Source organism: Sander vitreus, chromosome 4 (genome assembly GCF_031162955.1).
Source record: "Sander vitreus isolate 19-12246 chromosome 4, sanVit1, whole genome shotgun sequence".
Classification (NCBI taxonomy): Eukaryota; Metazoa; Chordata; class Actinopteri; order Perciformes; family Percidae; genus Sander; species Sander vitreus.
In genome coordinates, this window is record NC_135858.1 from 21,488,693 (window position 1) to 21,560,343 (window position 71,651).

The following is a 71,651-nucleotide window of genomic DNA, read 5'->3' on the forward strand; positions in this document are numbered from 1 at the left end:
TTTCCCCTTCTTCCTTAGGCAGGATTAGGCCAAGTTTAACAGCCATGTCTCCAGGCTGGAGTGACAGGCTAGTAAAATTATGTTGAACACAGCGAGCCAGATAATCATTAAAGTATGAAATAATAAATCCAAGTTTGCCTGGTGTGTCTCAAGCAAGGCACAACAATGTGCCTGAACATTCAAAGTGACAGTATGAAAGCATACATTTATCAACAGTATATTAGTCGAAGCCTTTGGTGTAAATTCTTGACTTTGCAGACATCAATTATGTAATGATGATTACATATACATTATGAAAAAGAAATAAATGGCTACACCAGAAAAAAAAGATAAAGGAATTACATGGTCACGAAGAAGTAAGTATTTAAAAAGACACAGTTCCTGAAATCCTACTTGGAAGATTTATGTGGTACATTTTTGTGATCATTCATCACACCCCCACTGTCTTTTAGGAGAGGGTCATGAAGTGAATGTGGAGACATCATGCTGCTGGCTAATAACCTAGTAGTGGAAGCCTGATCAATAGCACAGCTCAGGTTTCCCAGCTACATCACAGAGAGAAAGTGTAGCAGCAGCTGTTTAAAGCTTCAGTCTTGATATGAACTGCAAAGCTCACAAAGAATAAAGAGGCATTCTTCAGTGAGGTATAACATGCGGACTCTTTGTTATGGTAAAAGATGACAATTCGGCTAAGAGGGCAACCTTGCTTTCCTTTATGTGAATATCATGGGCTTTGTCACTTGAATGTAAACATATGCTGTTTAGAGGCCCTTACATTACTTGGACAGTGTCCTATTTTTTATTGTTGATTAAATGTGCTAGTTTTTTTTTTTTTTAAACAACCGATGTCTAAGGCAAAGAGGAATAAGCTATGTCAGGCTGTAGCTACACAGGTAATATTTGTTAGTCGGATCAATTAATTGTTGCTTATTATGACAATAAAGAAGTTAGAATATCACAAGATTTATTCTTCAAAGGGTCGCAACATATACCAATTTATTTTAAAGAGCAGATTTGGCTTAAAGTGAAACTTTAAGCTTTCATTATGAATTTACTTTAATATCATAATAAAAATAGTATTAATATATAATATGTATTTCCTAAGTTTCGTTAAGCAGACTAAGCTAGTACTAAAGTATTCCAAACAGAAACACTGCTAATCTGTGTTTTACAGTTACTGCAAAACATGCCATTTTAAAATTATTCAGACCATACAGCGTACGAGCTAGGATCCTGTGTTCATGAACTCCCTGACACCATCTGAAGACTATGATAAAGACAGAGACAACCAGAAAAAAATCTCACAAACTCAAACCGTACAGTGGAGCTCAAGCAGCGTTCAGAAGCAGAAAACATGAATCACACAGTGAGACATGCAGACACCCCTGCAGCCGTCAGTTTTAATGGATCCCAAAAGTCCCATTATCACAACCCTCCAACCTGAAACAGGCGCATATTCTCCCAAGCTTTGTCATTGGGCCCAGTGAGTCAGGGTTAATATTGGTTATTCCACTGTGCCTATATCACTCCCAAAACAGTTCAAACTTGTCATAATCACTGTGTGATTTCACCACCATCTCAGTCTAGGAGGGACTAGAGCAGTATTCTCTGTGGCCAGCGCTAAATCACAAGAGTGAAAACACAGGATGAAAAACATTTCAGGATAAGCGAGATGAAAGGGAGATATGAAAAGATGGATTGGAGCAGTACAACTCAGTGACAGTTTGAGCAAGTGATCTGATGGGAACGTGTTGCAATCCAATGATGAATATGATTTGGGTTGTTGTACTACCAGCTAAAGAAGTTCAGCTGTCTAAACTGACTTTAAATGTTAAAATTCATGCTGATGAATTTAGAATTACCCGACCAAAACTGTGTGAACTCTTATTGCGCCACCATCTAGTTAAACGTTGTTTGCATGATTTTGTGTGCCAAGAGTTTTTTTTCCAAACAGGGTAGACTTAACCATTAAATCATGCTTTACTTCTACTTGATGGTGGTAAGACTACTTGGTAAAACAAGAATGGGGGGATGGTCAGGACAGTTAGTCACAATGTTAAAGAAACCACTCAGCATCCATCAGTCGTGGTCCCAAGACAGTTGGCTTACTCTCCATCCTGGTGGTTTATCAATAAAGTGATTACCTTAATAGAAAGAACAGTACCTTTTAAAAGCCTCTTTACTTGTCAGATAATTAAATCAGCCAATAAAGAATCTGTTCCTGATCAGATACGTGAATTATTGATGAGCCAATGGAATCTTTGGAGGGACTCTGGGGTTTATTAATAATTGATACAGTTCATCTGTGTGTGTGTGTGTGTGTGTGTGTGTGTGTGTGTGTGTGTGTGTGTGTGTGTGTGTGTGTGTGTGTGTGTGTGAGTGAGTGAGTGAGTGAGTGAGCTAGTGAGTGTGTGTGTTTTAATTTATCCACCATTCACATGCATCCATGAATCGATCAAACAAATGGGGCAAAGGCAAAGTGCAGCAACCATGACTATGAATGCTCATCTGACTTTGATTGACTTGCTCGAAATGTTTCCCTCAGTTGTGTGCAGGGTTATTAAAACCCAGCCTCCTGTTCTTCAGTACCCAGTCTGAGTAATAACAGGGTAATGCAGTAAGTCAAACAGTCTTGTTCTAATTAGGTGTGGTTATGTGTGGTGTTCCAGCGCCTGTCGACTGCTCACAGACATGACCATAAACACGTTGGGCCTCGGCGCTCTGTGGATTCGCAGCACAGTCCGCAACACAGGGATGGATCCAATAAGGCCTTTTTTCTTTTGTTTTCTTTCTGAGGGGAAGGAGAGAAAACACAACAATCACAAGGGAATGTTGGTGCAAAAGTAAAAGAGAGGAAGACAGCGCAGAGGGAGTGAAGCATTCGTAGAATTCTGTTTTTAATCAAAGAACTCCATATGTGTTACCGTTTTATCTTTCACTCCAAGTCGACGTGTTGGATCACTTGTGTGATTTATTTCTAGTTTATAAAGAATCAGAAGAAACAGTACATCCAAGAAACCTTGAGGAGAAAAGGCTTATTTTTTCTTATCTGCAGGCTGTGTAATAGATATACATTCAATAACTTATTGTCAGTTTCTGCAACTGGAGCTCAATTATGGCCACTGACTTGTGTCCTTGCACAATCTGTGGTATCTTACTGACTACTGTGGTTTTGTTTTTTATGTGGTCTGCAAAATGACAAAATGATGCACTGGACTGGAGCTACGAACTGACACATTGACAAACCACCCCCAGCCAATGTGTGGTTTACAACGGTAAAACATTTGTTACATCTTCATATTCATTTCATGAATATGATTCATATCATATGTTACATTCTTAAGTGCTGTCAGGATGTCTTATAAAATAAAGACATCTTAAAGTGCTCATAATATGCTCATTTTCAGGTTCATAATTGTATTTAGAGGTTATATTAGAATAGGTTTACATAGTTTAATTTTCAAAAAACACCATATTTTTGTTATACTGCACATTGCTGCAGCTCCTCTTTTCACCCTGTGTGTTGAGCTCTCTGTTTTAGCTACCGAGTGAGGCATCGCACTTCTGTTCCATCTTTGTTGGGAGTCGCACATGCGCAGTAGCTAGGTAAGGACTACTAGCCAGTCAGAAGCAGAGCATGAGGGAGTGCCATGCTAGCAGCTAGGTGAGCATTATAACGTGTTACAAAGTGACGCACAGTCGTCACAGAAGTAAAGGTTGGACTACAACAGAGCTGTTTGGAGCAGTTTGTGAACAGTGTTTTCTGTTGGAGATGGTAAGTCATTTTGGGGTGGACTTTGGGCTTTCTCACTTTGTAAACCTATAACGTGCACAAAAAAGATATATAACACAATAAAGGAAAAGGGAAAAAGCCAAAAAACATAATATGAGCACTTTAATTATCTCTATGTTATTATTGTCTCAGAGTCCTGAGAGGTTGTTGATGACACTTTACACTATGGTACACAAAATCCTGACTAGTTACCAATAAATGAATTAATAATAATAATAATAATAATAATAATAATAATAATAATAAAAAATGGCTAACTGGAATAGCTCTTTACATTTTATTATTTTCTCTGTACAGTATTAAGCAGTGCCTGAAATGGTCCAAAAAAGGTCCCAGTACCCTGATTCAGCAGTTGCATGACATAATTATTGCATGTGTCTTGGATATATATTAATATGTATATCTTGTAGGGGTGACCCAGAATAGTCGACTATCTGATGATTTGATCTAAGGAGCCTGAATTGGCTGCCAATCTCACAGTCGAATCGTCGCAGTGAAAGGATCAATCCATTCGAGCTATATGGTGGGTGCTGAATGTCATTTTACATAATTGCTTGTTTTTTCCCAGTAAATTATGATATATAGCATATTTTGGCATAAATATCAGCCTATTATTAATACTGTTAATAACAATTAGAAGTAAGGGTGCTCATGTGGGAAAAAGTCAGAAGTGCCGCTTAATCTGTACTGGCGAGTACTGGCACATTTCAGGCACTGACTTTAAGGACTTTTTGTCCATGTCAGGAGTTTCAAGGTTTCTTTTTAACTTTAGAAACGGCACAAAACCTAATATAAAATGTAATGCAAGAAGAAAATATTGGAGCAAATGTTAGGTCAGTGTGGCAAATCAGTGTGTAATAACTTCCTAGATATCTGTAAATCTGCATACTGATCTGTTTCTAATGAATTGTTTCTAATTAGCTCAATTAGGGCATGGCACTACAAATTACACAGAACCAATAATCAATCACTTCTTTCTTATTATGTTCATATGAGTATCTTTGTGAAGTAAGCGGATGCTGTTCATTAATTAGCAGTTGGTTCCTGATTTGTTCTCATTCATTCAGGATCTGAGCTACTCAGGACTTTGTGTACCTCATAGTAAAGTGTTAACGCTGAGCATGCCTCTTCTCTTCTCTCATCTCTTCAGCTCTTTGTGGGTGGAGTTTTCACACACTTTGCAGTGACAAGGCAACGTGTAACAAGGTGAGGCCTCTGAAAATCCACTGCCTGGAGCCACCAAGCAAACTGGAGAGGAAATGAACACATTGCTTCTTTTTTTCACACCTTTACCTCTCCCTCTGTCTTTCTCTCTCACTCATCCACCCCAGGCATCAAACTGATAATCCAGAAGGTCACCTGTGGCCTCCTTGTCGCCCCTCCCTTCTCTTTCTCTTCTACAATGAGAAAAAGAAAGAAAAAAAACAAGCCTGAGGGAGTTTCAATCCTGATCACCCCAGGCAGGTAACTCTGGGAGTCAAAGAAGTGTCTCCTCTTCAGCATAGCAATTTTCTCCCACATCATTTCCTTGTTCAGCAAGATCCTTTTCTTCATTCATGAAGTTGAAAAGTTGACACACAGCAGCTGGAATTTATAAGGGTTATATACAGTTCACAATACTCTTTAAGTCTCACAACATTTGGTAAGATAAGAACAATGTGTATAAAATACAAATATATATGTACACGAAAAAAACGAAAACATCACAAATACACATAAGATAAAGTTGCTTGCATTAGAGATAAACTGGTGGAAAGAAAGCTTTTAGTTTTACTTACCATTTTTTTATGTTTTAGCCTTCACCATCTTGACGTTCAGACTTCACCATCAAAGTTACAGTAAACTTTTTATATGACATATAATAAGAAACGTCACATAAGCCAATATGCGGTAAACAAGTATATACCATCACATACAGTAAAGTGTGTCCACAGCATGTCATTGCCACTTTAGAGATAGATATTAGTTTGTGTTAACTAAGCAACTTCCGCATAGGCAGTTAATGTAAAGTGATGTCTTTAAACTCCATACAGCATGCTTACCACTCCAGTTTGTGATTCTTCATATCAAATTATACCAAGAGAAACAGGACGAGCAAATAACGGAATGCAGGTGAATGACTTGCTCACTGTTGTTCAACTTTTAAGTTTTGAAACTTTCCTTCCTGTAACCGATATTTCTTTTGGACAACTTAATAGTGTCTCTACTTCATCCATTAGCTTCCTGTTAAGCTATCACTTTTCAAATTATTGATTTGAAGCGATACATTCTCTGGCTTCGTGTGTAAGCTTTTGCTGGGAGGGACGAAAGGTCAAAGGTAGGTCACCATCCCACATTTCATTTGGACTCAATCAATACTGACACAGTCAAAGCAGACGGGTAAAGCAGCGACAGCAATTTGTCCTATTTGGTTTTACTATCAATAAGCCATTTAAAGACATCATTCCTCATTGAATAAATATGAGTCAAGAGTTTCTCCAGTGCTTCAAGTATGTCAGACCTAAAACATGAAGCAGCACATTTATGTGTAAACCACCATTTTGTGTAAGAAATTACTATGTTTTGTGTATAGTAATTTGTGTAGATATTACTCATTAAAATAGTCTTTTTACATATTTTTCAGACAGACACGCTGTAAAAGTATGGTTCTTTATGCATGGCTCTGTGGAACAGACGGGATGTGAAAACAAATTAGATGTAAGCTTTTAGATTGTTTCATAATTGCCTGTGGGTGAAACACATTTAAACTAACAACCACAAGCTATATGTTAATGATCAGAAGCTTAAAAGAAAAATGAATTTTTACATCAAACCTCAGCATGTTGGGCAGGAAATACGGTATGGCACACACATCAACATTTTAAAAATGTAATGACATCTCAGGGTGTGACCACTTACAATATAGGAGTCGTATATAGTGTTGATATTATTTTTGACCTACGTTTTTTTGATTATTTTCATGTCGTTTGACCTTGGTACAGTGTGATCCAGTGGAGAGAAACACGGTTTTCTCTCTCTTCTAAGACTCAAATCTGTTTTAGATTGTGAGGCAGTGGGGCTTCTGTAACACAGGAAGCCATGAGAAAGTATTTCAGATCGTCCCCTTTCATTCAAAAAAGACACCCTACCTGCTTGTAATCATTCACTTTTACTCTCTTTGTTATTCTGAACCACTCTTTGTTATCTTCATCTCCATCTTATTTGTCTGTATTCTTAGTCTTTGTTCAGTGAAGATGTGATGTGTCTTAAAAGCAGGATTAATGAGGGAATATGCGGAAATTGCTTCAGTTTGTCCCTGTTGACAATGTTTTGCTGACTGTCTTGCCAATATCAGGTTAAATCAAGAAGAGAGAAAATACTTTTTAAAATGTTTCTGTCCTATGTGTCTTCATTTTCTAGCACCTCGTGATGTTTTCACTTCATTACAGAAACTTCCCTTTTTTTCTTCCCTTCGTTTTGTCTTCCTTTCTTGCCTTCTACCCCGATCTTATTACTCTTCATCCCCTACAACTCACTTCCTTTTGCTGACAGTGATTAAAACTTTATCTCGCCTTCTAATAGAAAGGCACAAATCAGACATGCACATACAGGTCATGTAATGAACTCTTGCTTCCTTCCACCTTCCAGCCATGGGAATCCAGCACAACATAGGCAGAAATGACATCATGCAGTACCCTCAGGTCAAGTATCATTATAACAACAGACACACAAACCAACAAAAAATGTTTTGTTTTAGCTCTGTGGGTAATAGTTCATGAACGTCTGCAACATATAGTACTGTACAACAAAAATAAATGACAAATTAATTAAATAATTTCTGCTTTCAATCTCAGTTGTGTCTTTTATATAAAAATCACATCTGATGTTTTGATTATTTGCTGCACATTAATCATATCGCTAATTGCTTTGTTCTGTTGCCACAGCAAGACAATGGTAATGGTCATATTTCTTTTTTAATAAAGCAGATGCTATGTGATTGCACTTGGCAACACTTAACATTGCATTATGATGTGATGAGTAAGATGGGATCAAATAAAGGAACAGTCCCTTTGTCATGTTTAATGCTACTGCCACAGGGCAGTTGACTTTAGTGCAATTGTAAAAGCCATATGTGATGAAATTGAATATTTGTGAGATATGTGTTCTAAGATATCACAAGCATGAGAACCTTCCTCGCCTTCATTTTATATTTACTGACGAAAGAGCATTAATGAACTTCCTTTTTGACAGCAGGAACCATCCTTTACTGAACTAGCACATACAGTAAATTCCTATGAATCACACAGGACTGTATAACGTTTAGTGTTGCTGGTGCCAAAGTGTCATTGCCATGCTTCCCGCGTCAAGTTGCTCCGACTCCTCATTTGCATAAAGTTGAAGTCCAGGCTACTTTATGCAAATCAGGGGCGTCCAGCTCAACTCGCTGCCTCGCGAAACTCCCATAATGTTTTAAACTGACCGTTGTCGATCTAAAATGAAGACTCAGAAACTGCATAGCTTATTTCTTAGATAAAATGTTTTTTTTTCAGAAACACATTTCGGTGAACTATTTTTGTAAAATAATAAAACTTTTCAAAACAAGTCGCCATGTTGGTCCGCTCTCTGCGAGCTCCGCAAACCATCTCAGCCGCTCTGCACAAGCTCTGCACAAGCTCTGCAAAAGTATAAATTAGACATTAGTCTAGTTAGATAAGCAGGGTCTATGCTAAACAAGGATATAAGATTACAATAAAAACATCCAACCACAATATTTGTATGCACCAAATAAGCTAAATATCTGACTCCTATGAATGCTGTGAATTAAAAGCTAAGTGGAGTAACATTTGATCAAAGAAGCTTCAGCAAGGCAAATGATTGACACATGAATGGGAAAGTGACATTTGTTCAAAATGTTTTGTATTAATCACATTTTGTTGAGCTCACATTTTGATTTGAGCTGTAAATGGCTGTAAACAGACAGCCTCTTGACCTCATTGAATGCTGTTGTTTTTTTTTACTGTTGAGGTGTCATTGACGCAAGCCTCTTCCTCTTTCCCTGTTCTTTTTAAAAAAACATTACCTGAAGGAAAACCATTCAGACGAGTATCATCATCGTCCAGCAATGTCACTCCTCTGTCACCACCAACATCTCAAAAATCGGACAAAAACTCGTACATTGTCAACAAAACAATAGGCCGTGTTGTTGTGTAACTATATCACACCATTCCTTGAGTCACGTGCACAGGGCAGTAATCCAATACTCTCGACACACCTCGTCTTTTTCAGAGAGAGAGTTTAAAAAAATCCCTACGCTTTCAAGCATGGATCCAAAAATCTGATGCTTTCTGCTATGTCGTGGGAACTTGTAAAGCTACGTGTGAACGTATCGGTCTCACCTCTAGGTCTGTGTGCAGGAAATGGAAGAGTTGTTGAAAGTGTGTTTTTGTGTGTATGTTCGGGGGGCTGGTGGAGGGTTTCAAAAAGCAAAAAGGTTGTGGAATTCTCTCAGGAGATCATCCATCATTATGAGAGTAGGAGACTGGCTGAGGTTTTGCTTTATTTTACATTCATGAGGGAATTATAAATCTCCAGAAGTGAGAACAAGTGTCAATCGTCTAAGCTGTCACTTACACACCAGCTGTGTTCTTCGAGCCATTTGTAGTTTTAGTTTTTTTTAGGGCATTTGCACTTTTTGCACTAAGTGGCTTTTTGTTATTGATAGCAATTGTAACTGTTAAAAAGTGACAACTTGCTGATTCAGTGTTGACTCACATTTGGTGTAATACATGGAGCAGAAATGTAAGCTATTTTCACACAGGTTGACACAGCCATTGTTGTGATTGTACGCATGGGAAAACATACAGAAGAGTCAGATGAATACCTGCCCCAAGGATGTTCAATTTCACATATCCAGTGAGGCATTCCTTTAGAAGTTTAATGTTGTGTGTTCCAGTTCTTTGGTTTTGGTGAGAAAGGGTAAGCAGACTAAACACTTTCTCACGCTTCAACAGTGAACTCGGGCTGGCCCGGAGGATGAGCACCTACTGGCTAAGTAAACAGAAAATATGAATGGGATTGAATGACAGCCACTGAGATGACAGCAGTCATCATCTAGTGAGCATTGAGACGATGCAGTGATTTACAAGTCACATTTCAGCTCGCAATACTGCAGCTGAGGAACAATTAGTAGGATGAAAAAAAAGTAAAAAAAATAAAAATAAAAACAATATTTCTTATTTAGGGTTAAGGATTATCTAGTTAAATTGTTTTTAACAATTTAAATTTGTTAGTAGTAAGTCAATTGTTTGCATTATCAATTCATCAGCTAATTAATGTATCAAAAAAATCAATCAATCATAATGTTTATAAATAAGTAAGTAAGTAAACTGTATTTATAAAGCCCCTTTCAAAACCAGGGTTACAATGTGCTGTACAGTTCAACATTGAATAAAAATAGACAGTTAAAAAACAGGAGGTAACAATATAAATGTAAGCAAAAATAAAGTAATGATAATAATATAAACTACAAAATAAAAGACAAACAGAAGTTTAACACTCACACAATAGAAAACCAACCAGGAGGCACAACACACATTACAGGACAAAGTACATAGGAAACAGATAAAACAGTGAAAACAGCTTCTTAAAACCATCGACTGACTCAGCATTTTTTCCAATAGGGGAAGACTGTTCCAGAGGGTGGGAGCCGCCACTGCGAAGGTGCCGTCTCCGTTTGATTTAAGCCTAGATTTGGGGACAGCCAGAAAATCCATAAAATGTCAAAGAATTGTGAAAAAAAGCCCATAACAGTATAATAAAGCCCAATGTGACAGTTTCAAATATCTTGTTCGGCCAACAGTCCAAACCTCAAAGCCATTTAATTTACCATCACAATAAAACAAATATAAAGAATATCTTCATAGCTGAGAACCCGAAACTAGATATGTAAACCATAAATGATAAAGCAATTAGCAGAGCAGTTGCAGATTCATTTTCTGTTGATTAATTAATTAAAAATGTCTGCTCTTATTCAAAGTTGCATCAACTATTATATCCAAAAAAAGATTTTTTATCCTTTTTCCAGTTTGTCCCTTTGAATAAGACGTACAGTGGATTGACACAATAATATGAACACCTGTACAATATGATGCAATAGCCCTGCACTGTTTACTGAATTTGTGAAGCGAAAGGTTGTGTTCAGCTGTTGTTGAAACCGTCAGAGAGGTGCTGAGTCATTCATTGATGGCAGTTTTTGAGGTCATAATTTGTGGTGTCGGTACAGGCGGAGACAAAATACCATGAACACCTTTCAGTACAGTATAATGCAGTCCAACACACCAACACCAAAAACCACAAATTACCAGAGATGAATCATCACCTTCCTGAGACAAAGTTAGTACTTATTGCAGTGCTGTTTTAATGGATTACACTGTATCATGCCAATACGTTATTGTGTCCACCCTCTGTGGGCTAAATACAAGTATTAATAGAGTTACATTCCTACATTGTTACATCCATGTTTTATTATCTAAATATAACAACCATTACAGACTGAATGTCCAGCATCTACTAATAAATGACACATAAAGCTGGGAACCTTCCACACTGTATTGTTACATGTGCATTTCTAATGCTCTGTCTCATTCTGTCATTTTATACAGTATTTCAGACCAGTGGAGCAGCTCCTGCAGGCTGAGGTTTCATCCCGCTATGGAACCAACTCTGTCTGAGGCTTACAGCCTGAAACATCTGTTGTAATTTCTGTCAAATTGAACTTTTATTACCTGGTCATTAAAGCCGCAGCAATGGCAAAACCAGATGGGTTCTTGCTGACCTTACAACTGCTTCTTTTTTATGGTGTTGGTGAAAATTGAACCAAAGGAAGCCGTGCGCTTTATAAAATTAAGGCAATCATTCCCACATTCCTGGGACATGGGGGGGCACTGAAGAGGGCAAAGAGAGGTGCAGCTATGAAGGGGGAGTATATATGTGTGTTCTTTTGTGCGAGTGTGTGTAGACGTGTATGCATGCATACAGTACATGCACTTCATGGGCAGATTCATTTGCAGAGTGGAAATGGATTGGATGTAATGAATTTACAATGTTGCGGTTATATAAGACAAAATCTGTAATTATCAGATCTCTACTTGTCAAACTATCAGTAATGACAATACAGCTGCATCAGTAAGTATTTATTATGTGACATATTTGAATACAAGAGAAAGACTGATTGTTAGAAAATATACTTGTTATTCAAAAATGGGTATTGATACCGGTTTTGTTTCCATAATGCGAGTTGGAATTAAATGTTAAAATCACTGTTAATGATCTCAAAAGCTGGATTATGCCATGTATTTTGGATAGTTTTATCAAATAGAAATCTGTACTATATCACATTTGAAAAACAACCCCTTCCTGGCCTTGAACATGCGTGTGTTCCTGATGGGCCTCCTCGCTGTACGGTTAGAGGCCAGGGTCAGTTAAATAACATGCACAGCATATAACCAGCCTGGGTGAGAGCTGTCTCACTGGGAGGGAGGGCAGCTCCATCACTGGTCCCAGTGGGGAAGAATGGAGGGATGCTGGGTGTGTTAATGGAGACAGAGGGAGGGAAAAAGTCTGTACTTGTACTTGAGTAAATCCAACCTGTTAGATATTAGATTTTATCTTTTTATTTTATATTTAGATATATTCGATATTTAGGTTTTATTTCGAAATGGTTTGAGATAAAACAACACATCGTAGGAACTAGATGTTTTTAGCATAACCTGGCCCTTAGTGCCACATCTCCCTGCCAGTCAGTCTTAAACAACATTTCCCAGAATGACTTTCAACACCCTCCAGAAAAGGGGGTTTAACTTCAATCAAGAACACAAATGTTGTGTCTCTTTTGAACATGATGACAACAAACAAAAAGCAAACAATAATTTCTACATAGTGTTTTTGCATGCTGACCAATTATTTAGTGAGTGTTCATTATATTTTTGTGAAAAAAAGCAGAAAAAAACACTAGTGTCAAGGAAAGTGATTATCTCAAATAAAGTGTGGGGGTGGGAGTATGAATTTAAAGGACAGACCTGAAAGCTCCATGCTTATATGATTTTAGGAGGATTTCTGCAGAGAGAGGCCTATAATTTTGAAGGTGGAGGTGATGCCATGGGGCAGATGGGGGGTGTATGCCTGGGCAAGCTAAAGTTTATGCTTTTTGGGGATGAATTAGGGGGGCATCTAAACGCAGATGTGGTAGTTATAGGGCTCTTGCTTCCTTTCACATAAACCTTGCAAAGTATAATATTACATTCATTCGCTCCTCATGTTTAAATTCTCTCTCCCTCCCTTTTCCTTATTCTCTCAGTCTCCTACAGCATGGGAATAATAATGCTTTAGTGATATTCACATCAATGTACCACACCACAACATGTTCAACTTCAAACCTGGAACTGCTTCACACTTGTGTTACAATTCAAGACAGATCCTTCTCGTTCGTTGAAAATCACCTTCTTCTCTGAATTTAAAACATACCTCAGTCTACTCAGAGTCAACCGTTTCTTGTATTTCGGACGGGAGGAACGTCGATGACACATTGGGACGGTAACTGTGTGTCAGAAGATACCGCCAGCTGGCAAGGATACACAGACAGCCAACTGAACCCATCAGAGGAAGAAAAAGACAATGGCAGCTTTCATTTCTCCACCGCACATTCCAGTGGAAGAAAGGAGTTGGCCTGGCCGCCTGCTGTTTAAACCTGAGGCAGACTAGTTCATCGTGTCTGGGTCACGGTACTTCCCAAAGCCATTGTCATTTTGTACCTCAGTGCTGATAAAGGATTTTTCCGGCATGTCTGTATATCGTTTAGTACATTTTTCCTTCAATAAACACCCATGAGGCCAAATTTCTCCTCAATGATATGATAACTATTAGGCTACTATGAGTCTGGTGTCGCTGGCAGAGTGCAACATGTTTGGTGTTGGATATTGACAGACTTGTGGCATCCCTGGTGATCATCACTCATCATCTCACTGAAAAAACACCTATTAAAAAAACAATGGCCTCTATTGTTTACAGTTACAGTATATATTCCTTTGTGCACAAATGGTGAACCAAAACTGAAACTGCTAATGTACCATACATTTCTGGGGGCATTTTGTTGTTTTATGGCATAATTTTGTTATTCAGGTCAAACTTGTGTGATTTTCTGTCAAATTCAGTGCTTCTGATTGATATTGATTTTTTGTATTGTTTATCTATTGAATGAGAATTGCAATTTTAACAAAACTTGTCACAGCACATGATTTAAAATACCAGACAAAATGTTTTCTTAAATTCAGCGCAGTAAAAGTAAACACATTAAACATCAGGACATGAAATAAAATAAAATGTAAAAAAAATAAATAAATAAATAAACAATGTGGTTCTGGACATTTTTGTAAATATTGATATTGAAATAAAGCTTTATTAGCTTTGCCACTGATGTTTGTCCAGTACAGCAGCTGCAGAGTTACTCAAAGTGCTGTTATTTTTGTTGGTCATCCAGCCCCATTTGTGACCTCAGGTATCCACTTATGCATTGGCCCTGAACATTGTCACTCGACATAAATCACTAATGAACACAAATTGAAAACAGGTTTGAAATGATCAACAGTAGGTTTTTGTATACCTTAACATTTAATGACCAAGAGCTTTGTTTCAGACTCATAGTTGTCGCCAATCATTACGTGAGTTAAAGATACCAGTTTCTCCAATGAAAGTAGCCTCAATGGACCAGAGAGTTTTTGCTACAAGCCATGCTGTGTATTGAGTGAGCGCTGTAAATCATTTGTTTAGACAAGAAAATACTCTCTCTTCCTTATTGCTCACACTATTACTCCTACAGCTGGCATGTGCCAAATGCAACAGGTTGGGGCATATTATTTGGGGGGTTTTGGGAGTAATTCTTGAAAGAAGAAAATGACTAACTGAAATAATTATTGATAAGTTGCATCAATGAAATAAAGTAGTGAATTACCGCGTTTCAGCACAAAATAACAACTGGAATTCATCCAAGGACATTGTTTTTAATAGTTTATTAGGGTGGAATTGTCCTTTAATTTCAGAAGAGGCCTCCATCTTTATCGTACAATTTTCTATATTTTCTTTACCTTCTTAATTAGTTGCACACATGCTATCTGGTTGATGTTTATCCATGTTTAGTAGATATCCAAGATGTACTTTTTCTGATATGCCTGTGGCTTATTGTGATTTGTAGATTAAGATGTGGTAGCAACCAATGATTTAATTCCTCCATTTATCATTCTCCTGCTATCCTTATCTTACACAGTGCTGAAAAAAATCAGCTTTTCACCAGGCACACATATCGTTATAAAGCTTTTTTGAAAGCCCTATTACCCTGAAGGATGTTCTTTTCTTTTATTTGGAAAGGTCAGTAAAGCTGACACTAGCCCAGATGCAAAGTAGCATGAATCTCCCCCAGGTGCCCTCCCGTATTCATGTCTGCGGGTGTCGAGATGGTGTCAGCGAGGGCGTCCTGTTGTCCCCCGCTCAGGAGAACCTGTTTCCTCCTGAGTCCTGGCTCCTAGCTCCAACACTCTTCCTCATGTTACAGAATACACACAGAGACAATGGCACAAACACACACACATATTCTCATTATATTAAACAAACAGATCAGGCAGAGGATGAGACACCTGCATTGGGCCTCCTCTGTTTTTCAGGGAGAATTATGACTGTTGCGCTCAGGTAGACAAAGGGTCAAATATTGCTTTTCTTCAGTTCAGCAGGTGTTGTTAAGACTACACATCCACATGACCTGTTTTGGTAACCTTAAAAGATCTTTGACATTTCCCATATACACGACTAGGAGCAGGTGATGTGCTTTAAGCCCCGGGTTAGAAATGAAAATCTAAGAATGGGTTTGATGCCTGATTTCTGGAAATTTCACTGAGAAATGGGAAAAAATTTTTAGACCTAGGTAATGTGGGAAAAGGACAACATATGTCTAGGTGTCAGTATTATTATTAAGGATCTTGGATGGATGATTATGGATCCATCTATGGATGAAACTAAGTGAGTACAAATATGATCTTACAGCCATTAGTACAGACCAGGTTTTGGGGCTGTACAAAAAAAACTTGATTCTTGATAGCAAGAATATATAAAGAGTGGACTGATTACGTTTACAGATCATGTATTATCTAATGGATATGGAACTTTCATAAGCAGTTGGGATCACTTTAGCCTTTTGTGATATTTTAAGCAGGCCTATTTAGCCTTTTTCCATATTCAAGAGATGTCTATTGCTTTTCTATTTTGGTTCAATCGATAAATAATCAGTAGTGGAAATTACATCTAATTAACAGTACTTTTAGATGCACTTGCGTATTTTCATTTTTTTGTTACTTTATATTTATAGATCAGGGGAATATGCTTTTTACTACGCTTATTTGAAAACAAGCATACGATTTTAAATGCAAAACATATGGCCAGCTTTTAAAATATGATGCATTGTTATCGATTAAAATGCAGTAGCCTAATGATAATATAGATGCATCTAAAATATTCAGTAACTGATGAAATGAAAGATTGTCAGAAAATATACTTTACACAACTTTTGCTTGTATTGAGTTTATTACTTCTCCCACCACTTTAGACACTTTAGATTCGCCTATGTATTGCTGTTTACGTAGGCTATATATTTCAAAAAAGGCAACGTAAAACACATTTCTGCAAAACGTGGCTGTATATTCAAACAGAGAAATGGCACAGGTGCCCATAGACTAAACGCATTTGTTATAGTCTATGCACCTGCCACGTTAGTAGGCCTATATCATTTAAGGAAATAGACCATGACATATAAAGTGAGAGGTGAATGGAAATAGGCTAATGAACCCCCCCTTCCCCGCACCCATACATCCACACTAACACACAGTAAAAGATAACAAACACTCTTGATACAACTGTCAATAGCCTGCCGTTATTTACCACAAACTAACAACTCCAACTATCTGGAGAGCATACAGAGAGTCCGCTGCTTCTGAGAGGCGGACTGAATAGTTTGCGGGTAGTTGTGTAAACAAACGCGAAAAGAGCCCTTGACCAAACAAAGATTTAAAGCGGAGATAGAGGACAAGACGAAGACGAAGATAAAAAAAAAAAGAAGAAGAAGAAGCTGAGAAGTCCATCCAGAAGTGAAGCAGTTCTGCTGAGGTAATAAAGGAGAGGAGTGCTTGAGATAAGAGAGCGCGCTCTGGCGTACACTCGTAAACGCGCGCGCACACACACACACACACACACACACACACACACACACACACACACACACACACACACACGTTCAGGCTGCGTGCAGCGCGCGCATATCTCTGGAGGAGGAGGAATAAGAAATCTTCCCCCATTTACTTAACATCATTTCCCCACCGCCGGGAAAGCAAACAGGCTCCCGAAGCTGCAGAGGTAGAGAAGTGAGATCGATGAGAGTGAGTGTCTGCAGAAAGCTGTCAGCTGTCAGCACCTGGAGCCTCTCGCTTCTTCTTCTTCTTCTTCTTCTTCTTCTTCTTCTTCTCCTCCTCCTCCTCAGGAACTGCGAGTCGTCTCGAGCGCTCACTTTGTCACTGATTTTGCCGGGACACTTGTGAAAAGTCTGCGGAGTCCTCTCGGCATGGGAAGACATCTGCTCTGACTGATAATCGGATTTGTTTTTCCTGCACATTCCTCTTTCTGAATAATGGTAAGTGTGAAATACTTAGAGATACTTTTTTTTTTATATACAAGAATGTTGATCATGACATCGACTGTTCGTGATTTGATTCTGGTCAAAGAATTAGCCTACATTTTATAAAATAGCCTGTAGAGTTCATCTGTGCAAATATTTCTGTTGAAGTGTGTTTCAGCTCTGTCGGTGTTTAATTTAGATAATCTTCTAAATATTTATATCAGAACAATGGCGTAGCCCCTGCCACTCCTGTATGGTTTTTAATTAAATGTATCTTCAAATCAAATATTAAATCATGGTAAGTTGACTATAAAATATACATTATTTGATGATCAAATATTTCCACTTGATTGTAATAACTCCACCTGGTCTCTCCAATTAATTTTACAATTAGGCTAATATAATGACAACATGAAAATTTATGTTTTCATATAATGTGTGAGTATTTGAGAAAGCGTAGGTGGAAATCATCCTGTCGGCTGAGGATACTATCACATAATTTACTTCTTGTCTAATTAGCTTCATTTATTTATTCCAATTTATTGTAAATGGCATTGATAACAGCAGAAAACCCCCAAATCCGCCAGCAACAAATCAATTATTTGTGTCTCACTGAGCCCTTTAAAAGATGTGGGGTAAATGTGTGTGTGAGGCACCTTCTCTTAGATTGAGCTCCTTTGTTTTTCTTGGTGCTGGTTGAATCGGAGCAAGACTTTTTGCTGGGCTTAAGTACAGAAGATTACACTCAAACCACTGACACCCCCTCAGCAGCCATGCAGGAACCCTCATTAACTTAATTAGGGGAGCCTCGCTAAGCATTTTTCAAAGGCTGGTATTCATATTTTTCAAGGACCCCTTCATGGCTCCAGACAAGAAACTCACTCACTTTGTTTTTCCAACCGTTTAAATCACCTTTAAACGTGTCTATCAGCTGCACAGTCGGAGGAGCAAGGATTTAATGGGGCCCTTTGGTTTAAATAAAAACAAACGTTAATAAATAGATTTAAAGCAAAGAAATCTGACATTACATTTTTCTTGTATAGCATTTGGATTTTTGTCAAAACATTTAAAACGCATTTATTAATTATGAAATATGTTTTTTACTTAATACTTCTTTTTTTAAATTAAATTCAAATTAGCATGATTTGAACTATAAAATGTTGGCTTTGCATCTTCATTAGATGGACATCAGAGCTTTTTCTTTATTACTATTATCGTTGTTGCAGTGCAAACAACGTTTAACTACAATGAAATGCGTTTCCCATGTACCAGCTCACACTCATTTATTTTATAAAATAAACTGGATGTATATATTTCTACTTGTCAGTGTCAGTTATGAAAAGTAGGATTTCTGGATTTCTGTTTCTGGATTTCTGTTTTAGATAGTTGCGGTATCAGATTCAGGTCTGTGACGGATTGTATATCTTGGTAAATCTCCTTTATATACCTGTGTTTTAACCCCCACAAATACCATCCAGGGGTCTTGATGGAGGGAGGGGGGAGTGCTCAGACCACATACCCAAGGTGTGTGCTCGGGCGTGTTTGATTTAACACTGTGGTTCGTCTCTTAATAACATTAGGCCCCATTTCTGGACTCTCCTCTCCACGGCTGGGCCGGCTCCCTCTCAGTCTCTCTCCCTCTCTTTCCTCAGCCTTCATGGTTCCTATTACTAGCTCTAATAAATTGTGAATAAGCAGCAGCCCAAAAAGTCCCAGGCTGTGGAGAATTCCCCATCCTGTAGCGCAAGGCACCCCCTCTTAAGAAAACACAAATTAATTCCAAACCCCTCTGTAGCCAAACGTTTGTGGAATGATAAATATTTTCATAGGAAGCTCTGCTCTTCCTGACTTTATCTGCACCAATTTCATTATATTTCTTCACAGCCGCACAGTTCTTGATGTCTTTTAGCTTCTGTGCATCTCTCTCCTCCTCTCTCTCTCTCTCTCTTTCTCTCCCTCCTGCTCCAGGAGTCAGCCTTGCTGACTTGAACTCAAGGTAACACAAGGGGCTCTCATGTCGACCCATATAGTCTGAAGATATATTCAATCCATCCTCTTAGTCTGAAATCAAGGTATTATCCTCGTACTAAAAGCTAGACTGATGAGTTTCATTTTGCCTGATTCCACCGTGGAATAAAGTTAAGTCTAGTCTTCTAGGTTTTCTAAGTCAAACTTTAGGGTAATAAAATCACAATTTTTTAGTTTCTTGTAAGTGAGTTTTAAGTTTCAGCGGAATGACTGCTTCTGAACTTTATACAACTTCAGAAAAAGCAATCATGAATGTAGCCTGATATGTGCAGCCGTCATAAACGGCATAAACAGCAAGTCCAAACTGACTAAATCCAAACTCTTCCGACTTTTCTTTGTAAAGGTTTTTTATTACAGTAAGCATTAAAGATGTACAATAGTACAATACAATCAAAATGAGAAATGAATTCTGATAACAGAGACTCTGAATAATTAGCATTTAAAAACAGTTTTGTTCCATCTCCTCAAATCCTTGTCGTTTTCTCTCATTGGGAATTTAGCTGACTTCTTCGGTGAATATTTGCCTCTCTGTGTGTGTGTGTGTGTGTGTGTGTGTGTGTGTGTGTGTGTGTGTGTGTGTGTGTGTGTGTGTGTGTGTGTGTGTGTGTGTGTGTGTGTGTTTTGAGCAGTATGTGTCTGTTGTGTTGTGAGACCTTGGACGTGCGTGTGTGAATCTGCACATTCACATCAATATGTTTAGAGAAACAAAAGCTCAAGATTGAAAAGAGATGCTGGTGACACTATTGGTTGATCTGTTGGCTCTCAAACTGTTTGAGGCTTGAAAGTTATCACACTTCCCCCTAAATGTCTTCCCTTCTCTCGCATTTCCCTCCCCTTTTTAATTCCCTTAAGCCCCAGAGAGCTCCTGGGGAGGCCTTGTGGTGATGTGTGTAGGTCTGTGTGTGTGTGTGTGTGTGTGTGTGTGTGTGTGTGTGTGTGTGTGTGTGTGTGTGTGTGTGTGTGTGTGTGTGTGTGTGTGTGTGTGTGTGTGTGTGTGTGTGTGGGTGGGGGCAGCAGACAACAGCTGTGTCGTTGGCTATCTCCACTCTGCTTATCTAATTTTGAGAATGGAGAAGCCACACACATCGCAGCGTATAACCTGCAGTGACCATATTTCATTTTTTGTCCTCAATAACGGTTTTGGGTACTTTCCACTAAAAAAGAGAGAATTTAATAATTCTCTGTGGCTCTGGGAGTATTTTTTTAGCTGTCAGAATTTTTCGTCATTGAATCTTTTCCCGTTTATAGTTTTCTTTCCCACCATTTTCCATCGCTTAATGCCGACTCATATTGTATATCATGTATATCTTTATTTATTATAAATCACTCTCTTGCCTTGTCTTTTCTTTCACTTTCTCTGTCTCGTACACACACTTACACAGTAAGTCTAGCAGTGAAGAAGTCATTGGACCTCAGTCCGTCTGTAACGCCTGTGAGCTTCGGTTACCATCCTGCTCTGTCTAGACAGCTGTTGGCAACTACGGCGGCCACTAGCCGTCATCTGCTGAGGAGACTGATCGAGGGCAAACCTTTTTGTCCTAATGACTAATAAAGCAGCCAGTCTGAGACTGTGTGTGTGTGTGTGTGTGTGTTAGGAGCAGTCATGCAGTCAGGCGTGTGTTAGTTTTGAGTGTGCAAGCGCGTGTGCGACCACCCTCCCATCACTGGACCAGATGTTTTTTACCTGGGAGCCAGACCACCATCTGACTGGGGTCAGCCCGGTCCTCCAACCCCACACCGGCTCCTCCAGGCTGCTGGGAGGTCTGCCAGCTGTCCCTCACTTTGACCCCCATCCCGGGGAACTGGTTCTGGGGGAGTCAGAGTCTGGGCCTTGGGGTAGGTGGTCCTTCTCGGATTTGGCAATATTACTGGGGGGAAATTGTTAGAGATATTATTAGAGTGTGAGTGCCGGTATATGGGCAGTGAAGGCAAATGAGGAGGAACGAAAGAAAGATTTAGGAAGCAGAATAAAAAGAATGTAGACATTTTTTGAGAGGTAATTGAGAAAGGAGTTGAGAGTGTGCTGGAGAAAAACAGAGATAAAGACACTGACATTGATGAATAAAGAGGTTTTGATTACTGAGGGACAGAAGGGGGTAGCCTCTGGCTTTAAAGCAGTCTTGGTGAGGGGAGTTATTCAAGTGGAAAAGAAGGGCCACCAAGTCTGGGAGGTAAAGTTACAGAGTGCAGACAGAGTCGGCAACAGGTTCACTGCTGCCAGAGATGAATTGGAGCCTCTCGTAGAATAACTTCTGTGTCTTTCAAAGGAGTTCTTTATCTGTCATCATGTGACTTAACTGTTGGTTCACTTTTAATTTAAAGAACTTCAGTACTAGCCAGGTGTGTGTTTGTGAGAGTTGAACCTGTCAATAAAGGGATGAATGGCTTGCGCATAGGTTTTAAATCGGTTGCTCAAGTTTCCTAATTTGTGGTTGATGATTTAAACTTAATAGCTCAGTAAGTATAGCTGTGGACGTTTGCATGCTGGCCTGTGTGAAACCATATTGAGATGAGTCACTTTGATAGTAAACAGGTGACACAAGCATGGAAACATCTTAATAATAATAAATTGAATTTATATAGTGCTTTTCACGAACTCAAAGTCGCTTACCCCTGTGTTTCGGGGTTTTTTTAACGTCTCAGCAAATGTCAGACTTGATATGGGAGTCAACCAAAACAAGTCAGGTTACTGTTGACATTAGCATTTTTCCCAACATCAAAAGCAACCACTGTTGCTGATTTTATTTTTGTTTTGTTTTGTTTGTTTTGCTGACGGCCGGCTTTGTCTGTGTGAACCAAAATGTTCTCTTAATTGATTTAAGCATGGCAACAACACTGAGTGGTAGTGTATCAGGTGTAAACATATTAGCATAAATAGGACCTCAATTAGAATGTGGCTAGAGTCCTTTATAGTCGGTGATAAGTGACATGTGATAACACATTTTCTGCTAATGTATGATCCTATTTGTTGCTAAAATATGTGGAGAACACACACTAGGAATGTATTTGCCTCTTAATGAATTATCTGGTTGCTGAGGTCGTGCTGGGTTGAGATTATCAATCCTTAACATCTGTTAGTGGACCACCAGCATGTCTGAGATAATCTGTCTCTGCACAGATAATGGACCAATTGTCATCAATCAATTGCCAAAGAAAACTTTCTCTTTTACACTACTTTACACCTTTCTCACTGATATCCTTGTTTTATTGAAGACAGGTTCAATTAATCGCTAGTTATAGTTGTTTTTTTTTTTTTTTGGCGCTAACATTTTTTTTTGTTTAATTTATTTTGAACATGTAAAAAAATAAAATTCAAAAATAAAAGATAAATAAGAACAGGTACATTTCAGTACAATATTCCAAAATGATTGTAAATGATTCAAAAAAGGAATTCCCATGTTCAAAAAGGAAGTTAAAAAAAAAAAAATTCTGGTCCTACCTTTTTTCTATTTTTATACTTTAGTTAAATACAAAACAATTTGATGCTTCACTTATTTATATATGTCTACATATATATATACATATATATAGCTACCTCCATGCACATATACACATGCATACACATGTAAACGCATGCATACACACATACATATACACATTTTTTTCTACTTCAAACCGAAATTATTAGTAGAAAATAAATCAGCATCTATTTTGATAATTGAATAATTTAAGTCATTTTTAAAATACAAAAAAAGCCAAACATTGCCTGGTACTAGCTTCTCTAATGTCAGGGTTTACTACTTTTTTTTGTCTTATGTGTTAAAAAAAAAAAGAATATTTTTGTGTTTTGGACTGTTGATCATACAAAACAAGCAATTTGAAGACATCAACTAGGGCTTTGGGAAATTGTGATGGTCATTTTTTACTTTTTTCTAATATTTAATAGACCAAATGATCAATTGATTAATCAAGAAAAGAATACGTAGAATAATAGATAAAAGGAGATGAAAAAGTGTCAGAGTTCTAACAGCAAGTGGCTTTTTGTGTGTTCAGTATGTGTTTGTTTATAAGTATGTAAATATGCTTTGTGCATGTGATTTGGCAAGTATACAGTCTGTACAAGGTTTATTGAAGGATTATCGGGTTTATGAGGCTTTTGCAGGGTCTGAAAGGGCTGGTTCTCTGTTTTTATCACAAGTTCTTAGAGATTTTAAAGAAACTGTCAGGTGAAACAACTGTCGGCATTCTAACCTGCTTAAATAAATCATCTACTTTTCATTTAACTTAAGAGGTGTTGGCTTTGTTTTTACCTTCTGAATATAGATGTAGTTTAAAGATTTAAGTATAATGCTAAAACTAATTGTACTGCTGTGTGCCAAAGGTGGTTTAAAGAGGGCAGTAGCTGGCAGATGGCACAGATTTACACTACCGAGCCCCTGAGTGCCACACAAACTCAAATACTGGCCCCTTGTTCTATGTCTTTTATCAGCGGCTGAGAGAGAGGGGTTGTGTGCAGCAGTGAGTCAACCCCCAACTTGGCCTCAGGCACTATGGCAGACTGTCCAAATTGAGGGCTCCAGGTGGGGTCCCATATGGCACAATTACAGACCAGCAAGTCACCTTCGTCTTGAGAACCACAACGTTTCAATAAAAAGGTCAAACCATCGGAGGGTCACCGCAGTGCATGACCACTCTCACGTGTCGTATCAAGACAGACACTGACACAGCACCCATATTGACACTGTAAACACGTTTGGCCAGACACAGATCAGACACCTGTCAAAATGTTCAAATAACTGTTGACTAATGTAAATATGAGAAACAGCACACACCCTGCATAGGAAATTCAGCGAACTGTGCACTGAGCACATTTTTCTCCTATCCTAGAATGCTATGTGGACTAGCCAGACCCTCCTCCGCTCCGCAGCGTGTAGATGGTCTGACAAAGCGAGACTAGGTTAGACCTAACCTTTTATGTTACATGTTGTTAGTGATTTTTATTAAATGGCTGGGATAGATTCCTACATTTTAAATATGAATTCATCCCCATTTGAATGATTATTGCGTCCTGTCCATCTTTATGACGACCGGCTTGTCACCCTTCCTTTGTGTGTGGCCGTTTGGAACAGCGAGAAACACTTTTTCCTTCAGATGGACTGATCTAGTTGGCCCATATGGATCAGTTTCGTGTCTGTCATTTTTCCTCTCTCAACAGTTTAGTTAAACAACAGGTAAATCTGCATAAACTCAGCGTAGTCCTTTAACTGTATCAAATGACATTTCAAATAAAAGCACAATACACCATCCTGTGATGTAATCCATCAGCACAAAGGCGAGAGAATTTGATATCCGTGAAAGAAGCAGTGGTCTAACAGAACCTCAGGACCCAGGTGAAGCTGGTGGGACTGGCCTGTTGGCCCTGTGGCCCCCTGTGGCCCTGCTGGGTTTGTTTTAGCTTTAGTTTCAGCCCTCGGCTCTCCACATCTCTGCTGAGCTCCGCTCATCTTCCCTCCGGTGTCCTGCAGTTCCCATGGCCTTGTGCGCCCTCCTCCCAGGCCTCACCCTGAACCAGGAAGTGCCTTCCCTATCACACACAGTTTTTGTGTTTGTGTGTACGTGCACGCGTGTACAGACTGGACTGTTGCAGGGATGCAGCTGAAGTCAAGAGGACTCTGAACAGGCGTCGCTGTCACTTCTGATCCCTGGAAAGTACTAGGAAATGCTACGCACAACAGCACTTTCCTTATTTTCCCTCTGTGCTGCGGGATCAGTTTTACTCTCTCAAGCTTCACACTCTGCTTGTGATAAAGGTCAGATCAGGATCTCTGATGGCTGCAAGGTCTCAAGGGTCATTTCAAGTGGAAAATAATAGGAAAACCATAAACATGAACACATGGTTTAGATTAAAAGTACAGATTTCAAATTGAGTTGAAGCTAAAAAAAATGATGAATAAGAGTTCTTTCATTTAGAACAAATTAGAAATATCTCCAATTTTTATCTTGTTTTTTATTGACATGACAAACAGTAAATCACCTCCTTAGTGTCACATTTACTGTCTGTTTATTTTACGGTCATTAATACAGATGTGCAGGGGGATTGTTGGCTGTAGAGTCTTTTTGGCTCCTTCATGGTTGAAGTACATTTATTTAATCCAAAAACATTGTGAGATGTCTTGGGGTTTTTTTAAGGCTGGGAGGGCGGCTCCATCAGCTGGAGCTTACACAACATGAGATGTGTTTTCTTTGCTATTCTTTCAAAAAACATTCTTGTTAATGACATAAGGACAACACAAAAGATACTGTAAGTCTTTTCAGGTTTTGTGAGGCCAGTGAAGCTTCTGTTGACTGAGCAGATTGTCCCACTTTCTGTCACTTTTGTCAGACAGCTTGTGCTTTTTTCACTCGCCTTCATCGCCTCTGCTGCTGTAAAAGCGTGCTGCCCTATAATTCACCACTATCATCTGTCTCTGTCCTTGTGCTGTCAGCGGGGTCAGAGGTCAGGCAGTTAGCTGCAGCTTTGCCAGATTAGAATGGCCCTGAGGCAAAGACAGAGACAGAAACAGAAATATAGAGGGAGAGAGAAATTAAATAAATAAAATAGCATGTTGTGGGTTGTCATATAGCACACATAGACACAAGTATTTGTAATGTTGCTGAACCAAAAGCAGGTTACTATATGACACTATGACCAAACATATGTGGACAAAATATGTGGACACTCACTGGAACATTACACGTGATTTATAGGCGTTTCATTCCAAAACCATTTGCTATACCAGACTTCACTCTTCTGGGAAGGCTTTCCACATGATTTTGGAAGCTGGCTACTGTGATGTGCCCTCATTCAGCCATAGAAATAAAAATGTTGGATAGATCATTGCTCTGTGCCGGGCCAGTCAAATTATTCCATACTAAACTCCATTATTATTATTATTAATATTATTATTATTCCATACCAAACCATTGTTGATTCTTTTTTTTGCAAGTTGAAACAGATGATGGCCTTCCTCAAAGCAGACTGTTGTCTGAAATATTGTTGCATAATATTGGATAGTGTTCACATACTTTTGGTTAAAGTTTCCCAGTACAACTTCAGTCACCTACAATACATCTCACTTCAGATTGACTGGTAGCTTGTGTGAGTCCGCTGTAGGATTTGCTGTCAAACACACTGACCTCATTCAGCTTCCTGCTCAGACTAATTCATGTGGCATTGACCTTTTGGCCTCCAGCGTACTGAGCCGGGACCTCCCCTTCCCTCTCTTCTTTTTACCCTTTTCTCTCTCACTCTTTTATCCTTCCATACTTCTGATAATGAGGACCTAATACAACCAGAGAAATATAGTAAAAGAGATAGCAACCTCAGTAGAAATTGTATTGCAAAATCTCTCCTGTCTCATCTTGTCAAAGCTCTGACAACATATCACTTCACGAGAAATTCTGCTAAACTGATATTATTAGTCGTTTATTTCCTCTAAGCAGCTACGCACAAGTGCATGGCACTGGTGCCAAACAGCAGAGTGACTCAGCATTAGTGGAGCATTTTTCTAACATTTTCCCTAGTCCGAGTCTCTAATGACCACACTCTTCACATCAATACCACATTCATCTTGTTTCTCTTTCTTTCTGTCTATCCTTAAAACTATTCACCTCTTGAACTATGTCCTGCTCATCCTGCTGCAACAGGGCCCGAGGCACGTCGCCATGTGTCAGTCACCTGCATACCTGTGTCCTGATGGTGTGCGTTTGCTATTGTATCTGCAGGAGAGTTGACAGCTCGAGAGGACCTGACTAACAGCAGTGTGACGGGCTAAAGAGAATAAAGCTCTCTCTACAGAGCCAGGTGAGAGGGCAAAACTACAAAGTGCTTTAGATGAAAAGTGGCTGCTCGCTGGAGTTACTGCAATCATTCAGTCTGCCTTTGGAGTCAACAAAGATTATCTACCCTTAAAATAAACGCCTGTTGTTTGTTTTTGTGAGGGCAACCAATGATACCCGGATTTTTATGGCTATGCTGCCAAATTCAAAGACTGTTGATAAATGCAGTGGAATATTTGTAGCCCTTTTTTGTGGTAATCAAAATGTGATTGAATTATACAAAACTTAATTTTTGACAACCATGCCTTTTTGTGAAATCCTGTCACATTTTTGTTGGAGTTGGGGGGTCTCCTGTATTACACAATTTCTCTGGAATTGAAACTATTATGATGCTGATTAAATGTCACGACAATCACTTAATTACAACTCCATTGGATTAAAGTTTTATCTTATTTAAATCTCATTGTTTATTTCCTAACTGGTTTCACTGTTAATTTTCTGACAGTGCCCGTTCTTGCCTCACTCACAGGGCTTCTTATCATCGATTTCAAACACATCGTACCTACTGCAGGTGAGTTTTTTATGACATTTGTCACTGAAATTGAAAGTGGAACTGCATTACTTCTTTGCCATGCATTGCAATGTATATATTTGTGTTTATAATTTATAATAATATAAATATAATTCAACCCATTCTCACTCTGAACTCGTAAAATACGGACGCTTGGGCAGTGGCTGTCAGCGTCACATACGACGCAAAAAGCCCCCTTCAGCGTGTGGGAGGATGGTTGTGGTGGTGGATGGGTCAAACAACACAGTACTTTCAGCCCAGAGACCAGGACCCAACTGTCCCGTTCTTGTCCCGCGTGTCACGGAAACGTACCTTTTATAAGCCCACCCACGATATTATTGACGCTAAAGGAGACTTTTAGCGTCAATAAGAACGCCAAAGGGACCTGACCAAGAGTCCGTATTTTATGCGATGGGAGTGAGAATGTGTTGTGATGTTATGTATTAACTCACTGAAGTTTATTTGACCAAGAACTGTAAGGGTTTCTTGTCCTTTAGTTTTTGTAATTGTTTTGTGCTAGAAGTCACAAATTGAGATTTTATGCATCCCTGCAGAGTTTGTGGCATTAATTCCTTTTGTCTGTATATGAAAGTGTTGTTTTGCATGTTTAGTATGTTCATCCTTAAACTCAGTTGTAACAGATAAAGAGAAAGAGAACTTGTCATCAAAAGTTTCCTCATTATTTCTTCCTTCTTAAGGATCAGCTGACGGGGAGAGGTGTCATGGCTGCGTATGGACAGACTCAGTACAGCCCAGCCCTCCAGCCTGCAGGGCCATACACACCTTACACTCACCACACGCAGGGCTACAGCATGCCATCTTACAGTGAGTACAAACAAACATACAGTTATATAAATCAATGCATTATTTTGATAATCATCTCAAAAGCAACCAAGAAGTATAAAGTTAAAGCTAAATATTTGAGCATTTACATCAGATTCTGCAAGTTATTGTAGCTCTGTCTATTTCTCTAAAGGGCTCACTTTCTTTCTTTTTAATGTGGAAGCAACAAGACACAATGACAATACAGCACACTGGACAACATTAACATTTAACTGGAAACTAATTCAGTAACATTACAACACAATGGAACAAAAAAGCGGGATACTACGAGTTGTGTGTTCCCCACAAGACAGTTTTGTAATGAGCATGTTGTGTTACAGAGATATATTGTTATAGATTATTATGTGTGCTCTTTACAGTGGTATTGGCTGTGTGGAAACACAGACTTAAGTTAACATTAGTTAATCACATTGCACACAATCTAAGTATGTCTCTTTTGTATGAATTGCTATAACTCTGCATGTTGGCTAGTCTTTTCATGCTCCCTTGATGGCATCTCTCCATACTTAGACATTAAAACAGAAGACGGCCTGAGTCACTCTCCAGGACAGACGGGATTACTGGGCTACTCAAACTTCAGCAGCACTCCTCCCAGTCAGAGTCTCTACAGCTACTCGCATACACATGGTTAGTCTGAACACTGTATGTGCTGGATGTATAGAAACGCTTTTACACACAAACCTTATATACACCATTTGATTTCAACCTTCCTGGAAGAAGCTTCCATCCTTGTGCTTCCTCAACTCTCTTACTCCTTTTCTCTTCACCTCTCTTCTACTCTCCTCTTTCTCCCTTTTCCTCTCCTTCTCTCTGCCACACCTGTTCTCCATTAGCTGCGGTCTGGACTCCTGGCGTCAAAAGTCTCCCCACTCCTCCTCTTTTCTCGAGGTCAGGCCCCCTTTCTCCACTCAGACCAACAACACAGCATGCATGCGCTTGTGTCTGTTAAAGAGAGAGAGAGAGACAATGAAAAAACATATTGACAGAGAGGATGGAAGAAAGAAAGAAAAAAAAACAAGAATAACATAATAAGAGAACAAGAGATGGGCAGAGGGTCTTTGCCAAAAAACAAAAACTAACTCAAATGACGTGTGTGCAGCTCTCTGCCCACGCAGCTGTGCGGCTGTGTGTGTGTGTGTGTGTGTGTGTGTGTGTGTGTGTGTGTGTGTGTGTGTGTGTGTGTGTGTGTTTTTTTGACTGCGTGTGTGTATCTGTGCTGTACACATTCCTCAGTCGTCCGGCGCCCAAAGCATGATTCGCTCAGTGCGACTTTATGGCTTTGAAAGCAGCGTGAAATTGACCTTGTGTGTGAGAGGGGAGAGGTTAAGGTGTATTATACAGAGGGGTGAGTAGGTTTAATGTTGCACATTGGGGGATGACCATGTTTCCACTGTATAGATGAGACAAAGGAGAGACCAAAACATTAGAAAACGGTAAACAGATGGGTTTGATGCTACATAGTGTATATCCCAGCTCAGTTATTTTAGCTTTTAAAGGTCCCATATTGTAAAAAGTTTTGTGATTATAGAGCAGGTTTCTGCTATATGAATACTGTGAAGGTATCAAAACGCTCAATCCACAGAGAAATGCACCCAGCCCATAGTCAGAAAAGGTGCCTTTAAATGAGCCGTCAGGACTTCCGTACGGTTGTGATGTCTGAATACTATACATATACTATACTATATATTAGGGCTGTCAATCAGAACGGCTTGTTTATTGCTAAGGCCATATGGTCAAAATGAATTGATTTAATAATAATGTATAACAATAACTAATTTAAGTAGTAAATTGCTGTTGAACCATCAGATGGGAAAAGGACATTTACAATAACTTCAAATGCACCACGAGGCTGTAGTTTACCAGTTTCATTGAACGCACCGTCTTTGTTGTTTCTCCGACGGCAGGTGCAGATTGTTACATCCCAGTGTTGAATCCTGTAAAACACAGTCAAACTTTACACCGTTTAGCGTTAGCTGTCAGCATTTTAACCGTGTTTAATCCAGCTACTAGCTAGCGGTAGGCTAACGTTAGCTGCTGTCGAGTATAGTGTTAACTAGCGTCATGTGCAGCAGTGTTTGTGTTTCAGAGCATCAGAGAGAAGCGCAGACATATTGGTGGCACCAGATTTCGGTAGCCAGGGTTGGCAGGAAGAAGATTTTTACAAGTAAATGTTCCAATTAATAATCCAGGCAGAACATTCACATCTCCCTCCTTCATTTTACAGTCCAATGGTGGCTAGAATAGCTCCGGGTCAAACGTCAATATGGAATGGATTAATCTGCGTTATTTTTTTTAACACGTTATTTTTTCTCAGATTAATTAATTCGAAATTAACGCATTATTTTGACAGCCCTAATATATATATATATATATATATATATATATATATATATATATATATATATATATAGATAGATAGAAAGTAGAAAGTGTTGTTACAGTGCCGGTACAATCATTCCCCGGCTGCAGTGATGGTGCAGGAGCGCCAAGAGTGCAGATGCAGAAGACCCGGAAACACTGACCAATCAGAGCAGACTGGGCTTTTTCAGGAGGGGGGCTTAAATAGACTGGCACTAAAATGAAGCGTTTCAGACAGAGAGTGAATACAGGTACATTCAGACAGATTTCCAGCATTAGGAAAACAATGTGTTTCTTTAATATTAAAGCATGTAAACATGTTCTAGTAGAAACCCAAAATACAAGTATGAACATGAAAATGAACTTGATATAGGACCAATTGTAATCATTCATCACAGTTCACAAATCGACTTTGTGATCCAACTTTGATCTGCCATTCTTGCTGTATCTGTGCGCTCACACCTTTTCCCTGTGTGGAATTATAACCAACATTCAGAGTGTGCTCACTTGCGGTTTTACCTCCAAATAACAGTTTTAGCTATCTAAACTTTAGATAGCCAAAACTGTTCATCTGACCACTTTTTGTGTTTGCCCTGTCAGTCTTAATTGTAGTGCTGTCAGGTCTTAATGTTGCTAGGTCTTAGGTCTCCCGATAGAAATGAGGGCCAAAGTTACAAAAATGAGACTCAAGTTGTACTATTAGTATTGCTAACCTGAAGTTTGCTTAGTTGTCATGGAGATGAGTTGAGAACAAGTAATAGTACATAATCGTAACCTATGTGTCTCTTCTCTCTGTTTTTCAGTCCTTCACAAATAACTCTTGTTTTCCATAATACTTCCTTTTTAAGAGAATATTCAGATGTCAGACATTATCTGGGAATGTAAATATTCATGAAAACAGACTTATGATGAAACCTACAAACTGTTGAGCCCTCAATGACTGTGCTCTATTGAAGCACTGCTGTTGAACCAACAAACAGTTTAGTTTTTTTAACAGAGTGTAGTTTGAGTTTGAAAGACACTGTTCCCAAACAAAATAAATTTGTTTGAATATTTTTGTGCATAAATCATTAACTGCAAACTTCAAACAGTAATAAACTGCCACAACCACCAAATGTTGGTAGGGTTTCAGAATGTTTCCATGTCATCTATTATAATGTACACAATACACTAGCGTGCACACACACACACACACACACACACACACACACACACACACACCACAAAAAGCCACTGAAACACGTACTGTACACTGTGCGTACAACTGAAACCAAATGGGAACTATGGGAGCCCTTCTGTGTTTACTCAAAAGACCTCCTGTATTTTTCCTTTAGTCACTTTGATGATTGTTGTCCGGGGAGGTTTCAGTGTGTTTCTTCCATTGAGTCATTCTTCTGTTTTTTTTATGCAATGCAGAGTTTAGAAGAAGAAATGGGAAGCTAGAGGTAGCAGTAGTCGATGATGGAAGGTAGACTTGAGGGATTGAATAATATTTCAGGACGGTTCAGGTGAAAAGAGGAGAGTAAATCTATATTATCCACAAAGGGCAACTTGTTGTACAGATCAAACAAGCAGTCAAAACAAAACAGGGTAGATCCTTCACAGACAGAATATCAACTTTTAAAACATCGCCTACTCCAAGTACATTACATAATATCAACTGTAACTTCCTGCTGTACATACTATAACAAAAGCCACCCATTCAATAAACAGTACGGTTGGAAACAAATATTTGCAAAGGATAATTAACCTGTTTTCTTTTTTAATACAGATACTCTAATTGCAATGCACACAATAATCTGCACAAGCAACTGTCAAGATAATGTATTATAATAGGCGCATAGGCTGCCAATTTAGAGCCGCCTATTAACCCAACCTGCATGACTTTATACTGTGGAAGGAACACCCGGAGAAATACCCACACCCACAGGTGCTGCTCAAAGTTTTCACTTATCTAGTGAAATATCCCAACGTCTACTTGATGGATTGGCACAAAATTATATTCAGACATTCATGGTTCCTGGAGGATTAATTTACGTCTAGCTCCACCAATATGAAATATAACTGTTGGACGTATTGCCATGAAATTTGGTTCAGACATTCATGTTCCCCTCATTCATGATGAATTGTAATAACTGGTGATCTCTTCACCTTTAATCAAGTCAGAGCTTACATTTGTCCATTACTTATGTTAGTGACCAAATAACTAACATAAGTACATTATAACATTATACCTGCTAACCATCAGCATCTTGTGCCGCTGAGCTTAAGTACAGCTTCTTAGAGCTGTTAGTAGTCTTGTTTAATTTTCACCAAACGGTCAGTAAGCACTGTATCTGTTCAATGATGTTCCTCTCCCACTGTACCATTCATAAACTTTTGCAATATCCAGCTAACTGACAAACAGAAGGAATGGAATGGAAATTAAAAATGGTGGAGGTGGAAGTGATAAGATTACAAGTCAAATAATTATTCAGACAAACAAACAGCATGGACAGACTTGGACAACAGACATGGAAGATACAGGGTGAGGCAGCGTCACTGTGGGGGAAATTGCTTGGAGGAAGACATTCCTGCCTTGGCTTGATTAGACTGAAAAGATTCCCAGAGCAGCATCGGCAGACTTTCCCACCTGTATTGTTTTGTCAAACATACATACATTTTACTCCCAGCTCCTGTAGCACTGAGCTGTCACTGAGGAAGGAGTCAGAGTTTACTGCATATTACCTACTCCGCACCGATCACAGATCAGATTCGATGTTGTGAAATTATATCTGAGGTTGATCCATCAATACAAGATGTAACGCAGTTGAATCTCTCACCAGTCCTGCATGATGAATTATTCCCTGAAAGTTGACCTTTGTCTTTGCATTATTTCTCAGGTGGTGGTATTTCATCTGGAATTTTTCAAGGCACCCATGCAATCTCAAATTCAACCCCATTCAACTCTACCCAACAAGTGAGTAATGTCACTTCAACAAGAATTTTCTAGCTCCTAGACATCTGAAAGGTTTCCACAATATGTTACAGAAATATATATATCTTAAATTATAGCAATCATATTGTTGACTAAATATGTCTAAATATAGGACACCTCATTTGGGAATGTTAAATGACACTGACTAATTAAAGTCATTGTTTATGTTTTGACAGGAGTTTTCAGCATACTCAAGCTACAGTCAGAGTCAGTACCCTCCATATTATAACTCACATCACTACAACAGCCCCTACCTAACTAGTAGCAACATCAGCCCCCCTGCCATCACAGCTCCGTCAGCCTATCAGCATCCAGAACACCCTGTAATGTTGCCCAATCACAGCCCAGAGCCACACACAGGTATGTAGTGACAAACCACCTTTTTGTTTGGATCTTTATGATGTTTAAGTTTTTGTTTTTATTTTTTTTAAATGCACCTATTAATGGATGTTCACTGCCTACCTATGGCGTTTTATATATATATATATATATATATATATATGTATACATAAACTATGTGCCGTTGTTTTATCATTGTGATGTATAAGATAAAAAATGGGCATTCTAGTGAGAGTCTGAGATATTGACATTTAGTCCTTGGTATGGTTCCAAAAACCCTGGATCCTACACTTCCCATGATGCAACCTAATACAATCTTTGGCATTCACAGTGACTTGTTCCCCACATTGACACAGTTCCCCTTCAACATGCTCTTGAGTTAAGAAATCAAAGTCTGAATCTTTGTTTTATAGAGACTGATGAGCAACTTTGTTTTATGTGTGTGTGTGTGTGTGTGTTCTAGGAGAGTACCACCCGCCGCCCAGCCCCCCCACACCAGGTAAAGAGGAGGCAGTCCCAGCACGGAGGGGGTCAGATGGGAAGTTGAGAGGGAGGAAAAGAGTCAGTGACCCCACTCCACCTCTGGACTCTGATATAGAGGTAAACACAGACTCACACAGTGTTGTAAAATTATCAGTATTTCTCTACAATATTTATCTTTCTCTGTCTCACACACACACACACACACACACACACACACACACACACACATACATCGACTTTCATGAGGTTAACATTACATATCTGTTATTTCACTGCAGCGTGTGTTTATCTGGGACCTGGATGAAACCATCATCATTTTCCATTCGCTCCTCACGGGAACCTTCTCCTCACGATTTGGCAAGGTACGGTGATACGACCCCTCCCTCTGTCATTTACTGTAAGAAGTACGTGCTGTAGCTCATCACACTTTGACAACAGTTAATCGTACGTTTGGTAGGCACAGTTTGGCACAAAGCCTTTTGAAACAACAAAATAATCTTGCTTGAGTCAAATCACCCTTTGTCTCAATGATCAAGTGCTTATTTGACTAACAGTCAAAGGTTTGGCTGCCTGAGCCGAGTCCACGACCTTTGGGTCTCATCTCTGAGCATTTTCACACGCTGGCTGTTTTGCCTTTCTGCCCTCTTGTTTCTTTTCATAATGCACCGGGCTGTTTAGTTACCCCGGAATCCTGTGGCGTGATTGACAGCCAGTGGGACCTTTACATAACAGACAGGCAGCTGACAAGGGGCGGACAGTGGTGCGTTTCTTGGTTTTGGCCGGGGATGTGTGTTTTGAATTCTCACGGTCCCCCTGCGGGTTGACACAAGGCTGATGGGAGTTTGAGAGCAGCCTTTCGAATCGGTTCAGCCCCCGGCAGGCCATGCATGCCGTTGTTTCTTTTCCTTTCTTTTCTGCCACGGAGAGGGTGGCGGGGGGAGAAACAATGAGAGAGAGCGATAGAGCGAGAAAGTGGATGTGTTGAAATGTGACTCATGTGCCAAACATTCCTGATTCCTCCCACCACCCAAACACCCCGCTGCTCGGGCTCAGTTGGACAGACTCTGACATCAAAACCTTAGACATGCAGCAGAAGAATTGAATGAGTGACAGCAGAAAAACAGATTAACAATCCAAAGCGTCAAGCTGGTTTACAAACTAGCAACGTTTTCCCCCCTTTTTTTCTCCCCTTTTTTTTTCTCCCTCTCAGATCTGCCGCCAACTCATCCTACTCTGACAACCATAATGCACTTTATTTTCTGGCATAAATTATCTCCGCTCCACCGCTTTGTGTCTAGTTTCTAGTAGAGTCTACTTTTAGCAGTCCAGGCTCTTCCCATTAGGGTCAGCCTATTGAACTCTTATCACAAACAAATGTTTTGGACCTATAAGTAAAGGCAAGTCTTGGCCCAGCGTGCAGGAAAGACTAATGGGTGTGTTGAAAGACAGTTGTTTTCACCAACTTGGTGAGCCTGAGGTGAATAGAGATTCACATGAGGAGCTGATTCCCTCCCCTGTAACAGCTCTTCCATTATCTCATCTATCATATAGTACCCCTCTCTTTCCTCTAGTGTGTTTTCTCATATCAAACATCCTGTATAAGAGTAAAGGTGGGAATTTAATGTTTTAGGTGCTTTCTTTTTGTATTTCTTCTTACTTTGTACATTCTTCCCTGGGATTATCCTAAAGAGGCTTTTATTTGTTCCTCTGTATAGAGCAGGCCTCCTTTTTTGGAGGAAGGTGATTATAGATAATTATTTCAATTATGAGACAAGCAGAACAATCCTTTCTTAAGCCTTTAACCCCTCCTTCTTCATCCTTTCCATTCATCTCTTCATTCATCTGCCCCTCGTCTTTTTCTCCTTGTTATCCTCCTACTCCTCCTACTGAACTTTTTTCCACCCTTCGTCCTCAATTACCTTTTTCTCTTTACACCTTTTTTTGGAGGGGCTCAGGGGGTATTTTATAATTGTCATCATTTACCACGCTTTTGTCATCAAGCCCATTCCTACCATTTTGAGCCAAAAGACAGCACTGCTTGTCATTTCAGATGCACTAATTTAGTTCACCTTTGGCTGACACCCCTGTGCTTATTCTGTCTTGCTGCCAAAGAAAAGCCAACAGTGCCATTAAAATGCTGCACATACATACACACACCTGCCATTGTAGACTTGAACAACAACACACCCAAGCTTGTCAGTCTGGCTGCCCGCACATTGTGATTTATGTTTCTCTGTGCGATGATTTAAATGATTTATAATTTGCTTATTAAAAAACAAAACAAAAATTGGTGTAATACACACATTCGTATTTGTTTGGGGTTTTTGCAAAAGAAAAAGAACAGGAGAAGAGAGGCTGGGTATTGATAGAATAAGAGAACATGCTGAAAGAAGGTAAAGAAGCTGAGACATAAACATAAACAAAGAGCAAAATATACTGATATAACTGACCAGGTGAAATCTGTAATACCTTATTGTTTTTGAACTACTAAAGCCACTGCGGTATTGTAGTTAAATCACATAGACTTTCTGCTGTGTTTTGGAGTTTCTTATGTATTTTTCCCATCATTCCAGGCAGTCATTGCCATTCATTCAGTCCATTTATTTATATGACAATCTTGTGTCCATCGATCACAGTGAACATCAAGTCTGCATTCATTTTAAGCCATGCTAGCAGCTTTGCATGGCAATGCCAGTCTGACGGTCGCTCCACCACTTTGTCCATACTGAAATGTGGTGGTGATGGCGCAGTGGATATCACACATGCCTTTAGTGTGGGAGACCTGGGTTTGATTCCCACTGTGATACATCTCCCAGAGTGATATTAATTATTATAACCTCTTTGGTTGTACTTTCTGTATAGTTCACGCGTGTTAGCATGCTAACAAGCTAAACTGTGATGGTTAACTTAGTAAACATTTTACCTGCTAAACATGTTAGCATTGTAATTGTGAATATGTTAGCATGCTAATGTTAGCATTTAGCTCAAAGCACTGCTTTGTCTAAGTACAGTCTCAGTGAGTCTGGGTAGCGTTGGTACGTTAGTTACATCATCTTTGCATGGTAAACCGATTAAAACAACATTGGTCAGTTTAGGAGCTTGCAAAAACACTGATATTGTGATGATTGAATGAGTTTAATGAGTTTTCTTAATGGTTTTTCATTAAATGTAACAATCAAACAACAATGTAAATGTAATGAGTCTGTGCATAATTTACTATAATAATCAGAGGCAGTATGGGGAAACTTGTGGGCTAGATGAAGAAAGCCGAAACAAGTAAGTCAGAAAAGAATTAGTGAAGATAAGAATTGGCAGAGAGTTTGACTGACAGAAAAATATTCACATTTGCCTCTCCCTGAAACCTGTTATGTCAATCCAGTTGATGAGTTTGCAGAGGAAGTATAAGAAAATCTGTTTAGAGAGACAAGCAGGCGGCTGCACTGACAAGGCGAAAATCTTGACAACAGTAATGATGTTCAATAATCCAATTGAACTGATTGTTCTCTAAATACCAAACCTCTTAGGCCATCAATCTCAGCCTGAGCTGGTGATTTTATTAATTATTCACTAATAAATAAGGGAACATTTTTGTGATTAGGTCCAAGTAACAGCAACTTTTAACCTTGTAGAAGAACTGTTTAAAATGGTTTTCAAAGCAAGTCATTAATTCTAGGGTTGTGTGTGTGTGTGTGTGTGTGTGTGTGTGTGTGTGTGTGTGTGTGTGTGTGTGTGTGTGTGTGTGTGTGTGTGTGTGTGTGTGTGTGTGTGTGTGTGTGTGTGTGTGTGTGTGCATCAGGACTCCTCAAAGGCAGTGTCTCTTGGTTTGTGGATGGAGGAGATGATTTTCAACCTGGCCGACTCGAGACTCTTCTTCAATGACTTGGAGGTGAGTTTTTAAATTTGAGTGGCTGACTTTAAAAAAAAAGTGTGAGGGGAGCATTTTAGAAAATTTCAGGATAAAAATTTGTTTTGTTAACTTTTGTCCCCTTAAACTGGTATCTTGGACAATATGCCTTACTTCACACAAAAACCTTACCACTTACTTGTTTCATATTCCCGTTGCAGCAGTCTGCATCTCTGTTGTTTTTGCAACTGGTAACTTTCTTTTTTAAAGTTTTTTTTTTATTTATTTTTTTTACTTCAATTTATTTCCAGTAAGATGGAAAGTAGCAGCAGTGAGAACATATCCAACAGTAAAAGCTGGCATACCAGAAAACCTTCCCAGCAACAGTGTAGCAAGAGGTTTGACATTTGGGTGCTGTTTTCTTACCTGGCATAAAGCACAGTGGCAGTCATTGTAGAAATTCCCTCACACAACTTCTATCCTGTATTAATTCTTACTACAGCATTTTCCAAACAATTTGCCCTCCTCAGTTGAGCAAGAATAATAAAAGGAGGGGTTGTTAACTGCTGGCATAAGTGCTCTTACAGTTAGAACATGCTTGCTGCCTAAAAACCCATCAATGTTAACATAGACATTGATGCAACCTCTAAAAATGATGACTCCTCAAAAAAAACTTCAAGTGGTCATTAAAATGCAGTTTTACTACCTGCTAGTGACTGAAAAGTTCATATGTTATCCTGAATTCCTTGGCCTTGTTCTGACAAAGAAATAAGATAAGAGAGGCACAGAGAGAGAGAGAGAGAGAGAGAGAGAGAGAGAGAGAGAACAAGTACACTTTGTGCTGTAATTATAGGTATGTGTCTGAGCATCCGAGAGGGAAATTAGTCAAATGGGAGGAGGAACAGTCAAGAGGAGGGAAAGGAGCCAACAAAGCCATTTGCAAATCCAGTTCTTATCCCCTCTTTTGTTGTCAAGGCTCAGTAAATCTCTAAAGCAGTAGGCCACTGCTGTTAAGTCTTGAGGGACAATTATCTTGTCCTACTGATGTCAGTGGCTGAGCGTTATCGCTCCTGTCATAACTGTAATACCACCAGAACATCACATAATTAATCAGGTCAGGATTTCCAGTTGAAAATGTTCTATAGAAACAGATAAATAGATTAGTATGGCTGTTAAAACTGGATTGAAATGAGAATGCCCTGCAGGCACTGAGTGGAGCTGCTCTGGGTTTCAGTGTAAATGTAAAGCTCTAAGGGGGTCATTTGTATGGTCAGTAGAAGCGGCTTTGCAGGGGCGGATGGCACCTGAGTGGGAGGTGGGTTGCAGCCCCTGGGAATTGAGTTATGTAGAGATGGAGGGAAGATGAGGTAGCGTCTCCGTCTGGCTTTAAGATGGCTGAAAGGTGATAGGAGACTGTGTCTGTCCTGGGTTTCTGCGTGACAACTAGAAGTTATACTAGGACTCTTTTTTGCAAAAATGTGTGCATGGCTGTGTATGATGTGTATGTGAAAGATAGAAGGTTGTGGGACTTACAGGGTTTTAAGCTGGACTGAAGACAAAGAATTGAGAAGGATTTTAGTATTTTTAAGAAGACAGTCATTGTTAGACATACTTGTGTGTTTCCTCCTGGCTGACGATGATTGATTTATGCTCCGTGTTTTTGTTTTCGTCCTACCTAAATTTCGGATTTAACTGCATATTGCTAAAGGTACGTTGGCCGTAGCCACATGTTTAAGCTACAGTGTGGTTTAAATCCCTGCGGTTTGATGTGATGCATTTATGTCCAATAGAGAGGAACAACATGTACACTGTGCTTCTCAAAGACAATGGGCCTTTCTTCAGTGAATTTTTTTAACCAAAATGTTGGACACTATAAAAAAATGCAGATTTACTTTAATTTACTACGTGGTTACACCAGAATCGCATAGCCATGTTGACTGTCCTGTGTCTCTGGTGCCTCGTTGTCCCGTGTCCCGACACCTTATTTCCTGCTTCCTTGTCTTTTTTTATGACTTGTGTAGCTGCTGTCATTCCCGCAGGCTCCCCTAAAGAGGAGAGACCTGCCTGTACAGGGCTGCACTCTGAAATTGATCTCTTGATATATCCGCTCTCCTTTTCATTTCCCAGGAATGTGACCAGGTTCATATTGATGACGTGGCATCAGACGACAACGGGCAGGACTTGAGGTAAAGCATCTACTGTGTTACTGTACTTAAAGCTCTGCTAAGAGACTCTGACAGTTCTGCTGTGGCTTATGAACCAGACTTGCTCTCTGGGTTTTAGTGCACAAGAGGAAAAAAAGCATAGAGATGAGACAAAGCGTTTGTGCGCATCTGTGTGTGTTCATGCATGCAAGCATGTGCATGTCTTTTATTTTCCCCACTTCCACAGCCATATAATATGTCACAGGATTATCCAACGCTTTCATTTCTCATCAAAATATCTCTTTATCATTCCCTTTGTCTCCCTCAGTCCAGACATTTTATTGCAAGAACTTGTTGAAGCACTTTAGGATACTTTTAGGAGTGATTTGAGAAAGAGCCAGACTTTACCAAAGTACTTTTTTGAAGTATTAATTTTATTGAACTTGGCCATTTTCATTCTCAAAGATGATTTTATATTTATCCTAGCCGTGCTGAATGTATATACTTCATGACAAAGCTTTTTCATTCATGGGCTGAAACTCGCTGTCTTCGGTTTTCAATTTTACAGCGTTTCTTGTCCCTGAAATTTTTGTGGTTGCACTGTTTAATGTGCTCCTTAAATTTGATGAATGGTTTAAGCACTGCCTTCTTGTTCATAACCTGAATAGCTTGACTCAATTCCTAGAGCTAGAAACTGTAACCATGATTATAGTTGTACCAGTTCTTAGAGCATCCCCCCTGAAACACTGAAGATAGTGCTACTATAAGATGCTCTGGAAAAGTGCAGTTTGTGTCTTTATGATCTATATCCTGACTGTTTCCTGTATTGTGATCCTGCAGCACTTACAACTTTGGGTCGGACGGCTTTCAGAGCCCAGCGGGGGCAGGCTCTCTGTGCCTGGGTTCCGGGGTTCACGGAGGGGTGGACTGGATGAGGAAACTGGCTTTTCGATACCGCAGAGTCAAGGAGATCTACAACACATACAAGAATAATGTTGGTGGTAAGCTGTGCTGCCATTTTATTCAACACTGCTGTGTAGGCAACCTAGATATGTAGATTAGTGATTTTCTCTGAGGTTCTAATATGGTTATATGTGGGTTTTCTACCAACACCATTAGAACAAATAATGGCAGACATTAAGTAACAGTAAGATAACAGCCTGATTAATATCACTATAGACAAATAAATGTTTATTACCTACTGCTAGTCCACAAGCTAGAGTTCAATTTGAACACAGCTCAGCTTCTGACCACAGTCATTTGTCTGGGTTTTCCCTTTTTTGTTGCTGGCATCAAGTTATACAAGTTTCCTGCTTCAGAAAAGTACATTTTGTATTTTTGAAGCTTGAACTTGTGTATCAACCAAAGCTCTACTAGTGATGAAAGTAAGCATACAGTATGATGATAAACACCTGGGGTCTCATTTATAAAACTGTGCGTAGGATCCTTACTATAAGTGTATGTACGCCCAAAAGCCCTAAATGGCGTACGCCAAAATAAAGTCAGATTTATAAAACCGTGTGTACGCACACCTGTAAGCAATGTTCCCTTTATAAATCAGAGATTACCTACAAGTGTGCGTACATGGATCAGCCTCTTATCCCACCCTGTACACGCCCATTTTTAACCATAAATAGTCAATGCTCATCAGTGTATGAATGACACTTGCATTTGTTACACCGAATCATGATGACTGGCAGAGAAAAAGCAAAAAACTTCTCAGACGTTCAGGAATTGCTGCAAATTGAATTATAATTTCGGCCTGTTCTTGCACAGTGTAGGGAAACCTGATCTATAACTATATGTGTCATGATTGTGATGTTCGGTTTCCTGTTTTATTTTGAAGTCTGTCTTGTCTCCCTTGTCCTATGTAGTTTACTTCCTGTCTTTTGTTTTCCCGCCTGTTTTATGGTTCTGCCCTGATTTGTTTCACCTGTTGTGTCACCTGTTTCTTGTTAGTCCTTGTTAACCTGTGTATTTAGTATCTGTGTTGTCTTTGTTTTGGGTGGGAGCGTTACGTTTCTGTTTGCCGTGTGGCCTGTGAGTGTATTCGTGTCTGGAGTCTACCTTTCGTCTCTGAGTTCCGGTTTTTGAGCTCCTGTTCTGGAATTAGTTTTTGCCTGTTGCTTTCTGGACACTTTTGGTATGTACTTCATTTTTGTTTAATAAATCATCTAAATTGCATTTGGGTCCAAGCCATTCCTGACAAACCGTGACAGCATGTATTAATACGTCAAAAACGGCAGGCATTACGGCACTCGGGGACAGCTTCGATATACCAGACGTCTATAATAAGATTTAACAAAACTATATATTATATCCAAACAAGCCTTAGTGATAAAAATGAATATTATATATAATTATATTAAAGAGACACTCAGCTGTCTGATATTTCCCTCTGGAAACAGCCGGTTTCTCCCAGAGTGGCGAGTACCTGTATTTGCACCGGGATGGCACGGTTCCGGCGCGTTGCCCACTCTACTGGACCCAATTCAGTACATAGATCCAAGAGCTCAGCTTTAGGGAATCTAAATCAGAATATTAGCCAGTCATGGTCCCTGAAGTCTCTTTTTCTCCTAATTCTGTCATTGGTGGTGTCCACCTGCAGGGCCAGCAGTGCCATCATGCAGCATTACGCACAGGGGTCACCGCAGTATTTGTTTACAACAATTTGATTGTTAACACCTTGCCAACACAGCATCAACTAGTGGTATCCTACCCCGAGATACAATTTGACGACGAAATAAAGTCTTTTATAGGGAAACACACTTTTCTTCATGCAGGCTTTGTATTAAAGTTCGGACTGATAACGAGGACATCAAGGGTAACGATTGCGTGAGAGCTTAACGGCTGTATTTTTAGACTGACATTTGATGATATATGCACAGTATTAAAGACAGATTTAGTTATTTACACTGTTCTGCCGTTATGTAATGGTAGGGTATTTGATGCTATCATGTAATCCATGCAGTCGGGCCATCCCCTCCTGCGCTTCGTAGCGGACTCTGCGACGGTGAGACAGCGCCAATTAAACATTAAGAACACATTTTTAAGTTTTGAATTGGAGGTGTTTATGGAACAATTATCATTCAGTACAAGCGCAAGTAACACTGCTGGATTTAATCTTCTCGATAACGTGGATGATACGTGCATAATACTTGAAAATATGAAGAGTAATCGTTATTCCCTTTTTTGCAGTCTGACTTCAGTTCACCACCTCACCATCTGCGTCGCCAATTCCTATTTTGTCTCCAAAATGTGAGTTTGCGTGGAGGACCGCACATTTTTCCGTCAGTTTGTATTTTATAAATTACAACCTTTTGCGTGGGAACTGGCGCACGCACATTTTCAGCCCCGTTTTGTGCGTACGCCACGCTTATGAATGAGACCCCAGCTCTTTCCGAAAGGAACCTTTTGTAGGAAAAATAATGGGGTTCATTATTGCCTATTAAGTTAACTGGATCATGATGTGGTAAGAAAGCTGAAAGGAAGGACACATTTGTTTGTCAACTAGCATAATGAGTCAGAAGTTGTTCTGTGGACCCTTGTGCACTGCTGATTACAGCTGGCTGCTTTGCCTCTGCTGGAAAACATAAGTCTGAGGTTTTGGCTAGAGGATGTTGTGTGAGAATCGTCCAACCAAAGACTGCAAACAGTCCTGTCAAAAGGTTTTACAACGTCTCAGTCAATTGGATTTCTTTTATGCATTAGAGCTATATGAGTTTGTCCTTTTGTTTCAAAGACTGACCATCAAGCTTGTGCTTCTCCCCGATGGGCAGGTTTGCTGGGCAGCCCCAAGCGAGAGGAGTGGTTACAGCTGAGGAGAGAGATGGAGGTCCTGACTGACCTATGGCTGACTCAAGCACTCAAATCCCTGGCTCTCATCAACTCCAGGTCAGTTCATGCTGCCATGGCTTAATTAGGTCAATTTTCACATGAAAATCATAAAATACAATTTCAGTAAAATCTAATCCTATCAGTTTCTACAATGTATCCATTAAAAACAGCAATATTAAAATAAGATGTGTATGATGGGGGGGTGTCTAAGGCAGCCAATGTCAATTAACATTGGCTGGTAGCTGTACAGTGTTTAGTTTTATTATGATTTTTCTTCATATCCCATTATGAGTTGATCAATGTCAGTTCCGATGTGTTATAACTCAACCGTAGTATAAATGTCTGTCCTGTTCTAGGCCTAACTGTGTGAATGTGTTGGTAACCACCACCCAGCTCATCCCAGCCCTCTCCAAGGTGTTACTGTATGGTCTGGGCTCAGCTTTCCCCATAGAAAACATATACAGTGCCACCAAGACAGGTGAGGACAATTTAGGGAGAAAATGACAGCAAAAAATCTTTCTTCAAAGGTACTATTTTATTTTAAACTTTTTTTTTTTTTCTCTCTCTCCCTCTTTTCAAAGGCAAAGAGAGCTGCTTTGAGCGTGTCTCTCAGAGGTTTGGTCGGAGAGCAGTGTATGTGGTGATAGGAGATGGAGCCGAAGAAGAGTCTGTGGCCAAGAAGGTATAACTCCTTTTTTTTTTTTTAAATCCCTGTCTGCTGAAAAATGGGCCTCAATTAATCAGTTAGGGCACACTTGATTTCTGCAGCTTCTGTGTCCAAGTTTGTGTTGGGTTTTTTTGTCTAATCTTTGCATTGAGATGTCAGACTTTTTTCCTGGATTTGGCAGTTCAGCTAAAAAAATTTTGCCTTAAGCTTTTGTACATTATAGGCCAACATGTTATTCACATGTACTTTGTCACATACTATAATTCCCCACTGAGCCACAGTCCATAATTCACATCTGTACTGCATCTGCAGGAGGCAAAGTATGCCTGCCTCACATTAAACCTGCATATAATTTAGATTTTATTTGTTTTCTCAGAAGAACATGCCGTTCTGGAGGGTGTCCTGTCGGCCTGATCTAGAGGCTCTGAGCCATGCACTGGAGCTGGACTACCTCTAGAGGGCACCAGCTGTCACGCTCTGCTCTTCCACCCAAATCATGAGAAGCTCCTGAACTCCTGAGTGCAGCTAGTAGGTGAAGCTTCCCCGAGAGACTGATTCAGAGTCGGTATTGCTATTTCAAGGTTTGGCGAAAGGCATTTGATCCCTAATGAGCACCCAGGTGGACAATTTCACTTTAAAGCCAAAGGAACTGAGGATTTCAAAGCAAAAGCTGTCATGTATCTGACAAACATGAGGCCAACTGTGCTGGACCAAAATAAAAGACACAAGGGGCCAAAGCTTCATAACTAACCCCAGGGAACTATGGTTAATACTGCAAATACTTTTTACTCTTATTTTTTTAAATTCAGTTCATCTCAACCTTATGAAAGGTGTCCCACTTTTGTACACAAGTGATGCACTAAATGCAAACATTCTGTTTATTAAACACAGTAAGTATGTCTGCATGGATGAAAAGATGAGTGTTTGTTCGGCTCTTTTTTGTGACTAAACCCATTTTCCACTGACAATACTATTTTAAAGATAACATTAGAAACAAGACTTAAAGTTATGTGGGATACATTTTGCCTTTATTTTATAACCGATTCATGTTGGCTAGATAAATGTCAGATGTTCTCCTCATAGGTAGAGGCTATTAAATTGTATATTACCATTTAAATGTGAGCTATTTATTGGTTACATCTTAAAACTCAATGAGGTATAAACAGTTTGGGAGATGACACAAATATCCCCTTCAAAGACTAAACGTATGCTCTTGTAAAAATGTTTCGATAAGAGGTCTTGAAGATGCTGTAATATGTAGGCTGGTGCTTGAATCCTTACTTTTGACTATGGGTTGTATAGGTTATGTTTTAATGCTCCTTATTTTCTGTCCTTGTTTAATTTCCTTAACCTGTTTGTAATATAGATGAACTGGTATGGTTGTGCTTGTGCCGATTACACCGCCTGTCAGCTTAGCTATGATTTGTATATAATGCTTTATTGTCTGTTTTGACAGACGGTTAAAATAGATGACTAAAAATAAATTAATTGCATTGTTGGGAAAGTTGAGTTTCATTTTATTCCTCACATCCTCAACCCAGAGGATGTTGACTGATCCTTGTCTAAATGGCATGTAATTATCAAGAGGTTTGAGAAGCATTTCATTCAGACTGAAACACAGTGACCTTTTCTGAGGAAAGGTCTCCCTCTTCAGGGCAAACAAGAAATTGCAGTAACATAAATCTACATACATGCTGGATATTTGACAGAAGAAATGTGACATACAGTAGATATAAACACTTTAATTGTTCAAAGCAAAAAGCATCATAATCCATGTTAAAATATTTGTAGAAAAGTGTTCATTTTCATGGCTTAAACACAAATAGCAAAATAAATATCAATTTAATATAAATATACATTATCATACAAAGCCTTATAAAATAAGGGTTGACAATATCTTCATCGTCAATCTTTGTTTCTTTCTGTGACTAATGCTGCCACATGGTTGCTTCAATTTGGTGACTTAGTTTTTACTTTAACAAAACATAAATTAAGACTGACAAACGCTAACATCACAAATGTAAGTATCCTGCCCAAAGTTGACCCCCAAGGGGGGGGGGAGAGAATCTACAAAAACAGGATCTAAGCTCGGAGGATAGAGACCATCTTGAAGCCTCCGATAGTGGAGTTGATGTTTGTGAGTGACAAGCTGGCCTGCAGCATCTTTGTTCCCACACTGCTGGGGATGAAAGTGATGAGCTGCTCTACTCGTCCTCCTGGACGCAGCGGGAGCATCCTGCAGAAAGAAATGGAGATATAAAAGAGTTCAGGAAATGCTGAAGTATATAACTACTATCACGAATGTCTGGCTCCAAGTTTGTTACAGCTAAGCTACACTTATTACCATGGAAATGTCTAAACTGTCTAAGCATACATTATAAGATTATATTTTATCCATAGCTAATCAGAGACTCCTTGTAATCAACCAGCCTTTAATAACCCTCCAGTGCCTGTACTGTAAATCATGATCTGCACACAGCAGTGGAACATTATTCTAGCCATGCCTACCTGAACACAAACATAAGCAGAACAATACAACTCTAACAAGCCTACATTACTTCAACAAAGACAGTCATGTACTACACAGTGACGCTCCTATATTTAAGCATTGCTCAGCTCATTCACTTTGCAGCCATTCATGATGTGCATAAACCCCTAATGGGACATTCAACATGTACATAAACAAATGAAGACAAGAACTTATTCTTACCTGAAGTGAACCTTGCCCTGAGTCAGCCCGGCCCCAGCTACGGTCAGTACTCCACTGACCGGCTGAGAAAATGGGTTGGTGAAGGTCACTGTGGCAGACTGCTCTTTGTTCACAATCAAGTTTTTATCTGCAATCTGAAAGAGAAAAAGAAATGTGTTGGTGAACCCTGATAATTCCCTTAAATTACCCCTGAAATAAATCTAAAGTGAGTTAATGGTAATTCTGCATGTTTTGTATGGAAGCTACTGTATATGATGTCTTAATAAGTGAAATTATCGAACCAAAGAGTTTTTTTATTGCTGCTGCACCATCACAGAAAAGTAAATATTATAGATGCCTTGCAAATAATGTTATACATTATCCCTTTTGTTTAGCATTACATATTTGGTGTTTAAAGTTGTTTTTTTTGCTAAAATTTTAAATAAAGTTATGCATGTTTGAACAATTTTCTAAAGTACCTGTATGGTGAGCTCTGAGCTGGCAATATTGAACTCCTCTGAGGCCAGGACCCGCTCCTGACTGGCCATGTCCTCCAGGACTACTGCGAGGTTTATCAGGTCATCTCCCACCACACACTCATACTGGTCTGGGAGGATCTGCTGGTGAATAACCTTGGCTGGAAAACCAAAGGGAGAAAGTCAAGAAACAGAAATGTAAACCACAACAGTCTTTCAGAAGTGAAAATGTGAGTCTGTGGATGAGTGAAAATTGAATTTACCTTCCATGGGGGCCAATTGTAGGACACCTTGGGTTTCCCAGAAGGTGTCTGAGGGGCTGTTGTTGTATTCTTTAGCCTGGGCGTTGAGATGCAACCTCATCATCTTGGCAACCTTCTGCTTGTTGATGACTTTCACTGTGAAGCGGACAGGCCCCCCGGCAACAGGAGCATTATCCAGGGTCAGGAAGACTAACACCCCTTTGGATGAGCCTGTGAAAAAGACATGAAGAAAGCCAGTGCATGAGATGAAGTGTGTTTAAACAGATGAATGGTCTGATTGATGTAATCAAAATTCTTAATTACCTCTTCCTAATGTCGAGTCCTCTGACCTTGTGGAACTTCTCAATGAAAGTGTTGAAGTCGGGCCTATATTTTAAAGATCGAAAGAAAAATGTCAGTATTTTTGCCCAAAATTTAATATTTTGCCCCTTCTCTAAATTAGCTAAATAACCAAATGATTGCATTTCTGTTTTTTGGCTCATACTTTTGATGCATTTGTAGTCTCCTGTGATGTTCTGGTGTCTGGGGAAACCAATAGCTTTGGTGCAGATGAGGGATCCCACTCTCTCTGTGTCTTTGCTGATGCTAACCACCCGACCCTCGCTCACTACAAGTGAGTGGACGTCGGCATTCACCTCGGCGTAGACAAAGGGGATGTCATAAAACAGGTCAATGCGTCGCTCTTTGATTGCTTTGACTGGGGCTGGGCCACAGCAGAGCACTCCTGGGATACAAGAAGGAAGAAAAGAAGGTTATAGTAATGTTTATTGAAGACAACAAGTTAAAATATGGCAAAGAAAGTGAAACTTTCTCACACACCTCCACTCCTTTCCTGGGGGGTCGGGTCCAGAACCTGCCAGCCATCCATTCCAGATCCCAGATCCCGGCGAGCCATCCAGCACTCTACCCACACATGGAAGTTCCTGTATAAAGAGAGAGCCACAATAAAATATCACAAAGTATTAACAGGCTTTTTTTTTTGTTTGCTTCACAAAACTAATTAAATATCATTAATGTCTTAAAATGTATTTAGTGTCACGAAAACTGACCATATGCTGTCTTTACTGAGGTTCAGCTTCTGCCCTGTTTCACTATAGTACTCCTCAATCACCAGGTTGGCATTGGTGTCATGAGCAGAGTTGAAGTTTGTGACGACACGGCAGGGAATGCCAAGAACCCGCATCACTGAAAGACGTAATTTAAAAAAAAAAAACAGACGTTGACACATGGAACAAATGATCCAGTATTTGAACAAGACTGATTAAGACATCAAGCATGAGTACTGGTTATTGATGACAGTAAGTCATAATGTAGTAAAGAGCAAAAGTGCTTGACTTATTATTGTTTTGTGTGTGATTTGAATGATCATGATATAATCACCTGTGCACATGACAGCTGCAAACACCCAGCACTGTCCAAACTGGACTGGGCTGAAACCAGACGCAGTCCACTGTGTCAAGATGTCCCCACTCCCAGTCCACAAGGAGGGATTAACTCCTTGTTTGAAGTCACCTCCCCATTTCCCTTTCAGCACACCACAGTCATCTTCACTGTTGATCTGAACATATGAAGAGAGAGAAATGTAATTTTCCATCTTTGCACTTCAGTTCCCAAACATCATAAAGCAAGCTGGGGCATCTCACATCTCCTGAGATGATTCCGATTCACAGTGACGGTTTAATAACTACTTTGATCGCCTGTTTTACTGTTATAATTACAGGGTCCTTGCGTGTGACATTCAGTTTTCAAAACTTTGCAGAACGTGTGTGTCTATCTGCAGAACACAGTGTCCCAGTTCAAGCCTCAACATGTTTTTAATAAGCAGAAGTGACGCTCATGTTGTCACAAAGTAAATAAAAACATTGGTGAAACATAACACTGCTAGCTAGTGATTTATTCATATCTGGAAGGTGTGTTTATAATCTGAATCTGTTCGCACTCACCATGGCAGACACGACCCGGCTGATGTAGACGGGGTTGCTTCGGTTCAGGTAGTCTATCCTTGCGTTCTTTTGGTGCTGAGGGCTAACTTGGAGCAGATCCAGGCACGCCTCCAAAACACCGGGCTCAAACTAAAGAAAAAGAAATGAGAGAATTAAATGAAGATTTTGCGACACTTTGGACCATATTCTAATAAATACATGCTTAATGTTTAATCCAACTCAATGATTAAAAGTATATACTGCAAGTGGACACAAGCAAAGCAATAATTTACAATTAAATGCCCAAATTTTGTGATTTGTGGTATATCCAATATAACAGCATTACAATAAATACTACATCTAGTTATTTCTTAATGGAAAACAACATTCTCTGTTCGAAATTGCATACTAACATACTATTCATAATAAGTATCATGTAAAATTAAGTATGTACTGTGCTCTAACTGCATAGTTTGTGGATTTTGTGTACTCAAGAAATGCCCGGATGTATACTACAATAGCAAGAATTTCTGAGAATGTAACGTGAGCCTACTGGACATATACTCAACTGACCCAAAATGCTTTGTGTCTCTTCAGACTGTGCAAATGGCGGACTGCGAGGCTAATGGTTCAAATAATCATTTCATTAATGGATAAAATAATTACGAATGATGGCAAGTGACATTAAGGTACAGTTAAGGTACGCGGGATCGTATAGGCTATATGTACTGTATAAAAATATTTAACACTAACAAATTTCATAATTTTCTACACACCCAACCAGCACTCCATGCAGACTGCATTGTGACTAAATTTAATAATTTTATTTGCATTAAAATAATACCTGAAAAAATTCAGTTGAGTGAAAGAGGATTGATTTACATTTGTGATTAACACATTTTCATTTAGGCCTATCGGTAGCTCGGACCGGATCTCTTCAGTTAATTGATGCAGAGAAGACGTATTGCTTGAGTTTACTTGAGTGTGAACAGTCTGCTGGTTATGCCATACCTAAATGTTAATTTAGTAGGCAATACTACCATAGACTGTACAGTCTATGAGTACTACTCATTGAGTATGTAGTTTGCAGTATGTTAGTATGCAATTTCGAACACAACCTAAGAAATTACCACAGAGTTGAGTCAGCACCTCAGCTGTAAACAATCTGATGATTTTTTTCCCTTATTGTATATTTGCCAAAATTCTGATCCACAGATATTGTTTTCATACCTGATCAAAAGACCATGGCCTTGACACAGTGTTCATAGCTGTCCCTATAAACAGCAGCCCAGAGTCGTTCTGGACGTACTCTTCTCTCTGGTCCTCAAAGGGAATATACACAACATCCTCTGCAATAAATAAACCTGACATTTAGTACATCGTCACATAGATACATTTTAAAACACATTGCTGTATACACCATAAATACTTTGAGACTTCAGCTCATTTTGTAAAAAAAGTGTTGTCCCCACCGCCATCACAGTGCTGAACAAACTGTAACACTGCCACCACCACCTCAGTTGCTTTGTAGTTTTCACATTTGATGTGTCTATGTGGGTGTCCTAATGTGATGTGGTTTTTTTTGTATATGTGTTACATGTTTTTTATATGTGTTGTTGTGTTATGGAACATGAAAAGAAAATGTATGGAAATGATTATCCCTATAGGCCAATAAAGACTCTATCTATTTCTTCTTGGTTTGCAAAGATATTATAAGCTATCAAATCCTTCAGAGTCTGCAAAGCTTTGAATGGACTTCATAAAAGCTTCTCACCATGACACCAGGGATTGCAGAGCAGGATGAATTTGCCAAACGCACAGGTCTTTTGGCTGCCCTGAGTGAACACACACAGCTGGAATCCATAGCAGCCCACGGAGGCGGAGGCAGGAGAGGAGATGAATATGGAGGGGTTCTGGAGGTTCAGGCCCTCTGGGTCCATATAGGCTTTCCATTGGGAAGAAGGAACGTTCTTGGAGAATGTGACTGGCATTACCATATATAGGCGGCCTGAAGAGAGAAGAGAGAAAGACAATTAGGCAAAGGGATTTCAAATTGTGGTTCACTGTTTGCATACAACAGTCATTCATCCCAAAAAAATCGAATCTACATATAAATCCAGACTACCTAGCGTAACTTTGATCCTCAGAGAGTCAGTCTTAGGGTTAAAGGCTTGGCCCTTCAGTTGCAGACTGACTCTAAATGGGGCTCCTCTTCGCACCACCAGGGCTTTGGAGCTGCTGAATCCCTGTGTCCTGTGTCTCTTCAGGTTTTCAGATTTTTCCAGATTGACATTTTGTATTTTCATGTCTGCAAATGAAGAAAGTAATAAAATAGACATTGCTACAGAAAAATGCATTCAACAGTCAGATGACACGAAGAATAGAAAGATCATGAACAAAAAAAGGCAGGCTATAACAGTTAAATGACAAAACAGCTAAATGTGCAGAGCAACAAAAAAAAAGAGAGAGATCTCACCTTCCATTTGTTAGTGTCTCTTTGGCAATGCAATGCTGTATGTCCCTGCTGTCACCCTCTACTGCTATATAAACCTTTGCCCCACCCTCTGAAAGCATTTCACATGTGGTAGTGCCAAAGTAAACTGGTTTTCCACCTTTGTTACTAAGGCCCTCAAGTCATGTGTACGCCACAAAACATACCCCACAAAACATACGCCATAAAATAGGACACCCCTCCTTTTTACAGTTTCGTTTGTGAAATAAGCTTTACATGAGTAATCAGACACTCCCAGTTTAAGAAGAGAGAGTTGGACAGGATTACGTTTTTTACATTTGATGAATTTGTTGGGCGTAAACTCTTGCAATATGCTGCAGTTTTGTACTGTTGAGCCTGTAGCCCCATATGAATAATACAACTTGAACTTGAATACTTACTTTGAAAGCAAAAGGTGAATCTGTTTTACAGTATGTCATCAGGGTCAGATACTTGCCATGAATCCCAGAAGGGCAAAAAGAATGAAGAGTGCCTTTCTTACTCTACGTCCTGGGTTAACGTTACATTTTTACTTTTCCCTGTACAGTGTGTTTTGCTTTGTTTACATGGCTCAATCATTCTTAATTTACTCATTTCAATTTTTTATATTTTTGTTTATCAGGTGTTCTTTTGCACACTTTAAGTCTGCTTATTTCTAAACTGATTTAAAATAACTGTATAATGATTTATTGTATGTAGATCTAATGAGTTTTTCTGATTAACTTGTGTCATGTTACTCATGAACTACTTTACCTCTGTGTGTATCATTCAAGAAATGGTCACGGCCAGAAAATGTATTAATATTGATCGGTTATTTTTTATGATGGGCATTTAAAGAATGTCTGTTGACCATCACTTTTTTACTGTACAAGTTATTTGACCGTCTATAATGTATACAGAGGATCTACCTCTTTGGTCTATGAGTTAGATCCTGGTCTGATTGAAACTTTGTCAAACATATCTGTTCAATAAAATACACTAGTTGTGAGCTGCACATAGTGTGGTGGGCCTGTTTGTATTTGTTTGCTATTCTTTACAGCTGTCTTCAAAGTTTGCTGTGCATTATATATTTGTCAAACCTATAAAAACCCATAATATATATACAAGAGTGCCATACCTCAGACATGGTAGGCACACACTGCCATGCAGTATTGCCATATTTTCTCTTTCTCTGCACACACATATACCTTTAAACCCACTGCTTGCAGCCTTGGCATTGTTACACAAGGACAAGGTGACTGAAGCGTGGGAGTTAACTTGGAACTGATTAGAGTTTCCATTGATGTTTAGACTTGCCTTGAAGATAAAATAGCTTCATTGCGCAAATCATGTTCAAGTTGTGAGCACTCATCAATTTGTAATGTCAGTTATGTACAGCACATTGCATGGGAGCCATTTTTTGTGAATGAATATTGACAAGTTACGACAGGGACTGGTGCTCTATCTATTTATTTATTAGTTAGCACAATGGACAATTTTAGGATTTTGAGCCACTAGACAATGTCAGTATGTCAGTCGATTGAAGGGTCCATCACTTTGGTCCAAACTGAAAAATAACAGTACAAGTATTGGATGGAGTGCCGTGAATTTTTGTGCAAACAATCATGGTTCCTGGATGTTAGCATTTAGCTCAAAGCACCAGTGTGTCTGAATACAGCCTCACAGAGCCGCATGCCGGCTCTAGGCTCTTAATATTGTTAAAATGGGATCTTAAGAGAAGCAATAACTTGCTGATAGTGCCAATTTAAGGACGCAGACACATAACATATCCTGGTACATTCTCAAAGTTCCAAGTCAACATCCATGTTTCCGGTACATTCAGCATCGAACTGACACTAGTTCCCCCTTTAGGACAAATAACATCATTAGGCAATAAATCTTAACAGCAGTTTTAGAGCTTTGCCCTTGTAATATAGCTCTACATCTAGGTCTTTTGTTCTTTTACATAAGGCAACATAAGGCACAACAACCAGAGGCTGAATAAATACTCATATCCTTTACTTGAGTACCACAAAGTAGAAGTCATGCCTTTAGAGTGTCATTTAGTATGTATATTTTTTTTTAACACTGTTGCATTAATATGTAAGCAGACGTCAGATGTTGTAGATGGCAAAGACCAAACTAATATTAGATACTATTGGTCAATTTATCCTAAAACTATATATAAAAATTATATGCAATGCTTTAATCTGCTAATAACATTCAAATAAAATTTGAGGACTTGAGTTAGATGAACATTATTTCCCTCTTAAATGTAGTGTAGTGCTAGCCGAAAGTAGCATAAAAATAAAATACTCAAGTAAAAGTACTTAAAATCAGTATAGAACTTGGTTGTGCCATAGTTGAGGGAATCATTTGTAGCCAAGGTAATACAGGATTTAAGAATGTTGTGTTAAGCCCTTGATTATGACACACCTTTGGCTTTTAAAAACAGTATGTTTAGAATAACTTCTACATGCACATCCAGTATTTCTTGTGCAGGTGCAACAGAGTGGAGCTTAATGGCTTAAAGAAGATTCCAGTGTCAAATCATTAGTAATAACACCCTGAGTAAGTATTTCTTTTCTTGCTCTTGCTCTTACAACACAGAATACTCCATATTCAGGCTGTCTTCAATATCACCTGCATACTGCTTTGCAAAAAAAACGGCTCTTTGTACTAAAACCAAATTATGGCTGCCATTTTTAAAATAAGTCTTTATTTTAGTTTTATTAATTGGTGTTATACAGAAGAAATGTTCTTATATTATACCAAATCACTTGATAATTATATTGTTGATATTGAAATGTTTGTGTCTTTGTATTTTAGCAGGTTCACAACATATAAGAGTATTTCAAGTTGTTTCACATTAAACAACTTTTTGTCTTTTATTCTGTGGCAGCTGTATTTAGTGACATATTCCTGGAAAATTAAAATCAGACGATTGTACAATCAGACATAATATCAGAAGAAAAACAATCATACTAGGTAGATACAAATATGGCTATATAAAACAGATTTTGTCTAAGAATAATGTTATGCAAGTTGGCACACAAGATATACAAATGTCAATGAATCAAACGTTAACAAACCAAATTAAGTCCTACAGTTAAAACTTTAATCTAGCAATAATTTAAAAAAAAGGCAACATTCAACAATATTTGGAATATTAATAATTATAAAAAATTGTAGGGAGCTTGTCCATAGTGAAGAAAACTAAAACTTCATTTCTAAGCGGCAGTCCTTGGCTTATTATAAACAAGGAAGTCTGTTATGTCATGCCACACATTGCTGTCATGGTAGAGGTAGTTCATTGAGGACTGCAGTGAGGGCTGGAGGGTGTGAGGGTAATATTCAAACAGCCACAAGACAATGCCCCACACCAGGGTGGCGAAGAGTGGGAAAGGGTCATGTTTAGGCTGGGGGATAAATCCTTTCTCTACAGCCAGCCGAGATAGGGCGAACAGGATCCTGGACAGCAAGTACATGTTGATCTAGAGAAGAGCAGAGAGTTTGAACAGATTGAACACAGTGACTTGAGCTATTACAGTCTTGAGTTTATGATGATGTGCTTGGTAATGTACAAATAGGATAAAGGACAGAGCAGGTGTGACAAAACAAGGGAATTTCTGGACTACAGGCGTATCATACCTGGCTATTGATGTTGTTGTTATCTCCAAACACTAACCATCCTCCAACACACGCAGCCAGAAAGGAGTGAGACTGCAAACTTTTCCCCTGGCACCTCTCCTGCAAGGTTTGCAGCCCTTTGTATGTAAACACAAAGTACGCCAGGTTGAGGGAGTGGGTGTACGTGGCCTTCAAAATGGCTTTGAGCTTGTCCTTCAAACTATCAGAGAGAAGAACAACTTTTTCAGAACAAGAGACGTGGCGAATATTGTACTAGCAAGATACTGTTTTTTGGGGGTGGGGGGGGTGTTAAATACATTACAGCTCAAATCCTTACCTGCCACTTCTAAACAGAAATGTCATTACCAGAGCATGTGGTGCTCTGATTTTGGCCCCATAACTGTGAAGAAATAAAAAATACACTAACGTTATAATGTCAATGCTGTCTGGAAACCCATCTGGCTACAAAATAAGGTCAAACGTCCTCAGCGCTTTTAGTATAGTCAATAAAACTAATACTATTTGTTGCTAAAACTAATACTATTTGTTGCCTTAAGTTACCCCGGCGGCTCCAGGCAGCTAAAGCTAGCCACCACTGTAATACTACAGATGATAAGACCATATTAAGTCATGTACGACAGGGTTAACGTTAGCTACTAGAAGTAAACTATGGTAGCTTAGCAGCTGGCTAGCTAAGCTACTGTTTTGGATGTTTTCACTCACACGGCGCCGTTTCTGAATCCTTTTAACACTGCCAATGCCGCTTTGTACTTCTCTTGCTGCAGTAGATTATTGACGGTATACAGAATAGTTTTTGTCAGATCAGGACCTGCCATGACTTTCAATAGAGCTGACAGAACACAAAATCATATAATCATGATGCGTATACGTCACAGCGAAAAAGTCTTCTTCTTCTTATTCTAGTACTACTACTACTACTACTACTATTACTACTACTTCTTCCTCTTCTGATTTCCGGCAGACTAGATGCCTTGCGGCACTTTGCTGCCTCTCACAGGTCGGGATCATCCATCCATGGTTTCTATAGTATGTAAATTAAAAGGGAACTACGCCTATTTTTAAAATGTATACATGTTATTGTACGTGGAACGTTCGTTTTTGGTTGCGGGAACGTTCCCTGAAGGTTAGTTTTTGGTTCCCATGGAAAGTTTTCCCTGGCGTTGTAACCTTTAGAGAACGTTCCCCTAACGTTGCAACCTTTAGGGAACGTTCCCTTAACGTTGTAGCCTTTAGAGAACGTTCCCCTAACGTTATTTTTTTACATTCCCCTAACCTTTAAATAACTAACGACTGTGGTAACAATTTTATTATTAGTTTAAACTGTCTGTGCATGAGCAGGAATTAATTATTATATCTTGGCAGGAATGAATGAACAGGCAACAGGCAAACTTGATGGGATTTAAAACTTTAATATAAAATTAACAAAATACAAAAAATATAAAAGGCCTAAAAAAATAATATAACAATCAGAAACTACACAAATAAGAAAAGAAAAAAACAATGGAGTGGGATGTATAGTGCAAATGTAGTGTGCAAAGATGCATATTGGAATGATAATGTAATAAATTATTATATATTAGCATATTTACAAATACAATTGCTTTAATAAAAAAATACAAGCTGCAAGATGGATGGAAAAAATACAAAAAAATAAAATAAAAAATAGAACTCCATGGTTTGGCTTAGTCCTTCTCAGCTGGCCTAAAAAGAAAGAAACAAAAGTTTGATATGTCATACTAAGAATCAACACGTTGACAAAAGCAAGACTAATTGCCTTACTAACAACTCTGTTTTCTCACATCATATAGAAGAATTTCAATTTACCGTCTGTGTGGGGCAAACTTCAGCGCTTGCCCGATCAAGTCCTCCACGTCTGCTGCAGTTAGCGTGGGGAAGTTCTTCTGGGAGGCCGCTAGAGTAGAAGTCAAAATGAAGCAAAGTTACAAGTCAAATTAAAACCTCTTATCAGCCAAGCTAAGCATAATACTGTGAACAATAAAATAACAACTGCCTGTTATAACCCTGCATATAGTCAGGTCCTGGAAGGCCTTCTTTTGCCTTTCTTCCCCCGCAGGCTGTACTCTTTCAGCACGTTATTAGTTGCCACTCTCCGTAGCATGCGTCGGAGTGCAGTACCTGTGGTCGGACCTCCAAGCGTTGTCAGGAAAAGTTGCTGTAAAACATATAGAAATACAAATTATACATGTGGAACAAAGTGCAGAGCGTGTACACTCTCATTTTGTAAGAGAAGTCAGTTCTGTTATGTTGATATTTGAATTTATGCAATTATATAGTGTTAATCTTAGGGCACTTAATCACCATTTTTATCCTCCTCTCCGGTTGACCGAGACTCCGGTCAAACTCCTCCAGCTCGGTGACTGTCGAGTAGGGCGACACCAACATGTCCTCGCCTGGAGCAGGGGGGGGGACTGGGAGGTTCTTAACAGCATGAGCAGCTCATCCATCTTCTCATCCATCTTCTCCTCAAATGCATCCATCCGCTGTGTCAGGTGGGCAATGCCCTCACGGCTATGGAAAAATTAATGGTGTTAGTTTTAGTTGTTATACATTATAAACTTGCATATGTGAACAACTTAAGTGAGTCTACTTACCTCTCATTTCCGTCTCCCTGGCTCCATGGTCTCCCTCTGTGTGATGAGTCACCTCCCTCTGTGTGATGTCGTTTTGATGTTGTTTACAACAACAACAAAAAAGTTATGTTACGCTCAAGTTCCTTGTCATGAAATTGTATTTAATTGGAAATGGAAAATTCAAAGCCACTGTACCTTCAACTGGGTCCCAAGAAGTGGCAGGCCAAGCTTGCGTTACAATAGACCCATCCAGCTCTGGGCAACCGGCTGGTTTCCTGTGTGGTGTTGACTCATCTAAAAAAGTAAATATGAATATAGGTCAGTTCATTTATGGTAGGTTTCTTGCACATGCCATTGCAAAAGATGAACCTATGCTGTTACATTAGACAATCGCTAAAATTTTCACTTACATGCAGGTGGTGGAGGCAGTAACATCTGCTGACCTGAAAAAGGGCAGGAAGGGACAAACGCATCAGAACAGTCACGTGATATGCACCAGGTTGAATTTCAGTAGTTCCACTGTAGGAAATATGACTCTGGTTTCTTAAACGCATGCATAAATGTTAACTTACGGACAGGGCTTCCAGACACACGCTCCGTCCTGAAAGTTTCTTGCTTGTGGAATGGATTCATCTGAAATAAAAGACCATACAATTTGTACTGATTGCAAAAAGAATATTTGAAGTGTAAATAATAATAAATAGTCTGTACTTAAGGTCTTACCATGATTATCTAAATAAATGATGGATGTATTTAAACAACCAAGGAGGTGTAATCATTATGTCGTGCTAGGTTAGCCTGCAGTTTCGTGAATAGAGCTTCTCTTAATACATCCATGGCTTTATCTCTCATCCACGTTACAGGCTTTACAGCATACATCCCTCGGATGTATCCTAAGATAATAACATGGATGTATTAATAGAACATATGGTGAATTACAGCCTCCAATTTGGACGTGCATTCAGTGAGTCCGACTGAGTTCAGCTCGACTCGCTGTATAATGATGGCAACCGTGTCGGAGCTTTCTTTAAGTTGTTTACCAAAATCTTTCACCTTGTTGTCCAGGTTCCTTATGGTGGTTAAAACATCATTGAGGGAAGGCTCAGTCTCTGTGGCCAACTTTGATGTATCCGTGGGGCTAGCAGCGCTCGCAGCATAGCTAGCTGTAGAAAGCTAATGGGATGGCAAATTTACATTTAAGCATGATTCTCTATATTATTTGCATAATTTCTTTTACTGTTTCTCTCACAATACTGGAAGGGAGTTTTTCTTATTCTCACATGTTGAAAGTAAGAGCCACAAAGTCTGGGAATGTAATGTGTACGCTGAACAGATAGGGGCTACAAGGTCACCCTAAACTATCTGTTATTTCTCCCTGGATAGTTGAGACTTCTCACATAGTTGAGATAAACGAGATGTCTAAACCTCGGGTAGGAAAGTGGTACAGAGGGGAAGAAGTGAAGTGGCTCCTGAATGTCTGACTGTTTGATTGTAAGAAATGTTGAGTCATGTTTAGAAAGGGGGCATGTCTTTCTATCTCACTGGAGATGCATATATACTGTGTGCTTTTTCTTATTTGTTGAACAGACCTTTCACTTAAGCGCTGCGTGCCTTTTGTGAACTGTGTGCTTCCTTGTAAACTTGCAAGTTTATAATAAAATACAAAAACCTAACATGGTTTAGTCTTCGACTGTCTTTATTTTGTTTCACAAATTCTATTTTCTTCCAAAACCTCTAACACCTGCTGCAACAAAAACTTCCACAACACTAACTTGTTTCCCGCGTTAGCATACGGGCTAGCAGTCTTGAGCGGAGAAAAGTCATTTCTGTTGACCGCCGACAATGTCTTTCTTGGTATCTTTGTCCTACCTTGCGTTATAACACCGTCGGTGAAGTGTAGTCAGCACGTTTTAGTCAATGGCAGTATTTCAGTTCGAATTTGGGACCAAACAAACAGATCTTGTGTCTGCCCTGTTCGCCAGGTGTGTATACCGGTGTTGTATACGGAAGTCAGGACAGTGTAACGGTTGGATTTGTACACTGAATTGAGCCACTTGTTAGAAGTGAAATGTGAAATGAAAGTGAATTTTCTTAGTTTTGAAAATCGTTCTATTGATAGATTCTTGTTTTAAGTATTTTCACATAATACAGTTAAAAAAACGAAATCAAGCACAAAAGTATTGTTTTTAACAAAATTGTTATTAGCCTAAAAATAAATATATTCTCTTGCTATGTTGTTTATCTTACTTAGATTTTATAAGACCAATCATTTTTGAGTGAATCTAAATCAAATGACTGCTAACCTTTTATATGCTACTTCAAAAACTTAAATGGAGCTGGCAGGGACGTCGTTAGGCCTATTTTAGGGGGGCTGAAGCTACCCCAAAATGTTCCTAAGCCCCCCTAAATAATAATAAGAACAACAATAACAATTTGATTCATTCATTCATTCGTTCGTTCCCCAACGTTCCCTAAACGTTCCCTAAACGTTCTGTGTTAGTGGGGAGTATGTTTCCAGGTATTGTGCAACCAGTGAAATAAGAGTCTGTAGACAGTCTTTGGTCTTCAGACAGTATGTTGTAGGCCTACTGTAAATCAGCACTCATAGAATGCCTTTTGTCCAATCAAATCAATTGACTATAGTTGACTATACTGAATATAGAACAAAGCTCATTTGGGTATAAAAAAGAAAACAAACATTCTTTGGGTTCACAAAAGTCTCAGACTTGGCCATTGGTTTCGCCAAATATTGTAGTTGGTCTCGACCGAGTCCAGCAATATATGCTTTTTGAAGTAAGTTCCTCCTTAATACAAAACCACTGATGAAGCACGCTTGTTCAGAAACCGGGTATTGGTTTAAATCAAAATCCATGTAGAACGGGCATTGACATTGGTCGCCTGCTATGCCTAGCTGCATCATGTGCTTTTTTCTGAATGGTTTGACTGTCTCTCATATGGACTCAAGTTTTGACTTGGACTCGAACCCCTTTGGACTCGGACTTGGCTCGGACTAGTACTGCTCATTACGTCTAGGAGTATACCAGAGCTTGGTTTTACTCATGCATTTGAAAACTGGAAAACTAACTGCTTAGCCGCCTGACTGAAGGTGTTACAGGCCTACATGGTGTCCTTCGGCTCGGCCTGTCCTCAGCTTCGACGCCGCTCCTCTTCCCTCATCAGCCGGTGCAGAGTCAAAAAGCGTTGATGGCCAATAGAAACTAACAGATGGATTATAGCGTGACAAATGTCTATGGAGCAGTTCCACACTTTATACCTGATAACATCACAAGTTTGAGATTTACTTTTCTGGTTTCTGGCTTTGAGAGAGAGAGTAGATCATGTTCTTAAATAATGATCAAACTTTTCTAGGACAGCATTAACACAGGAATTCTTAATTTAGGTGTTTTTGGTAACACGATAAAATAAAAAGGTTAAAAAATATATATATTTTAACTTGTTTCTTCATTTGCTGTGTGAATGTATTGAATAATGTAGGCTTAGGAGTACTGCTTAAAAATAATCTTAATGTATTTACTGTGGCTGTTTGTGCGGTTAGGCTACATACCAAACTGTGGTAACGTTGATAATTGCATTAGTCATTTAGCTATTGCATAATGTGAGCGAGTCTTACGATTTTTAAAATGGGAGCCAAAGACGGGCCATAATTAGTTGAGTAGAGCCAATTTAAGGGCGTACGCACTCACAGTACGATACATTCTCATTGCAAGAGTAATACATTAAAACAGTACTTTAAGTGCTATGCACAAAATGTCTCTTTCTTCATCACAGGAGAACGCATCAAGAAAGTACAATGCGTATTAGTTGAATAAGTTTTCACATCCTTTACTTAAGTCATGCATTCTAAATGTTAAAATACTATAAAATAATACTGTATCATCAGCAAGATAAACTTAAAATATCAAAAGTAAAAGCACTCATGCAGAATGCCTTTCAGATTGTTATACTGTATTATTGTACTCTTAGATTATTGATACTGTTGCATTAATGTGCAAGCAGCATTCTAATGTTGTGTTTTTTTTTTATTAATTGTAATAAATTCTGTGTAGGATATTGTAAATAAATGCTGCTGCATAATTAAAACAAGTATCCTGCAGGAGCCCAGTGTCATTTTATTACCGTTTTCTCAATCAATCCAGTCCACTGTTACATGAAACCCATCCTTCAAATAAATAGTATTCAACCTTGACTTCCACTTATCAAAAAAGTTAGAGCTTCAAACAAAAAAAAAAACAACAGTGATTACACTATAAACATGATTTACAATGCAATCAGTACAACTAAAACACTATTTTGCATATTTCTATACATTTAACGGCTCCATGAGCTGGAACAGAGCAGTGATTAAACAGTGAAGTGGTTAATTCAACCAGTTGGGAGTGTCAAGGTGCTATATTATTAGTTGTAATGTGTTAAAATATTTAACAGTAAATATTTTAATCACAAACGTGTTTATCAAATGTTCCTTTTTTATTTTATTTTTTAACATAATAATCTCTTCACAAGGCTGCACACTTGTAGGTACACACTGAGTTTTGTGTGTGTGTGTGTGTGTGTGTGTGTGTGTGTGTGTGTATTACTGCCAGTAAGGGGGAAAATGTGAGATAATGTGAAACTAAATGACACAATTAAGAGTAAAGTGAGCAGTATCTGGTATTTTGCCTGACTGACGGTCAATACACCTGTCAGGTCTGTCAGGTCAGTGAGGGAGAGCTAAGCCCTTTTCCTGTAGTACCCGCATTGACATTGTGAAATGACATATAGCCACATGTTTCATACTTGGGCAAATTCATGAGAAACATTTGTGGATACGTCCTATTACTTTTACTAAGAACTTAAAGTGAATTTGCTGAAACTGTATTAGTAATTAAAAATGTTCAATGATCTGGGATACACATTAAAATGATACCAGATAATTAACACCATGCTGCCTACACACACAGGACACAGCTTGATGCTTTGACAGTTACAAGTTGTTAAAAAACATCACTTTACAAATTGAAATTTTGTTAAAATTTGGTATGTAAGATTTAAGTAGATAAACTACCTTTTTGCACCTCACAGTGTTACCCAATAATATAATAAAAGACAACCAACAACTTAATAGTGACAACTGATGTAAAATGTGTAATCATTTAGGGGATTTTAAGAACTGATTACACTTGGGGACTTTTTAGACTTTAGAGTCAAATGGTTTACAAAAAAAAAATTAAATAAAATCCTTTGGTAGATTGGTTCCATAGTCATTTTCTTAAAGTGATACTCTACCCGATACTAAAAAAAAAAACTTTAAGTTTGATGTTAGCAGAGGTATTTTTGGAAAAGACATGAAATATGCTAAAATACTACTGTACAAATCTGAATACCTAACACCCTATAAAACTAGGGCCACTTGTATTACATTAATTCTAATCTTAATTATCAATTTATGCCTGCAACTTTTAAGGGGTCCACTGCGTCGATAAAATAACTATATTAATGTATTAAACACATGTTCTACTTTGTAAGTATATTTACACAAACTGCATTAGTCACTAAACACATTAAACAGTCAGGTATCAGTATCTTCATTATTGATCTAGGATAATACTTAATTTCTGGACATCTAAAGACTTGGCTACCTTTCAGTGGGAATAGGTCATTAACAACAACAATCATTGTTCTCTATTACACAGTAAATCCTAAAGCTCCCACTTCATTAGTAACAGTTCAGAATTATCGAGAAAAGACCAATTGTTTCAGTCTTCCAGACTGGTAAAGGAATTGACCATTCATGGTCAAATAGGCTGATATTGCATACAGCACAGGTTATTTTGGGAAGGCAAAGTTTTCAGATTAAGATCACAACCAAACCAGTTTCACCATAGACACTTGCAAATATGCAAAGGTTCTCTATTTCATATTGAGAATTTAAGCAATAGTAAATGCTGAAACTTACCAGTGTTATAAAATGATCAAACAAATCACTGTTTGGCTCTATTATTGGCAAAATTGTTGTTTGTTTTCTACAAAACTATTGCACATAAAAATACAACCTCTCTTAAGAACAATCACAGACGGCTTACTGCTCCCATAACTATGTGCAAACTAGTTCAAAGTTTCAACTGATTATAAAGTTAAGAAATCAACCTGTCAGAAAAGGAGAAATTATCATGATCATATATATATATCAAAGTTAATAAAGAAACTGCGTATGAGCTAGGAGAGTCAGCCCAGTCAGTCAGCTGTTAACAAAAATACTCCATCCATTCATCCAACCTAAAATTTGAGTCTGAAAAGCCTCAAATCATATATGTGCCTTTGATGTTATTTTTAGATATGAACCTTTTTTATTTTAAGTCAAAATGCACAAATATGGTTCTTTTCTCTAAAATGACCAATTCTAGTGCATAGACCCCACAATGCGGCTCTTAAGAAGTTACTACAGCACAGATTCATGTGTAGAAATCTGCACTTGTGCAACGTACAGCGAGTGCAGACATGATAGGGTGAGAAAGGCATCTCTTCTACCTCCATCGCCTGATAGTAGGCTGACCAGGGCGAAGGGAGATCAGCTTGATTCAGGTGGATCATGTAGGTGAGAAGTGAAGGAGCTTGATGGGGATTCACAGGTTTCTTGCAGACTAAATTAATTTGTGACGAAACGGCTTAGAAACAGTTGTTGCTGAACATGATAGTGTGAGAAAATACAGATGTGTATGTCCATCTACCAGTTTATAAGCAGCTTCTGGCTGCAAGGAAAATCTGAGAATCCTTTGCTCTTGTCTGAAATGGATCTGGCGCATCCAAGCCCACCCTGTTCCATCCAATCCTCCTGCTCTTGTTGCGTTACTCCTGCCCAAAGCCTTCTGTCTCCTCTATGGCGAACATGAGCTTCTCCTTCAGCTGCTCATAGCTCTTATAAGGAGGGAGGTCCAGACGATTAAAGCTACATGGAGAAAAGAGAAAGAAACTAGATGACTCTTCACATAACAGAAATATATTGGATAGCTCCAACATTCTTACCTTAATCTCTCTAAATAAACACTGTAAACTGTATTACTCAAGGAACAATGCATTCTAACAAAACATAAAATGCCACTTTAAATGCCAAAGCAAAGTCTATCAATAAAGGAAGGCTTGCGACTGGTTGAATCAGAAATGACTATGAGGGTTTGGTCATAAAGTTTAATACCCCTGAAGCCTGAGGACTTAGTAAAATAACTGGCCTTACCATGTGTGGCTTCGTGGAAGCCAGTTCTCTTTGCCCACTTTCTCAATGCAGAACTTTTGAGGGCCGTTGCTTCCTATATTAATAACGAGCATAAAGAAAATGAAATCAAGAAGTCAATTCTGGTGTGATATACAGTGTGCATCTGTCTATTATGCGTACCCATCAGGTCAGCGAAGCCACCCACAGGAAGGCGACAGGTTCCTGTGACAAACTGCAGCAGTCTCATCCTCTTCTCATTATCCATCTCCTTCACAAACTGTCAACAGATCAGTCTGTGTTAATACCACTTAGCAAATCCATAAGCAAATATATAATTTTCCTAAATTCACAAGTTTCTAAGCTTTATTAAGAGTTTTGTAAAGCTTTGGACCCTGTGAAGACTCTGTGTCTCAAGTGACAGCAAAAAAAACGATCCAATCCAAAAAGGTTTTAGTGACGAGATAGAGAGAAATTAAATCTTTAGACAACATCAAACTGCACTACTATTGTGCGGTATTAATTTACTATAGAAAAAGAGCAAAGTGAAAATGGACAAATAACAAATAGTGTTTTTATCTTTCAGTCTGAGTCTGAGTGTGCAACTGTATACCAACCTGCCAGAACCAGAGGATCTGTTTGCTGCTTCGGGCATAATGCCTGTAGATTGTGCTTCGCTGCCAGTCCACCAGGTCTATCTCCTGCATCCCACACAGCATCACCTACAGTCAAGAAGGAAGCCAGGTCTTTATTGTGAAGACAACACACTCTAATGTGGATACATTTTCTCCTGCAGAATCAACACTTTTTTGAAAGACCAACGCTACCCCAAACGTCAAACTTTCCTGCTTTGGTAAAAGTTGTAGAGAATAGGTCTAGTTACACTACCTCTAATTCCTTAGCATCAAAGTACTGAAGGTATTGCTGGGGCAAAACTTCATTGAAGCCCTCAAAGAATGCTTGAGTCTGCTCCTCGACACCTCTGGACAGCCTCCACTCTGCCACCAACCTGTGTACAGAAATATGAAGATAAACATAATGAAAAATCAATAAATCAAAAAACATTGAAGGAGTGAAGATTCATGGTTGCTTAAAAAATGAGGAAGATAACTTTTAAGTGTTGTGATCAAATAAGAAGTGTAATACTTAATTAAAAATGTGTAACTCTCCTTTGAATGCTGTCATTCCACTGCTGTGTATATGCAATCCAGTTCGTTTATTAATTACCATTACCTCTACATTAAAAATTACAGGAAAATGGGACTACTCGGTTCACATGCAATACTGTCTAGAAGATTGTCGGAGTTTGACTGTAGGAAATATCAATGTGTTATACTATTGGAAGCCAGCCTATATAAGACTATCAGTGTTGTGTGTAACGTATTAGATATAAAAGGGAATGTAAATGGGGTAGTTGAAGACAGATGGTGGATGAGAATTAGCAGAGGATGTGGCTGTACCTGATGTATTCTTCCTTATTTTCCTCAGTTACTTGGATGTTCCCTCCATCTGGTTTCAGCTCGTGGGTGGTGACCTCCCCCAGGATCTCCTTGTCAACGGAGAAGAACATCTCCAGACCACACTCCTCTATGTTATTATCCCTGCAGGCCAGAGAGTCATTATCATTATCAACAGTAACAAAATCCACCTACCAATACCGGTACCAAATACGTTGTTGAGATGTTACATCTTGTTTTTTGTTTAAAACAAAGTGTAAAAATGACAATCCAACGTTTTATGGGGGGCTATGTGCCAGACTATTTCTTGGCCGCCACTAGTACCTTCTTGGAGTCTCCGCTGGTTACTTAGCAACTGTTCCCAGGCTAAGGAATATTCTGGCAAAGTGAATTTCCCAAAATGCATAACGTTTCCTTTAAAACCTACAAAGAACCCAAGCTCCACTCAAAACAAAAAAAAAAAAAAAAAAATGTGACAGGAGCACAGATTATAAAATGACCACCATGCCATTTTAAGTGACATAAACATGATAGCTTGTCCATCTACTCATACCAACCCTCGCTATTCTCACCATATTCTCTACATGTCCATCCGCTACCCACCAACCAAGTCACACATTATCTTTTGTATCCCCAGACCTACTTGATCCAGATAAGTGAGTTGTAAAACTCTGGATCTATGGACTCCAGGTCTTTGAGAGCCAGAGGTTTGTTCAGAATACGCTTGTAGAAGGGCAGGGAGAAACCTGTGTCGATGAATTTGCCATGGAACAAGGCCTAGAAAGAAACAATGCAGGAGAGTCGGGTGAACAAATGTATTAAAAAAAATAGCCAGATACAATAGAGTAGAAAACTGGATCTAGTAGTATGAGGAGATTGACTATTTTGTCAATTAACAACAACAAATAGATGTATTCCCGCCAGAGCTATAAAGGCATATCTATGAGCCCACATGTATAATTGTCATTTACATTTTATATTTCAGATCTGATCATAATTAAATCTCAAAAACGATTGTAAAGAATAAGTCATGATTTACATATGATCATTATGCATTTTGCCACACCAACTTGATCCACTTTGTGGGCTAAAGTAATAATGCCATAACATTCAGATCAAATACTGATCGCACACTAAGTAATTGTGTTGACACATTGTGCAGGTACCATGGCAATGAAGCGTCCTATGAACTTGAAGTACTTGAGGTGATCGGGGTTGATGTAGGAGGCAGGGTTGATCTGCAGACAGTAGTTGTCTTTGCCAGCATACTCAAACAAACAGTACATGGGGTTCAGTACTTCATGAGAGAGCAAGAAGAACCATTCCCTGAAAATAAAATCACAGGATAAAAAAACAATTAAGTGATCATTCTGGTTGAGGTGGTTTGAAACCTTGTAGGTCAGGGCTTTTATTAAGAAATTAGTTTTACATTAGTAAGTGCTGTTAACAGGTTTTGTGTGTTTGAGGGTGGTGTCAAAAAAGATACAAATGAGAACAAAACACACCTTAGGAGTCACACGTGATGAAATAGAAAACGAAATAGTTGACATTACCTGGCCACACCTCCGTAGTCCAAGCCTTCCTCTCCAGGGAAAATGATCCACAGTCTCCGCCTCAGATCTTGAGGGTGAAAGCTCATGATCTTTAATTGCAGACAAATAATTAGAAGTTACACACCTCAAACATTAACAAGACAATACTGTTAAACAGAGAACTGAAAAAGAAGACAGGACATTGAAATGATTACCTGCTGAAATGAATCCTCAAACAGGGTTTTCCGGGAAACGTTAATCTTAATGTGCTGAGGCATCGACAATTGCTGAGAGGGGAGGGGGGGGTTAAATTGTAAACCATTTAATGCTTTGAACACCAGTGAACATTTATCTTTGCACATTCAAGTACTAGAGGCATGAGTGCCCACAAAATAGCAGCACGAAGATAAAGAAAGATACAACAATCATGGGAGATAACAAAAAATTTCAACACCTGTTGTGCAGCACATACCTGACACCAGAACCTAAAGTATTGCACTTTGGCTTTGAAGTCCCTGACATAGGTTATCTGTGGCCCATTCTCACTGCGGAAAAGACCAGAAGAACCCTTTTCAATGTCCATTCAACAAGCACATTTAGTTATGTATGCACACGTGTCGTTGTTTATTCACATCCATGACTTGAAAAGTGATGTGAAATGATGCTGCCATTGTATTACAGTAGCTGTTTAGGGATGCTCTATTCAGGCTTTTCAAAATCATCGTAACAAGGATCATCCGATGCAATAATCATTGATTGAAATGGATGTAAACCTGCATTTATCAATATTTTTATATTTAGTGTATATTAACATTACATCTAACTACTTTGTGTAATATGAAAGGGATTGCTTTTAGGGACAGTACATTCGATCTTAATTAAATTAATCTGAATCTTCAGGCTACAGCTCATGGACAATTATCAGTTTTGTAAAAAGGCAGATGACCTGAAGAGAGTGCTGCTCCTGTAAGAGGTGTATTCAACTTGAGCATGTTTACGGCAACATTTAGACAAGAACTTACAGTGAGGACTTCCCCGTGCGAGGGTCAATGTAGGTTGTGGTTCGCCTGTTGTGGTCTACAAAGTAGGGAATACCATCCACAGTGAACCTCATCTCCCAACCCTCTGGCAGGGGCTTGTCATTCAGCAGCCTGAGCAAGACAAATACACATAAATATACACATCAAATACACCAATTGTTAAAACGATAAACGGACACAAAATTTACATTGCAAATGAAACTGGGGAATGAAATTACAAAAGAAAAGGTGCATTAATAACCAAGATTGACAAACGGGAATATACATGGTTAGTGCCAGCAGACAAAACAGCAGACAATATGCAATATTATAACCCTAACCCAATATTATGCTATATTTGTGCTTTCCTTTTATATGTAATACATGTTAAATGTAATCTTTTTTTCTTTATTAAATTATTTTCCTGAAGCAGAATTTCCCAACATTGAGGTTTTCTTGATATAAACGGGGTCACATGATACTTGACTGATAGATCTCTACAGATTGATGAATATATATTATTAAATAATTCAAGAAATAATATATTTTTTCTCAATGAAGGTCCCTATTTATTATTTTGAAAACAGAACACAAAAGTATGTCATACTCAAATATACATCTTAAATTAATTGTAAGGGTCAAGAGAATTATATCAGCCTAAAGACAGGAATATGTTAAATAAATATATACCAGGAAAGGTTAAATAAAAAGCCCTTCTAGGGACAGGTGTTGCGAATTAGCCATGACTATAAACACTGTGATACAGGCATCGGATTGTTCTTTGTGTAATAATCTATGTTTTTTGTATCTGTCCCTATTCAAATAAACAGAAAGAAAGAAAGAAACATGCCCTTAAAATAGAAAAAAGCAGGGCTTCCTCCGTACTTCATTAACTAGGGACACCAAACAGTGTTTAGTCAGATGCTCTTTCCTTTGTGGACACATAACTTCCTCATTAACAGCAGTTTATTAAGGATTCAGTGCAAGCACAGTTTAGAGCAAATATCGCTGACAAAACAATCATGTTTAAATCCAATCAATATTT

The 71,651-nt window shown here is 38.9% G+C and overlaps 4 protein-coding genes across 5 annotated transcripts in view; 1 reads left to right on the forward strand and 3 right to left on the reverse strand.

The window, feature by feature from the left end:
* Positions 1-17,166: 17,166 nt before the first annotated feature.
* eya2 (EYA transcriptional coactivator and phosphatase 2) lies at positions 17,167-46,124 on the forward strand. Of its 2 annotated transcripts, none has more exons than XM_078248991.1 (16): positions 17,167-17,495; positions 27,213-27,291; positions 27,772-27,837; positions 28,536-28,662; positions 29,191-29,307; positions 33,921-33,997; positions 34,192-34,375; positions 34,818-34,954; positions 35,116-35,199; positions 38,634-38,723; positions 40,809-40,867; positions 41,666-41,826; positions 44,605-44,719; positions 45,019-45,140; positions 45,244-45,344; positions 45,706-46,124. In XM_078248991.1, exons 4-16 carry the CDS (start codon positions 28,560-28,562, stop codon positions 45,784-45,786), a joined length of 1,431 nt encoding a protein of 476 aa, XP_078105117.1. In that variant the 5' UTR covers positions 17,167-17,495; positions 27,213-27,291; positions 27,772-27,837; positions 28,536-28,559; the 3' UTR covers positions 45,787-46,124. The 2 variants fall into 2 exon arrangements, with proteins under 2 accessions (XP_078105117.1, XP_078105116.1); XM_078248990.1 differs by having other exon boundaries at positions 27,796-27,837.
* Positions 46,125-47,383: 1,259 nt separating this feature from the next.
* tgm5l (transglutaminase 5, like) lies at positions 47,384-53,247 on the reverse strand. The gene is made up of 14 exons (XM_078248992.1): positions 53,156-53,247; positions 52,805-52,987; positions 52,454-52,687; positions 51,910-52,028; positions 50,701-50,829; positions 50,138-50,315; positions 49,807-49,942; positions 49,577-49,680; positions 49,242-49,481; positions 49,061-49,123; positions 48,758-48,967; positions 48,498-48,655; positions 48,040-48,173; positions 47,384-47,565 (listed from the first exon to the last, which is right to left on the reverse strand). The coding sequence occupies exons 1-14, from the start codon at positions 53,160-53,162 to the stop codon at positions 47,412-47,414; spliced, it is 2,049 nt and encodes a 682-aa protein (XP_078105118.1). The 5' UTR covers positions 53,163-53,247; the 3' UTR covers positions 47,384-47,411.
* A 2,761-nt stretch (positions 53,248-56,008) lies between these two features.
* Positions 56,009-57,721, reverse strand: pxmp4 (peroxisomal membrane protein 4). Its single transcript, XM_078248994.1, has 4 exons — positions 57,503-57,721; positions 57,117-57,179; positions 56,801-56,999; positions 56,009-56,643 (listed from the first exon to the last, which is right to left on the reverse strand). The coding sequence occupies exons 1-4, from the start codon at positions 57,613-57,615 to the stop codon at positions 56,380-56,382; spliced, it is 639 nt and encodes a 212-aa protein (XP_078105120.1). The 5' UTR covers positions 57,616-57,721; the 3' UTR covers positions 56,009-56,379.
* Positions 57,722-63,501: 5,780 nt separating this feature from the next.
* Positions 63,502-71,651, reverse strand: part of itcha (itchy E3 ubiquitin protein ligase a) — a 20,297-nt gene continuing 12,147 nt past the window's right edge. The window contains exons 13-24 of the mRNA XM_078248993.1: positions 70,610-70,738; positions 70,060-70,132; positions 69,803-69,874; positions 69,609-69,697; positions 69,222-69,381; positions 68,699-68,832; positions 68,059-68,199; positions 67,487-67,607; positions 67,216-67,320; positions 66,782-66,878; positions 66,623-66,695; positions 63,502-66,337 (exon numbers count right to left, since the gene is read on the reverse strand). Of these exons, the coding sequence (XP_078105119.1) occupies positions 66,238-66,337; positions 66,623-66,695; positions 66,782-66,878; positions 67,216-67,320; positions 67,487-67,607; positions 68,059-68,199; positions 68,699-68,832; positions 69,222-69,381; positions 69,609-69,697; positions 69,803-69,874; positions 70,060-70,132; positions 70,610-70,738 (1,294 nt within the window). The 3' untranslated portion in view covers positions 63,502-66,237. The remainder of the gene's footprint in view (positions 66,338-66,622; positions 66,696-66,781; positions 66,879-67,215; positions 67,321-67,486; positions 67,608-68,058; positions 68,200-68,698; positions 68,833-69,221; positions 69,382-69,608; positions 69,698-69,802; positions 69,875-70,059; positions 70,133-70,609; positions 70,739-71,651) is intronic.

Excerpts from the sequence above, each read along its gene's own strand:
- eya2 (XM_078248991.1), top strand. The coding sequence starts at position 28,560 with ATGGCTGCGTATGGACAGACTCAGTACAGCCCAGCCCTCCAGCCTGCA. Across the intron at positions 28,663-29,190 it reads CTACAGCATGCCATCTTACA|ACATTAAAACAGAAGACGGC; the intron begins GTGAGTACAAAC and ends CTCCATACTTAG. Across the intron at positions 33,998-34,191 it reads CATTCAACTCTACCCAACAA|GAGTTTTCAGCATACTCAAG; the intron begins GTGAGTAATGTC and ends ATGTTTTGACAG.
- tgm5l (XM_078248992.1), bottom strand. Across the intron at positions 50,830-51,909 it reads GGCCATGGTCTTTTGATCAG|TTTGAGCCCGGTGTTTTGGA; the intron begins GTATGAAAACAA and ends CTTTTTCTTTAG. Across the intron at positions 49,943-50,137 it reads TGCAGCTGTCATGTGCACAG|TGATGCGGGTTCTTGGCATT; the intron begins GTGATTATATCA and ends TACGTCTTTCAG.
- pxmp4 (XM_078248994.1), bottom strand. The coding sequence starts at position 57,615 with ATGGCAGGTCCTGATCTGACAAAAACTATTCTGTATACCGTCAATAAT. Across the intron at positions 57,180-57,502 it reads GGATTCAGAAACGGCGCCGT|TTATGGGGCCAAAATCAGAG; the intron begins GTGAGTGAAAAC and ends ATTTCTTCACAG. Across the intron at positions 56,644-56,800 it reads ACAACAACATCAATAGCCAG|ATCAACATGTACTTGCTGTC; the intron begins GTATGATACGCC and ends GCTCTTCTCTAG.